Raw genomic sequence first — 72,089 nt, 5'->3', positions numbered from 1 at the left:
CGTACCCCTGGAAATTTGGCCTCCTTGATAGTTGTGTATTGCTCTGAATGCTTCTGGTGCATATGGTGAGTTCCTCTGCCTGAAGTCAGACAGCCCGTGCAGCTCCTGTGCTTTTGGCCACAAAAGCCTGGGCCACTTCTTTCAGTGGGGCAGAGCCCTGGGTTCTGTCTTGCTCATGTAACCTGGCTGCACATGGGGAATGAAGAAATGAGTCTGCCTTTGATAGCTGATGCGCTTGGAGACCTGGCAACGGAGGGGTGACTCTAAATCACATAGCTTACCGTGTGGCAAGCACATTTGTCAGCATGAACCACTAAGTCTGGGAGAATTCTGAAACTTCTGAAATACAGTTTTGGAGTTACAGCAGCTAAAACAAAATCCATGTGCTGCGTATTGTCTAACTCTGCATCTTTTTATTCTGTCATTGAATACTGACTGCCCTGCTCTTGCAGAAAAGGACACAAAAGAAAATGTCATTCTTCCATACTGTCCACATATTTAAAACTTTCCCACTTTATAAACATAAGGGCCATTAAAAACATACAACCAAAGCTTTGTTTTGTTGGAATGGTTTGCACTATACCTAGCACAATGGGCCCTGAATCAAACCTGTGATAAGCATCCAAAAATAGGAAAGAACATCTTCAGCCATAGCATTGCTGCTAAGACGGCACTATAATGCCTGTCTCTTCTTAGATAGGGCTGCCTGCATCTATTTATACAGTGGAATTCATCCTTTGCAAAAGGCTGCCTTCAAAATAGGACTTCTTGTGTCTTATCTGAGCCACAAACGTTGCTTTGGCTTTCTGCATGGGGGTCATTGCGACAAAGTCATTGCTAGAATAAGCTGAAATGTTTTTGTATTGTTTTTGCAGAATAGTGCCTGGGGAGACTGGGAAGTAAAATATTTGTTTCTTCCAACATTTCAGGGTATTTTTCAATGACACACATCACTTCTGTTTTCTCTTTTCACTTTTTTCAGTTTCTGTATTTTGTGCATATTTTTGCTTATCTTTTGCACATTTCCCATGGGAATGTGGGGGAAAGAGTTAAATAAAAGGCAGAATTTATTTTCTGTGATGTTTCCAGCAGTCCTTATCTGAGTCCACATTTTCCTTTCCAGGATGATATTTAATTCTTCTAAGATGGGAGTAATTTTCCTTAAAAAAAACCCTTTAACAACAGAAGAGATAATTGGATCAGCTCAGTGCAGCTCACACTGTGATAGCCAGACCGATGATGATGTAAAATCATCTTTTTCCTCTTCTAACTGTTTGAAGACTGCATATTCAAGTCGTACTTCATTGACAACCAATAAACAAGTTTTTTACTGCTGTCAGCACTACAGAGCCGATGCAGCGCTGAGAGAGGGAGTTGATAGCTGTACGGACTCAGCCACTCTTCAGGCAACGCTCAATTAATTTCTGAGCCCAGAATAATTCCAACTGTAACACTAAGACATGAAATAAGGAACCCCACTAACCTGCTTTCCCAGATTTTCATCACGTTTTCAGATTCCTTGTCAGCCGTTCCCACTTCTGATGTACAAATAATCACAAACTGAGCTCAAGACCTTCTCTCGTCTGACACACAACCTTCCTGAAAGATGGCCAGCCTTGATCTGATGTCATCAAGCTTTGGAGCATTCACCATTTCCCAGAGTAAAACGTTTCAGTGACTAATCACCCGAGCTTTCGATAATTTGTTTAACCCAGGATGATTTTAAAGCACTTTTTTTTTTTCTAATTCACCAGCCTAGCACAAAACCAAGCCAGATCATGAAACAGCCCAGCTCTATCTGAAGGTGCATGTCTGAGGATCCTGACTTGAAAGGATCTTCTCTTGCACATCTGAAATTTTGCATTTAAGGCAGAATTTATCATTTATAAATTGTCAGCTGCTTAGCTAGCTGATTACACCTACAGCTCAGGTCTAATTGCTTCTATTCTTGCTCAGAGGCACAAAAAATTGCATCAAGTACCCTAGGAAATGTTTAAATGATCCTAATGCAGATGGTCAGAACTACCCCACTTGCAGACAGAGATAATCTAGCTGTCATGGACTAATGAACTGTAACCTGGAATTCTGGTTGATCCTGTCACCCTTGGTCAAAATAATCCAAGGAGGGACGTGACGCATGTTGAAATCTTGTTTTGAGAACTGGACATTCAGATATCTTCCAGGACTGCTCTCAAGGTTGTATTGTACTCGCAATAAAATTGTTTGGGAGAATTTAGGAAAACTTAATCATGGAGGAGTATTGCCTGGGCTCCACTGTGAACAAAAAAACCATCCTAACTGCAGAGGCATTTCATACTCCTTGCGAGAATCCACTTAGACCTGGGCTTCACTGCTACGGTGGGAGATGCCCTGTTGTTTTACAGTTTACAGCCCTTCAACAGGGTTACTTTTTTGCTTAAAGTTAAGCATACGCTTTTGTTTCATTTCCTTTGCCATTGCCTTTGCAATTGAATGTGGCAGATTTTAGTGTTTGTTTGCCTAAAAAGATTGTTTGTTTTTTTTAAAGAAGTGTTTTCCATTTATTTTAGTATTTCTTCCCCCAGGAAGAAACATTTGGAACCATCCAGGAAATAATATTTTAAGAAGCATTAAGTTGCCATCTCTAAGAGCACAGAAAGAAGCTGATGCAGGATGGAGAAAAAGTGGCTGCGATGCACCATGCTGGAGTGCAGTTTGTAACAGCACCATTCCTGTCCCATTGGTCCTCTCCTGAAAGATTAATTCTCATGTTTCTCTAAATGAAAACCAAGGGAACGACGAGTTCAAATCAAACACACAGTCATTAAAAGCACTAGAAGTCACTGAGAATGAGTGAAAACTGAGTTTAAGGCTAAATTCCCACCTGTCAGTTCTGGCACATCATACCAGGAAGCAGCAGTGTGCCACACTTCCATCAGACATCACTTTTTGCCAGCTTACCTTATGAGTGAGGGATTTTGCCACTTAAGAGCTATGCCATGAAGTGGTGAGATGAGCTTTCAGTTTGGTAGGAAACAGCCCCAGAGCCAATTTTGGGGTGTTTTTCCGCCTTCCGGGGCTGTAGGTTTGTTCTGCTGCCCAGACTACCTGCCATGTCAGAGAAGTTCAGCAGCAGGAGACATCACCTCTGAGTGCAGCTGGCTTATGATATTTACCTGCTTTCCATGATAGAGTGAAAACACTTTAACTAGTTAAAATGCTAAACCATCTTTAGATGTGAGGGAAATAATTTTACAGAGGAAAAAAAAAGAAGTTTGACAAGCTTGGGACAGGAAGGGTGACCACTGAGCGATGCTCCACGCACTGGTGTTTGCAGCCAGCAGCCCAGATAACACCTTGGAGAGAAATCTGGATAGGAGCAGTTTCAGTAACTTACCACCTCCCCAAGCAGGGTTTTCTTTCAGATTGGAGCAGTGATGGGTGCAGTGCTGCCTGGGGGTGACGCAGGCACGTGCATCGCCCACACACTGAGGGAATCAGCCAGCAGCTGTTTTTCTAGGTGTTTGAGAGTTGCTTGCCCCCAAAAAAAGTACCAATTATTATCAAATAATGGGGAAACCTGGGGTGTCTGACAACTGTTGCACCACTGATTGGGACTTGCCAGATGTTTCAAAGTAGAAGACCCAGACCCGGGCCCAAAGGACTGACTTCAGACAACGCTGTCACAAATCCCAAACAGTGATTGCCCTGCCAGCTGATGCTAATGGAAATAAAAGTAACCTGTTTGACACCTCCAAAGTGCACAGGAGTTTTGCCAGCACCGACAATGACAATATCACCTTATATTTCCATTCTGAGCCTGATGAGTGTGACACTGAAGCAGAGGGTCAGTTAGGGGCAAGACAAAGCATAAATGGTAGAAAGAAAACTGTATTTAGCGATTGCACCAAAGTAGTGAATTTGGCAATTCACCAAAAATTCAAACTGAAATTAATGCCTGAGCACACTTCTCATCATCTTTTGAAGGTAGGAGCAAGTAAGCAGGTCTGTCTGAGGAAAAAAAAAACATTAGTGGGATATGCTCTCTGCCGAGAGCACCTGAGCCTGAACTATGTGGCTGTCATTTCAAGGGATCCTCTTGCAACAGAGAGCTTTCCCACTTACAGCTGAGCACTCGGGCTGGCTGTGCATCTGCAGATAAACACGAAGAAAGTCTCATCCAGATCTGCAAAGCACACACTAGTATTATGGATGCTGCACTATTTCCCTCTGCTTAAAGCAGAACATACTTTGTCTCAGATGCTTCTCTGAGATGTTGGTAGGCAGATACGGAAAAGTGCAATTTTTCTCTCCTTAGTGGTGTTTTTTTTTAATTATAAATGAGATATATGTCACCATATTCCTAAGGTTTACATTTGATAACTGCTGAGTAAACACAATGCAACGATGCTATTATTTCAGCAATATAAATGGCCATTATCACAGGTGCTGATTGCAGCTGATGGTGTTATATATTATATAGCCTAGCAATGCCTTACTACGTGGTTTCTTCTGGCCTTAAATTCTATACATAGTTTGAATTGTTTTGTCCCCTTCCCTATTAGGAAGGAATTGCATCCTGGAGTCTTCAAAGCACACATTTCCTATCCACTTTTGGCTGCACCTCAGCAGCTGTTGAGTCAGGCCTTCAGTCCTTTTGGTGTTAGTGCTGTCTGTACCTCACATGGCACCAATAGGTCTGTAGTGTTGCCCCAGCACTGTGCAAGGAGAGCTCAGCGCTGCCCTGGGCTCCCTCTGCCAGCTCCACAGCCGGGGGATGCAAGTGCTGAGGACCCCAGCCCAGAGGCACCCCACATCTGGATGCCAGGCGGTGCAGATGCAAGGTGACATAAAGGCTTGGGCATCCTCAGGGAGCATGATGTTAGAGCAACCAGGGCCACAGGAAAGCCATAATGAATGTGTCCATAAACGAATGCTTTCACTGATCTTGCCATGCCAAGCAAGCTGATAAACAGTGTATGATTTGGCTTTCCAAGCTACAGCACACATGCTTGTAGGATTGGGGCTGCGTATGGACAGCCCTCACTTGAAGCAACACAAAGGAAGGTGGGGGAGGTGGGATCTCAGTGTAGGCACAGCTGGCAACAGTGAAGATGCTCAGCAGTTCTTCTTACCAAAGCTTAGTGAAGCCATTAGACTGTTTACATGGGTAAAATCGGGTTTTTTGTTGGGTCAGTATGAAACACTTACAACAATGTGAGGAGCAGTTCAAAACCAGTAGTTATACTGAATAACTTAGTGTCAGGAAGAAACATCCTGAAACTACACAGCTTATATAGTTGTAATCAGTCAACGTTAAAATGAAATGTGCATGCAGCAAACCTTGGGACAGCCGGTGATTTTGCAATTACCAAAGGTTTTCAAAGAATACAAAGGGAAAATGCTACTACAGTCCCTCTGCAGTTGACATTGGTGTGAAGGAATGTTTCACTGGAAGGCAACTCTCTAAACGAGAATTTGTAGTTTTTCACATACCCATAGAAAAATTTATCATATTTAATATTTGACATATATTCATATAATTTTTAAAAATCACATTTTAAATTATCCATTGTAGTTTTTGAATGTTCCATGACTTTTGTGTTCCTTAAGCTATGTGCTGGTAGCTAGCCTTGGGAAAAGCCTTCTTAGTTCTTTACAATTTGTTTTGCGGCCAGCACAATAAGTCTGTCTATGAGACTTTCCACTGCCTAAAGAGTTCACACTGGTGGCCCTTTCAGGAGAAACAGCCAGCGGTTCCTAATTTAGGGACAGAAGCGATAGATGCTCTGCCTGATGAGCCCTGTTCAATAACGATTTAGAGAAGGCATGTTCGTGTTATATTGGAATTCACATTAAAGTACAAAATGAAGGGGGGGGGGGAAACTGATTTTTGTGAACTCTTTTTCTTCCAAATCTCTGCAGCTGAAAATCCAAGTAATCCATGACTGTTCACTTTAAAATTACTGCTTGAGAAGGAGGAGGAGGAGAATTAGATCTGAGCAAAGAATTCATCGCAAATAATTTATCTAGAGGGCCTGGCTTATTCTGTTTGTGAACTGTCAGCAAACAAGTTATGAGATTTTTAAAAGTCTTTATTCAAAATTATTTTCTGTATGATTTTCACAGAATCACAGAATCACAGAATGTTAGGGATTGGAAGGGACATCGAAAGATCATCTAGTCCAATCCCCCTGCCGGAGCAGGATTACCTAGACCATATCACACAGGAACACGTCCAGGCGGGTTTTGAATGTCTCCAGAGAAGGAGACTCCACAACCTCTCTGGGCAGCCTGTTCCAGTGTTCGGTCACCCTCACCGTAAAGAAGTTTTTCCTCATATTTAAGTGGAACCTCCTGTGTTCCAGCTTGCACCCATTGCCCCTTGTCCTGTCAAGGGATGTCACTGAGAAGAGCCTGGCTCCATCCTCATGACACTTGCCCTTTACATATTTATAAACATTAATGAGGTCACCCCTCAGTCTCCTCTTCTCTAAGCTAAAGAGACCCAGCTCCCTCAGCCTCTCCTCATAAGGGAGATGTTCCACTCCCTTAATCATCTTCGTGGCTCTGCGCTGGACTCTCTCTAGCAGTTCCCTGTCCTTCTTGAACTGAGGGGTCCAGAACTGGACACAATATTCCAGATGCGGCCTCACCAGGGCAGAGTAGAGGGGGAGGAGAACCTTTCTCGACCTGCTAACCACACCCCTTCTAATACACCCCAGGATGCCATTGGCCTTCTTGGCCACAAGGGCACATTGCTGGCTCATGGTCATCCTGTCGTCCACTAGGACCCCCAGGTCCCTTTCCCCTATGCTGGTCTCCAACAGGTCTGTCCCCAACTTGTACTCATACATGGGGTTGTTCTTGCCCAGATGCAGGACTCTACACTTGCCCTTGTTATATTTCATTAAATTTCTCCCCGCCCAACTCTCCAGCCTGTCCAGGTCTCTCTGAATGGCTGCACAGCCTTCCGGTGTGTCAACCACTCCTCCCAGTTTGGTGTCATCAGCGAACTTGCTGACAGTGCACTCTATTCCCTCATCCAAGTCATTAATGAATATATTGAATAGAACTGGTCCCAGTACCGACCCTTGAGGGACTCTGCTAGACACAGGCCTCCAACTGGACTCTGTCCCACTGACCACTACTCTCTGGCTTCTTTCCTTCAGCCAGTTCACAATCCACTTCACTACCCGATCATCCAGACCACACTTCCTCAGTTTAGCTGCGAGGATGCTGTGGGAGACCGTGTCAAACGCCTTACTGAAATCGAGATAGACCACATCCACAGCTTTACCATCATCTATCTACCGGGTTACGTCCTCATAAAAGGCTATCAAGTTGGTTAAGCATGACTTCCCCTTGGTGAAGCCATGCTGAGTGCCCCTAATGATCCCCCTATCCTTGATGTGCCTAGAGACAGCACCAAGGACAAGTAGTTCCATCACCTTTCCGGGGATGGAGGTGAGGCTGACCAGTCTATAGTTACCCGTGTTCTCCTTCTTGCCCTTTTTGAAGACTGGAGTGACATTCGCTTTCCTCCAGTCCTCAGGCACCTCTCCCGTTGCCCATTTTAAGAACCTTTGGTCTGTATAACTGTTAACAAATGGTTGCTTATATGTGATTCTACTGCAGATCTGAGATTAGATCTCATTAGTTCTGTCTAGAGATTTAAAGCTCATTTCACTGAGCCGAGGTCAGGAAAAACTAAATATTATTTCCTTATTTTTATGTGATTGTCAGCATACATGAATTAAAAATTGTCTTTCTATCAATACTATAATAAAAAATACACTGTTTCAGTATAGACTTCTACTAATTAACTATTTGTTAAACTATTAACATTGAATAAATGCAGAAGCCACAAAAAAAGGGTGAACACTGGTAACCCCCCTTTTTATTTACTCAAGATAATTTTTAGGTACTCGGGCAGCTCCAGTGATAAAAATGAGGGCACGTTGTTTCTGTAAGGTGTCATTCATGAATGCGCAGCACTGAAAAACTGACATCTTATCATTGCTGCAAGAGCGTTCAGCCTGTGGGATCACTCAGTGGGCTGAACGATCTGACACCAACATGGGACATGCAATAGCCAGACTAGTAGTCACTCTGCACGCCCTAGCAGGGAAGAAAATCATCTGGTCCTATAAACCAGATGTTTTAAAATCATGCAATCTAGTAATTTCAGCATTATCTACATAATTAATATATTAGTGATGCTGGAATTACTACATTTATCCTTTGGGAAAATCTTACACCACAGGAATCATAAGTTTGGCTGCATGAGGACAGATGCTCCAAATTTGGAAATGGGTATTCCCTCCTCTGCAGATAGAGAACTACATTTTGAGATCTCCATTTTTACTTATTTGAATAAAAGGAATAACGTAAGTTCAACAGAGACCTTTGTATTCATAATTTCATTTTTTCTGCCTAATTGATGATTTTTTTTCCTTCATTTTTTTTTCTGTGAGGATTGAAAGGCTCCAGTTTTTCACCTCTAGCTGAGAAATGTGGATCCCTAACTCCTTCACTATTTAGTCAGTATTTGGGCTCCAGGCCTATCATTCCTTTGACTGCAATCACGTGGCATATAAATGTATTCAAAGAATGGGGCTAGCTTCTTAGACACTGGAAAAATGATAACTCTGTTTGACCTCTGACTTTTGACACCTATTAAGCAAAACACTGTCCTTAGTCACTGAGCTGTCTCTCTGAAATGGAGGGCTTGAAGACCATAAAATAATTCCAGATACATAGGTAGAGTCGAAAGCGAAACTCCTGGGCAGTAGTAGCCTGCTATCTCGCAGCCATGGATTTTCCACTTCACACCACCATACATGTGTGAAGAACTGTTAAAAACCCCTTCGGACTTGCTCGTGATACAAACGACTTTGGTTTGCCTGGGAAAAGACAGAATCGCAGATGAACAAAGCTCCCTGATTGAGCCCTCGGTGATTAATGACCGTAAGAGTGAGTGGGAGGAAGGAACCGAACGCTCTGACACAACCCTACCCAGCTACCGAGCTGATGAACTGGGGGAGCGAGGGGGTTTCTGCCCACACCCTCGTCCTGGAGATTTATGGAAAGGAGGTTTGAGGTACAAAAAGAAAACGCCGAGGGACAAAAAGGAAAGATTACCCAATGCAGTCTGACTAATGTGTTTGCACTGCAGCACCAGCCATGCGTGCTCTTGGAAGGGGATCAGCCTTGCGGAGGGGAAGAGGCTGACGTTTGGTGTTTGCCAGCTTTGTGTTAACAACTGAACCGGCACCTCTCAGCACGGCGGCCCTGTGGCAGGGCTGCCTGCTCATGCAGGGGGGGACAGCTGAGAGCAAAAGGGTCTTCACCAGCATCCGCACGCTTGGCCTCCGTGAACAGCCTTAATTACATGGGCTCTGGTTGTTCATATGACTCGGTACACAGACACCACTAGAAAGAGAAAAAAGCAAACATTACTGAAAGCAAAAAGAGAGAGCCTGCAAAGCCTGGGATCTGGGTGCGTCCCTGGACCAAAGATGCCTTTGGGCTGTAGGGCTTATCAAAAATTGGCTGAAGTCTCACCACAAAGGTTTGCGAGGACTCCAGCATGCCGTGTGGAGATTGCTGCCTTCTCCTGGTGAGCTGGGCAAAGCACAATCTGGAGAAAGCACAGGAGCCCAGCACAGCTGAGAGTCTTGTTTTGAAAGGCCTGCCTCTCTCGGACTCCCTTGCCCTTAATGTTATCCTATTTTTATGTTTTGTCTAAAAAAAGGACTACCTCCAAACCTGTAATGCTAAAATCAATTGCAGGGAACTCACTGGTTTTATTGTCGCTACACAGAGAATACCCCACGAAAAAATGACTCCCCCCAAAAAAAACAACTAAGGAGAGGGAACCAAGTAATACCTACCAAGGCATCAAGGCAAGCAAAATGAAGAGGGCTTTGGAAGAAGAAGTGTGTGGACATCTATTGGTTGCTAAAGTGCTGTCTTGCTGCCAGGGCAAACAGACAGAAGAGGGAAGTGGATGAGGGAAGTTTTTCTGTCGGAACTCCCTGCTTGCCACGGCTGCTCCCGGAGATAAGGAGCGGATCAAGAGAGACAGCACGCTTGGCTTGGCTCTGCGAGGCTCTGCGGGGCTCTGCGGGGCTCTGCTCTGCTCTTCAGAGCCTGGCCAAGCCAAGCGTGTGCACAGCTCCCTGCGTGAAGTAACCCCACTGGCAGCCAGACACCCCAGAGACTGGAGAATTTAGGGGAAAATAAATTATAGTGATTTTTCCCACATGTACTCTGGAGATGAGATTTTTTTTCACAAACAGCCTTGCCTCACTTGGACCATCTGGGCTCCTCTGGAGAGCCCTGCTGAAGGCCAGGGCCTCTCGGCTGGCCTGGCAGGAGTGCGGGATGGTGCCCTCAGGCAGCGCTGCTGCCTTGCACCCTGGCTCATCGCATCGTGCCCACGGCAAGGCCGCTGGACCTGCCCTCACACCACAGCCCACAGGTGTGCCCAGCACCCTCAGGGAGACCCTCACCCCTCCTGGCTCCGGTGGTATCCTTCTGCCGAGACCGTTTTTTGCTTCGCGAGAGATCAAAGGCAGCGAGAATAAACATCTCCATCTTCCCTCCGAACACATCCAGCCTTAATATGCGTGGTATTTTTATTGTGGAAGGGAGCGATTTGTAAGAAGATATGAAAATCTCCAGCGTGTCAGCTCATAGGAGCTAATGATGTTTACACAGACATACCACACTGATGGAATAGTCCCAACATCCCCTTCTCTGGGAGGGGGGGAGCAAGGGAAAAAAAAGAGGCGGTGTGGGGGGAAAAAAAAAGGGAAAAAAAAGGAAAAAGAGAAAGGGAGAGCCAGGGGAGAGAGGAGTGACCCAGGCTCCCCTCCCCCGGCTCTTTCCTGCGCAGCAACCTGTACTTGACCCTCCCGAGCCTGGCTCTGCTCAGGCTCCATCCCGCCCCGCCGGAGCCGCTGCGCTGATACCAGGCAGCTGATGCGCTGCCTCATCCAAAACACACACTTGGGGGAGGCGCACGCCCACGCCGGCCTCCGGGGGGGCGCCGGGGCCGGGGTGGGCCGGCACCCACCTTCCTCCCGCCCGGGCCGGGACGGGATGTGCCGGGCCGCCGCTGCCGCCGCTGTTTGCCAAGCGCTACAAGTGGCGGGAGAGAGTGGTCCACTTCAGCCTGGAAATATTTCAAATGCTTAGCGGGATGAGAGCGGGGGGAGGCTACCCGGCCAAAATTTGCAGGAGGAGAGACTGCCCGCCCCCGCCGGGCCCCCCCAGCCTCTCCCGGCGTGTCCCCCCGCACCCTTTCCAAGGCCACATTCAGATGGGGGGCATGGCCGGGACGCCCGTGGGACTGGGAGCCCTCGGTGCCACTGACCCCTTTGCTTTCCCATCCCTTCACCCCTCCGTGCACCCTAGACCACCTCTGCCTGAGGCACAGCCCCGTGGGCTGCAGGGTTCCTGGGGGGCGAGGAGCACTGGAAGGGGTCCCTAGAAGACCATACACATTTATAAAAGGAAAAGGAAACAGAAGGTGAAAGGTCTCAGAGCTTAAAAAACAGTCCTTTATGAGTCAAGTTTTCACGTTATCAGAGTCTTTCGGCCTTGCTAGTTCCAAGTTGTTGCAGTGCTGTCTAATCCCTACTACCCGTGTTTCTGCTGCCGCTCAAGTGTGTTAGAATCTGAAGTGGCCGAGTCCAATGGCGGCCACCCTCTACCTGCCCCGACTGCGTGTTTTCCTCCGTCTTTGTGCTGGGGAAGAACTATTAAAATGCATTTCCATGAGTCACAAATTCCACTGTTAAATATTTCTTTAGAAATGCCTGCGATGTACACAGTTTCCTTGAGTTTTGCCGCAGATTTCACAGAAAAGCCTAGAGTAAAGTCTTTTTTTTTTCTCTCTTTTTTTTTTTTTTTTTTTTTTTTTTAGCCTAGTGGTTTCCTGAAGTACAGGCTTGCTTTTAGCAACAGACCAGGTTGCTCTGGACTGACCTATTTCCTACAGAGCTGATTCAAAGCCCCTGGCTGGGTCAGGGCACCAATGGAAATTTCAGACTGTGCACAAAACAGAAAGGCTGAGGAGAAGCCAAAGCGACAACTGGTTTATTTTTGAAATATCACCATGGGTAAAACTGCATGTAGTAGTTCCTCTACTGTAGAACTGATGAACCCTTATGCAACCAAGGTAGCATTGCTGCTCCAAGCAGCTCTGTTTGGAAGCCTCCATTGCTGTCCACAGGCCCACCTTTTGAATGGCACTGCTGGTAAAGAAATTGATCCCAGAGAAGTTGGGGATCAGAGGGAACGTGTTTATACATAAACATGTCATGATTTCATCCAGAAAGCCCCTTTTATCTGAGCCTGGTCATAGGATGCATTGTAAGAGCATTGCCTGTGTGGGTGGGAGATAGCTGCTTTTCCACACTGAGAGCTGAGATGGTTGCCAGTGTCCTGAGCTTTGGTGCCGGGCGTTGTTTAATTTTTTCTCTCTCTCAGCTTCCACAGAAAACACAGATTTTAAACCCACTCTCTGTCTTCGGTTGCTGTTGTCTCAGTGCATCCCTAGAGACAGCACAAGTGAAATGGGTCAGGATAAACGCCTACAGAGACTCTTGCCATGGTGTATTCAGTCAGTCGTCTCACACAGCCACAAGTATGTGGCTGTGAAAATAGCTATTGAGGGAAATAAGGATTGCCCAATTCACCTAGTTTTCAGGATAAAGTTGAATGATTTTATTTCCTCCCAAATCAAGAAGCTGTCTTCAGAATTCAAGCATGCGATTAGATGTGGTGCTTAGAGATATGGTTTAGTGGTGGACTTGTAGTGTTAGGTTAATGTTTGGACTCGATGATCTTAAAGGTCCTTTCCAATCCAAACGATTCTATGATTCTATGTGTTACATGTTTAAAACAGAGTTGCTGAAGGCCGGTACCATGTAGGGTCACTCAGTTCTGTGGAGTCATGTAGTACTGCGTTTCAACCGTGTAGGGGATGCGACCATGGTAGCTTCACCCAGTAGGCTGTCCATTGCTTTCCCTAATTTACCCGACTCAGTGTCCCACATGCATTTGCTATGGAAAAGCTTCTAGTGCACTGCTTGGGACAAAAGAGCAAACTCCTCTGGCACTGCAGAGGGATGATGCCGTTATTTTTCTGCTCAGGAAATGTGAGCAAATTTGTGCCAAATGCCCCATTCTGTGATTGTAACCACTATGGTCATGAATGCTCTTGCAGAACTAACATGGTTACCGGTGTTCAGAACTCTGTCTGTGATTTAGTGTTCCATAGCTGCGCTTTGCACCTCTCTACAGTTCCCCTTATCCATAAGTTTTTCAGATTTCTAAACAAATACACTCCAGAGTAAAAAAATGTCAAGTAGCCCTATTTAGAAGGCAGCCCCTCACTAAAACCCACTCAACACCAGATAAATTGAAGTGCTTGGATTTAAATCAGTTCCCCAGGCTCCTGATTCTCCCATCCTTAAGCACACTGTAGGGCATCTACTCAGGTGCAGCGTCCCAGTGTTGTTCACCTCACTGGTGAATAGTCTTGATTTTCTGCTCCACCTGGAAGGAGGTAAAATCACTACACCTTTTCTCGTGTAAGACAACATCACCCTGAACCAGGTATAAGGAAACAGACAGACAAAAAGCTCCTTATTAGAAAAAAATACTCACATATCTAGTTTCTCTCCCATTTAAGACCTCGTTTTCAGCGCGTAACCCGATGCTGGATGCTGCGTGGATTATAGTAAAGGCTGCAAGCACAGGTTGAGGAGTACCTTGTTTCTGGACTCTTTCTTCCCCAATTTCCCCCCATTTTTACCTTTGTCTTCTATTCCTTTCACTGCAAGTTCAGAAGCTCAGTTGTAAGTTATGTTGTTGACGTTTCTTGTTTGCCAGTTTTGGTATTTCAACTTTTATGCAGCTCTGGTTTCATTCAGTTTCCCCTATGTGCTTTATCCCTTTTATTTTTGGCCTTATTAATGTGATTGCCGTGTGACAACAGCTGCTGGAAGAGGTACAGGAGGGCTGTAGCAACACGTATTTCCCGGCGGCTGCTGAACGCTGCTTTCGCAGCAATATCGTACCCCAGCAGGAGAGAGCAGGAGAGCCGTGCTGCTGTCCTGCCCTCTCCCCCCGCAGTTATCCAGCTCAGCTCTGCTCCCAGCAGGGATATGGGTGCCTTCCCCAGGCACTCAGCTAGCTCTGCTAAGAACAGCCCAAAGCAACCCAGCAAAGCAGACTTTTGTAGTTCATTAAATACCAAATGGGCAGGTTTGTCTTCTATTTATTTCTCCTTTTACCCTGCTAGCAAGGGATCATCAATATGCAGACAGTATCTAACACTCCCAGATAAACTGCATCTGTACAGACTCATTCAGACACAGGCTATAAATACCCACCGCCTGTGCACAGACTGCCGCCACACTCCCTGGGTGCTTCTTCCAGGGCAGACTTTCCGAAAGGCTTTTGGAAAGATCCCCCCTGGACCCTTGTGCGGTGCCCAGACCGCGCTGGGATGAGACCCGAGAGCTGCGATTATCGGCGTGTGAATGCTGCTACGGCAGAGGCACCCCCCACTTACCTTCTCCACTTTACACTTATATGGTTCCAGTGCTGTGATTTAAGTAGGTTCCCCATCAACTGGGGCATAAATTACAGCCAGCACTCTGGTGAGGGACTCTGGGAGCCATTCAGGGCATTTCCCTTTCCACAGATTTGTTTCCTCCAGAGCAACTTGCTAAAGTAATGCCTTCCTCCTTCCCACTGCCCTCGACTTCATGTTAAAGACACTGTTAACCTGGTGCTGCCCTTCTCTTAATCCTGACATAGAAAAACAGAGCAGGATGTGAAGGAAGAGTTAAATAATTAATTTATAGGTATCTAATTTTCAAAATCTTGCCTAATCCGGCTTTCCAGTTTAGCATTCATTTTCCCCACCCTCTGTATATACCAGTTTTAGTCCTTTATCTCTCCCACTTCTAAATATTTTACTGGGGTTTTGTTTTATACAGCTGAGAGGAATGCTGTTCTGATAAAACAGGGCTATAATCTCCTTAGGCTGCATTTCCTTAGTTCCCACTCTTCATCTGTAGCTTTTAAACAAAAAATCTTTACTAGATGAAAATAAAGACGGTGAATTTCAGTGGTACATTTAATAATTCATAAATCAAATGAAGTTCAAACAGGTTCAAAGTTTAAAAGTTTAAAAGTTTTGCTGAAGCTTTAAAGTTTAAACTGTCAGAGACTTTGACAAAAAACTTTTCCTGTCTGGAATATTTAAGATTGTTAAACTATATTACATGCATGGCTATTGCTACATCTTTTCAACCAAGAAGTTGTCTTCTAAAAGAATATTGATTTTATGTTTTCTTTAAACAACTATTACATATGCAGTATAAAGAAGCATATCATTAGGGTAAACAAGATCGCAGCTACATAACCTGCATATTATACAAAGTTTTTTCAGGCTAACTTACTTTGGCCCGCAAGAAATCACTTGATTTATTAATGCTGCTACATGCTAGAGGGGTAGAAAAGGTCTCCTCTTAATGGCTTGGCCGTTATAAAAGAAGAATTCAGACGAGTGTATGCAACTACAAAGTCTGAAAAGCATTAAGTTTTATGCATGATGTCCTTCCAAACTTTGGAAAACACCGAGGACCTGATTCATTCTTACTTATACCAGTATCAATACCAAAGTCAGAAATAATGCCACCAAAAGCAGAATTTGTATGTGATCTTGTTTACGCCGACTTAATTCCATTAATGTATTCAAGGATCTCTTTATTCATATTTTTATCATTCCCAAAGCATTTTAAGTATTTTCAGAAATATATTCATTTCATTCATTGCATTTCTGAATGCAATTATAGCTCTAAATGAGATTCTGTGAAATAAATATGTTATATAGATAGCACATTAGGCAGATGCTCGTACCTAAAAAGAGGGACAAATTTCCCTTGGGGAAAAACTGGCATGGCATCAAGGGGACCTCACCAGCATCCAGTGGCTGTGGCCCAGGCGCAGCACATACCTAAGCATCACCAGTAAGCCTAGAATTAGAAGTCTTTCCTTCAGTAAAAATAACAAGCGTTGTGTCTGTCACAATTAGCCTTTAAAATTAATTTCGTTTTCATGAATGAGCTCATGAATTAAGCTGTTTGTTATGGTAAAAGCAGAAGCATTAATGGCTTTAAATGGCTTTAACTGATAATAGTCCGATAGATGGGGTAAATGGAAATAAGCATTATATGTGCCTTAGTTTCTCAGGGAAATGAGGATTGGAGAGAAAGAAGCGAGGGAGAAAGGCAATTTACAGTTCCTGATGTAGCATAAGGTGGCAGTAAGAAACATGCATCTCAGACCACTTCTGAAACAGAGTTATTTTTGACTCTCAAACGCAGACCAGTTGCAATGCTGAGAGTTCAGCAGAGAGCAGAGTCATGTTCTTCCATCAGTCAGGAATCCCTTACTCCTTCTAATAAGTGCAGATTTTTTCCAGCGAGCAGCAGGGAATGTTATGCACATGTCACAAGACTTTTCTCCAGCCTCTTGGACTGCTTCACCCTCGCTGAAGTGAATAGTGAATAAAGGACAGTTTCCCAGCATCCTACTCTAGTGGATTTTTTTTTCCCCCTAGGGCCCATCGGAATAGCATGTGAATTGTGGTGTGAATAATCTGCAATATATGCTTACAATGTGGCGTTTTGCCTGCCAGGGGATCATTTGCAAAAAGTCAATAAAGAAGAGCTACAAAACTGGCCAAATAAAGTTATTTTAAAAAAATGTATTTATGGGATAGTGTTCACTCAATGCAATTAATAAACCTTAGGATACATCCAGCAAAGGACTAGGTGCCCACAAGTTAAGTACATGTAATAGGTAGTAGTGGCAGAACCCAGAATGGAGCATTAAGGGTGAAGGTTGAAATGTATCATGAGGGAAGAGGTCTAGGTACTTCCAAAGGACAGTATTTCCATGCTGAGCTGGAAACTGCTTGTGAGTGGAAAGTACTCACACAAGGTGGATCTAAACCCAAATCATTACCTCCCCCCCACCCAGGGAGTTTAGATACCTAAATTAAGGTCGATAATATGGTGCCACTACCCCCACAGAGACTTGTTGAAGCTGGGTGCCTGCAGATTTTCAGTTACGGGTCTCTAGGATTAGGCAGCTGAATCTGTGTTTTCCATCTCACAATTTTGGGCTTAAAAGCTTGAGGTCCCTCTATGTTAATTTTGGAGCCGTCACTTAGGCATAATAACATGACTTGGCAGTGTCTTGCCTATAATACAGTTTTATCTCATTTCCATGACAGTTTAGCATCATCAACTTAGAACTAACTTACTTTGCTGTCCTAAATGCCAACGAATTGCTGAATGACTCTTTTATGTCTTGCCGCCTGGGAAGACGCAGTGGTCATCTTATGACAAGAGTATAAATAAATGGCAATTCATGATTTCTGTCAGCTAAAGCAGTCAACGTAAATAGGTTGTATGGAGCTTTTTATTTCAGGGACTGCTAACTGGTACGGCCACTACCCCAGCTGCTCCTTGACGGTTGTGGTAAATGAGAAGCCTCCACAAGCCCTGCGGCGAAAGGCAATCCAGCAGCCATGCAAAACAAACAATGCTACAAGAGATCTTCTGCCTAATTTCCAGGCCACAGCTCTTTGGGGACTGCTCTGCATTCTTCTGCTGGCTTGCCTCTTTGGTACCCTCCCTGCTCTGCTCAATTGGGGAGAAAAAGGGCTCGCTCCTACAAAAAAAAAGGGGGCAGGGCCACACCAGAAGGGGCATTTTCACCAAGGAGCTCTGTAGACATCTTTCCTTGGTGGAAGAGGGAACCCTTAAATTCCTTTCCCAGATTATAGCTCATTTGATTCCTGGGTTTGGAAACTGTAGGCAACTTGTGTTCAAGGCTGAACCAAGAAAGGGGCCAAATGGTCCTGTGACAGGTCCAGCACCAGTAAGTCTGAAAACAGCTCTAATCACAGAGAAGTTCTGGTGACATCATCTGCAATGTCTAGGCCTCTTACTTGTGTGCTTGTTACCAGCCCAGACAGGGCTCTCAGACAGGTCAGGATACAGATCCAGTAAGGTCTGGGTTAACAGTTTAGGGATGAATAAAAGATTGACCCCAAGAACTGTTGCACAAATTACTTTCTTTCATTATGTTGGATGAGAAGATTAATCTGGGCAAGCTTGGAAGAATAAATAAGGAAAACAGCTTCTCGTGTGCTAGCCAGCACCCTGGTACCAGGCTGCGGAAAAGGGAAAGCAAACACCTGTCTGCTAGCCCTCAGAAGCACTTAGTTTCCTCTGGGGGTGTTCTTCAAGAAGGCTGAAAGCTCCTTGATCACATACTCCCTGCTTTTAACACTGGCAGCGTCCGTCTAACGGAGCATGATGCTGCAGGGCGTACAGGAGGATGTGACCTAGAGATCCTTCTGGGCTACTGTTTCCCACCTATCTGCAAGGTGACCTCCAAACCTGACATCTACCAACAGATCCTTTGCCTACATGTGGCAAAGGTTTTGCAATGCTCCTCAGTCGCTGCTGTAGCAGGAGTGCAGAAGTAGCAGGAGACGGAGGAGCCGAAGTAGCCCTTGAGCAGGTGTTTTAGAGGAATTCTCCTCAGTGCTGCTCTACTCGCAGTCACTGCCGCTGGAGTGAGTCTGGGAATGTTCCCCGCGCCTGGGCAAGGAGCAGGAGGAGCTCAGCTTCACACTCACTGCTGGAAAACTTCACAACACACAACTTTTATCTGTCTCCTGGCATTTAAAAGCATGTAGGGATAGGACCGTTCAAAAATGAGGCTACTTTGGATGTCCCATGAATGGGTCCCGTTACTCTAATCACAGAATGTGCTAGCAGACATTGGCAAGTTCACATTAACTAACTGGTTTAGGTGAAGTGACTTTGCAAAGTTATTGTATTTTTTGCACTGCGTGTTGAGATAGAGCTGTGCCCTCTGACTAATTTTAACGAAGCAAAAGTCTGAGGTCCACATCTGTTTTGCAAATGCTTAGCCTGTTTTAATGTATCACTGTATGGTAGTTGGAGCCTTGGGGTTTTGAAGACAAAGATAGGTTTCCTGGGAAGAATTTAGATTTTACTGGCCTTCTCAAAGGAAATATATTCTGCATTTTGTAACAATCAATCATCACCACTACACTTAGGTGACAAAATCAAACAAAAACAAAACCCAAAAACATTCAGAAAAATCCATCAAATCTGAGACAAAAAAGAATTCAGTGACAGAGATTTTTCTGCACCTGGCCTTCAGTCACAATAAATCACAGAGTGCTGTATTATACCAGCTTACACCATTGTATTTTAGCAAGGAAATTGTACTGTAATGGCATTAGGTGAGGGGTTTTTTTTTTACACTGTATGACTTCTGCAGTGAAGCCTTACACTTACCCAAAAACCCCTGTGTCATAAGACATAGGAGGAAGCTGAATTGAGGAGAAGAAAACTGCAGAAAAGGGAGTGATTCTTCTGATCCAGTGAATTTCTGTGCATGCTTTACTGGCCTGAGCCATCAGAGTGACAAAGGAGAAGGTGGTGATGATAACAGTAGTGCCTGAGCTGTCCCACCAGCAGTCTCCCAACCTGTCACCAAAGGGACCAGGAGGTGGTACACAGGGAAGAGTGGATCTTGTATGAAACTCTCCTTTCCCAGCACAACTTACCAGCTGTCAAAAGTTGTCTGGTGAGTCCGTGCTCCCTGAATTTCTTTAACCCCTCCCAAGACCTGTGTAAACTTCATCCCTCCATTACATGCTGGGAGGAACACGTGCCAGCATTTCATTCCGCATTTCTGCAGGAGAAGAAGATGTCCTTTTGTTTGTTTGACACTGGACTTTACACCAGTTTGTCTGACAAGGGATTTGCACTGCTAGCTGCCCACGAGTTTTGCTGCCTGCTGTGGAAGGGTGGGCAGGTCCCACCAGAGTCAAAGAGGGAGGCACCAGCGCTGCGGCATCCTGCCCTTCTCTGCCTGGCCCCAGCCTCAGTCACACATAAGCTCAGGAGGTGTTCATCCAGCTCCACACTCACTATTCACTTGATTTGATTTCCAACCTAATGAGAGAAGACAGGATGGCCAAGGCCTGTCCTAGGTCAGTTTGCTGACCTGCTGTGGAAATGTAACATTCATTCTAGAAATGTGACAGTCATTCCCTGTTTACTTTTTTCACACTGGTCATTTTTCTGTAGACTAATATCACCTCTCTCTCACTTGCCTGTGTTCCTACTGGATGCAAATAGATTTCCAAGCAAAATTCTTCTGAAGGGACACGGCTGGTTTAACCTCAGCGCAGTACTGCCAATTTTAACGACCTTTGGTCCCGCACACTGAAAATAGCCTCCTGAAATCAATGTGATTCCCCACAGAGTTGCGCTCTCTCCCGTGTTAATCAAGACCTTGCTTGCAAGTGCCACAAGAAACCCCAGACATCCAGCTGCGTGACCTTGCTGAAACTGGTGACACAAAGCCAGGGGTGAGCCCTGGATCTTGCTGCAGCCTTTTCTGCCATCACTGGGGCTGTACTGTGAGGCTGCATCGCTACTGCTCCAGGGAAAATCTGAAGACCATGGGGTGGCACACGTATGTGTAAGAAGCCTTTGGGCAGTAGACTCTCCATTTCCAGGTGTAGGAGACAGAAAGAGCCCAGATGGTTCTCAGTCTCATTTTGAGCCTGCAACAACTTTCCTATCCTTCCCTCCATTTTTTCAATTACAAAAAGAGAAAATCTGCTGTGGAGGTAACCCCTTTTCAAAATCACAGGGTGATCTCCCAGATCTCCCAGTCTTTCTCTGCAGTAACTTTGTGCCCCAGTGCTCAGGACAGTTGGATGGAGAAGGACTTTATGAACTCCAGGTATCAGAGACCTCGCTGAATTCTGTGCATCCCCGTAGTCTATCCCCTGTTTTTTTGAGAGAGTTTTGCCAGATCTTCTGGGCCAGGGCCTGTGGTTTTGGAAGAGGAAACATTATTTGTCTCGTAATGTAGACATCAAATACAAACAAGGGAGCTGCAGTTTCTGGCATGAGAGCTTTTTGTAGCAATTTACTATGCAACATCCTTATAATTAATGAGGGCTATAACCACTATTTTTAGTACAGCTAAAATGAGCTGTAAGTTATTAGAGAAAGACATGTTGTGTAATATGTGACTAATGTATCATTTTACCAAGAATTTGTATTAGATTGCTGAAAATTGCAGGGAAATGATTTCCAGAGTATTCCAACTGCTCCGAATCCTCTTTGATAGGTAAAGTAGAAAGCAATCTACAGCTTAGCTGGCCTGACTGGCTAAGTATGTCAAAGCCTTCAGAAAACTAAATTACTGTAATATAAATCATGTCTACATATTGCAAGAAGGATGCGGCCAAATGTATTTCAAGTGTGACAAGATTGAAATCATTGAAATTAATTGGGGCAAGAGGTGGAAAATGGAAATGAGAGAAGATTGCCAGTGGTAGAATAGACAAAATAAGATGTTTCCTTTAGTGGGAGGGATCAGCCCAGCTGTTAAAGCATGCCTAGGGCGTGGAGGGGCTGGGGGGGCTGGCCGGGCATCTCTGCAACTGTGAGGAAAGGGGAGAAGGGAAGGGAGCTGCCGGGAAGGGCCGCAGCAGGGAGGCATCTGAAACCAGTAGGTACTGGGAGAAAGCCACTGTCTCAGCATTCATTTGGTTTGTTCTGTGTAGGGTTTCATCCCTCTGACGCTGCTGAAGTAGCTGAGTGTCTTGAAGGATGCTCAACTGCATTGTCTCACATTATTCAGCAGCAAGTGCTCATCTTGGCTCTCCGGGTGTCTGACCCATCGTTTCAGCACCAGCTGCCCAGACACATGCCAAAAAAAACCCGACAAAAAACCACCCACCCCCCCAACAAGTAACACCCTTCTTCTTTTAAAAGAAGTAGTGTACAACTTTTTTGCTCTTCTCTTGAGAAGGGGCACATTCTTCCCTACATAATGATGTTGTTTTCTTGTCTGGCAATGTTGTACACACTGTCACTGCTATTTGCTATGCAATTCAATTCATAAAAGTCAGCAACCTGTTGAAGTGATTAGCCATATTTGCTTAAGAGACACCCAGTACTGGAATTGCTGGGAGAGTGCATTACAGGTCAGAGTTACAATATTGACCAGGATCAGGGGGAAGCTTGTACAATCACATTAGCCATTCCTATTTATGACTCCTAACCTAGTTAACCCCAATAAGCCTCCTCTTAAGAGGTACAGGTGGGAAGTAATAGTGTATAAACTGTATACTGCATGAAGTTTACGTGCAGTCAAGTTGAAGATGGAAAGATGGGGCAGTGGATCCTTGAGACGCAGATTGCTTCAGCTGCTATGCAAAAACGCTGGCGCTGGTTGGAGCATCAAGTGTCCCAGCCCAGACATCGACATGTTCTTGAGGGAGTGCCCCAGCAAGGAGTATAAGGTCACCAGCGCTGGCTTGGTGCCTCACTGCCCAGAGGATTTCCATCTGCGCCTGGAGAATTTTCATCCACATCTTCCGGGTGCTTCCCAGCTAGGTGGCACAACGTGAGGCTGGAGCACTTTTGGCACAGTTATAAGAGATGTAACATGCAGGGAATCTGTGTGAGTCTTTACCTTCACCAGGAAGTAAGGCCAAGGTAAAAAGAGCAGGTATTCATTATAGGAGAAAAAAAAAAAGTCTGTGTGATGGAGCAAGCCCTCAGAACACAAACTGGACAATAGAAACAGCAGTGGGATTTTTCAAAGCACGAAAGTAGCTTAGCAACATGTATTTATTTCCTGTTTTAGAAAAGGTGCTATGAAGGCACGAATTCCTAGGAGATGAATCATATATAAAAGACACACATTGTTTAGCTTCGAAATTGCACACGGAATACCAATGAGAGAATTCATCATACGCTCTCCTCCATTCATAAAGACCTGGCATGTTGGTCACCTAGCACGTGTGCATCCAAACACAGTATGAAGTTGGGAAGTCCTTGCAAAAGAGCATTTAATGTCTTTCCCCTCACTTTTCGCTTAGTGGCACAATAAGTAGCAGGTATAGATGCATCTTACAGAAAAGTAAATCCTGTCCAAGAGATTATGCTGGTACATGAGAAAACTGAAGTTAAAAATTTCCTCTGTGTTCCTAGTTTAGTAAGTAATCATGTAATAACATACTTCCAGGAGTCCAAAATCTAAAGAAGACGGTTGTTACAATGCTGTTTCTGTTTGGGAAAGTGTAAAGCTCAGTGATTCAGGAATTACATTTCAGTGAAAACAAAAGAAAATCAAACTTTGCTAAATCAATTGCCATTTTTTTCTTTACACGAAAACTTTTCTGCTTACACAGTGACCTTCAAATTTCAAACCCAGCAACACTCTTTCTGAAAAAATCAAGTCCGAATGGGCATAGTTGTACGGGTTGCATTGATGACATTTATTGTTCGGCTATAAGCATGAGATCTTTAATAGTCCTGAGCAAGGTAAACTCTATAGCTCTCTCCATAACCATATAAATATTGTTCCACCTGTGTTGAAAGATATTTATTGCTGCTTAGCAACTTATACAAAGTCATCGACCTTTCAAACAGATCTCTTGTTGAAAATTTTATTGCCATGTTGCATTGCTTGAATAAAAATAATTAACTTTCTACAACACTATTTAATGACACTGCCAAACTACCAATAATGTGAAATAGAAATGTGAGACCTTAGAAAAGTCTACCTCCTGCTCACTGAGATTTTTTTGAAAAAGAAAAACAATTTTTAAAAAATCTATGAAGGTATAAAAATGTCCTAGTTCTATTCCTCAGGGATTTGTATGATCCAGTAACTGCACTATTCATACCACCTCCTAATATTTAGTATATTTGTCCTCACAACGCCTTTGTGAAAGAGTAAAAGGACTTTTTTCTTTCAACAGATGGATATCTGAGAGATGGAATAAATAGGAATGGATATGGCATAGGCATGGACTGAGTCTTGAGATGCTGCAGGCAGGATCAGTATAGATAAGCAGGAAAATGTTCTAGAAAACACTTCTTGCAGCAAAACGCCTGCATGTGTAAGTAGTTTTTCTCCCCATAGGCAATACTCAAAGCAACTCTTCGTAATTACTCATTGCTAAGTGTCTTGCTTTCCCTGTCGTGGTGATTATTTTAAAAATGCATTTCTCTACCCCTGCAGCTCTCTATACCTGGCTGTATCTGGGCACACCTTTAGTCCTCTCACAGTTTGTTGCCCGTGGCATCACGATTGGAAACCTCCCTGTGGCAAGCACTTGCTGGAGCTTTGCTGGAAGAACCAAATGCTGCTTATGGATAAATTATGAAGGATGAATGCACGGCCAGCAATAAGACTACACTTGGGAATTTTAGCAATTGATAAAGAATAAATATGGGACCTTACAGATGAGTGAGGATGTGGAATAATGCTCTTTTCAAGATCTCCCAGATGGCTCAGCCTCGTTAGCTATCATGAAACACATGAGAAAATGGAATCTTTTCATGCTCTCCCATACCTCATAGTTTTCTTTGATAAACCTGTACTTAAAATGAAAATTGCGATTTAGCCTGTCTTTTATATCTGCCTTCTCACTTGCAGAATTAATAGCCTGGTCTTACATAACAAAGATTCATAGAATCATAGAATAGTTTTGGTTGGAAATGATCTTTAAGATCATCGAGTCCAACCATTAACCTAACACTACCAAGTCCACCACTAAACCACGTCCCTAAGCACCACGTCTACTCTTCTTTTAAATACCTCCAGGGATGGTGATTCCACCACTTCCCTGGGCAGCCTGTTCCAATGTTTGATAACCCATCCCTCCCCAACACCTTCGGTCTCCCTGTGCCTGGCAGAAGGTGGGAGACAGTTCAGCCCAGGGCAGAGCTGCAAGCGAGGGCTTGGGAAAGAGGACTGACTGTTTCTCATATATGTTTCCTTGCCCCAGGGCCCACGCCAGCCATGTGTGTTGGTGGCTCTGTATCCAGTACAAGAGCTCAGCAGCCATTTAGAAAAACAATTCTCAGGGTTCCTGGCTTGCTCAGTTCTCTGCAAGTTAATGTGCATACAATTTCACAGCCGATTTCAACCCAACCCACTAATGATGGTAATAAATGTCTTCCAGTGGTATTAAGTCAAATATAATTGGGTATTTCGAAGAAAAAAGATGAACGGGATAGATTAGATCTACAAAAATATGAGATCGAATTCCACTTTCACTTGTAGCAGCCCTATTTGAGCATCAGAATTGGTGTCTGTGTCCTACTGATTTACATATATATGTATTTACCAATAAATCAAATATCTGTGCATGTATATAATAGGCCTTGTCTGTTTTAAAAGCAGAGTTTGCCTTGTTCTCAAAGGAAATGGGAATTCACTGCTCAGTTCACACAAGTCCCAGGGGCACATGTCCCTTTGCCTGGAAGGTGTTCCTCGCTCCGGCCACTTCCTGCTCTGCCTCTGCTCATCACCTGGAGAGCACTTGCAAAGTGAAAGTTGATCTTTTTGGCTGAGTTTAAGGGGAAACAAATTCAACCACAGGCTTCATGCATGTTCACAGGAGATGGATAGCATTGGTCTGCCTGTAAAGCACACTCTGGATGAAGGAGAAGGCAGCGTGTGTGTGTTGAGGTGGGTAAACACACACATGCTGTTGTTTACAACATACATGTTTCATTTTTGTAGTCCTTTCCCTATTTTCACCTAACACCGAAGGAACTGAGGAGAATATAACCTGTGCACCTACCCCCTTCACCAAACGCCCCAGGGCCCTGAAGTCCCTTTTGATTGCCCTGGGACTTCTCTGTTCAATCTCATCCCTACCCACCTGAAATACTAAAAGTGGGTAGTAGTAAGAGGGCCTCACCAGTTCAGGAAGCCTCCTGGCAACATCCCTTACCCGAGCCCCAGGGAGACAGCTGACTTCCCTGTGAGTTGGGTCTGGCCTGCATATGGGGCCCTTCGTTCCCCTTAGCAGGGGGTCACCTACAACAATTACTTTTCTTTTCTCCTTTTTGGAGCTGGTTGCAACCCTCATAGTTATTGTTGTTTTAATAAACTGACTTTTTAGTATTCTGGAGACACTCTGTGCCTACTTACCCTGCCTGCCTATGCCAGGAGCCCCTTCCCAGTGACTAGGCACTATCTACTGAATAAGAAGTGCAGAGACCCCAAAGCATGCATGTCTCCCAAGGAATAAAGCATTACTGACATGAGAAATGGAAGCAAGAACAAATGTGTGTTAACTTCAAGGCTGGCGGGATTTTGCCTGAACATTACAGAGACAGAAGTCACTGAAGTAAAAGCATGGAACATTTGTAATATGTTAATGGAAGTATTTCTCCACACGAGCCAAGTCAGATGATGGAATTGCATTTTGAAGGGGATGGCTAATGTGACAGACTTCAAAAATATTGATAGCTGTGCAAACGGAGATGAAGGACATACTCTGTAATCCCACTCAGGTGTCAAGAAAGCCCTGCATAGTGCCTGATGCCTATGTACATTGTAAGACAGTCGTGTCTCGGACTCATAGAGCCATCCAGGCTGGAAGGGAGCCCTGGAGGCTGCCTGGCCCAGCCTTCTGCACAAAGCAGGGCCACTGAAGCATGGAGCTGTAGGTAGGAATGAAGATTTGACAGACCAAGAGCTTATTCCACTGAGGGTCCTAGAAGGATTAATATAAATGGCAACTACAGCATGATAATAAATTATATTATTTATTAGAATAATTTAAATTACTCTAAATCAATGAAAGTTGGGAATTACTGAGCTTTATTGAGCTGAAAAATAAATGGAGCAATAAGCCTAGATGTTGCTTGAACAGGGATGCTGTACAGCAGGGTTGCAAATATCATACGCTCCTCCACACCAGCATCCTGCCCAGGTCTGTCTCCACTGCCTCTGAAAAAAAAACATGAAAGATGCAAATGCCCAGTGTAACTGCTGCAGCAGTCTGCATGACAGCGAGCCAAAGCAATTTCTTGCAGATGAACTGGCTGTCTCATCTAAAGGTAAGTCATAGTTTCATCAAGCTGCTTTGATGTTCAAGACGGTGAATTATTTGAAAGAGTGTCACAGAATAAAGTGAGGCTCCTGCAATAGTGTCTGGACCATCCCCTGTCAAATCTGTTTTAGCATCCCAAGTGGGAAGGAGTTACCATCACCTACATTTTCCTTCAAATAAAGACACAAGACACAGCTTGGCAAAAAATCTGAATGCCTCTAAAGGAAATTTGTCCCAAGGGGTCTGTCAGCCAGTCAAAATCATATTCTGAATATCTTCCCAGCCCCTTGTAAGTTTTTATTAATTCAAGTGTATTGAACCTATAGGAAGAAAAGCTAGAAATTGTGCAATTATCTTTTTTTTTTCCACACTTTGCTTCATTTTGACCACTGATATGTTATGGCATATGCACAGATTTATTTTACTGAAGCCCAAGAGCACATTGGTTCGTTTGTGCCCAGGATACAAATCCTGCAATGTCCTATGCTGAATGCAGACTAGGTAAAATTTTTTCTTGCAGTGCAAGAAAAAAACAACTGTAAGGCTGATCGCTTAAAAGACTGAATGTTTTGTTCCTCTTCCTTCAGCACAAGCTGCTCTAGCCAAGAATATTAACCCAAGTAACAAAAGGGATGGCTGAAGGGGAAGTGCAAGATGAGGCTTAACATCCTCCAGGCCTGAACCTAAAGTACTTTCTGCAGCTGAAGCTGCTATTGTTGCTAAAGAGCCTGTTGTCAGTTCAGGGACACAGGAGCAAGCCTGCCTATGTTGCTTGAAATTCAAGGAAAGAAAATTACTGGAATTACAGTGTGAAGAGAGTGTTTTGCCATCTGGGGAGACCCAGAGATGGTGTCATACACATCTTTATGAAAGTCTGTATTTTCCTAGATGTTAAGGACTCACTCCTTAACAACAAGTGTGCTTTGAAAGCCCTGAAAATGTCTGAAGTTCACCCAGTCAGGCCAGTAGACAGCTGTGCTGTCTGGAGGAGGATGAAGGAACAGAGCAGATAGCCTCACGGGCTTGTGGTGCCTGGGACAGCTGAGCCTCGGGAGATGACAGAGCAAAGAAAATGTCTCAGCTTGCACACCCCCTCCATCCCCATGGGACAAGTGCATCTTTCCATTTCCCATGGGTAAACCCAGAGCCTTTGCTCAGGCTAAGTTACAGCTTCATCAGTGTTAGATGAAGTACTAAGCCAGCAACTAGCTGAAGACCTGCCCTGGGTAATTGCCCTGGCGTTGGACCACATGGGTGTTTGTCCCAGGGTTTGCCCACGGTGAGCAGGGACCTGCTGACACCCTGGCTGAGGTGCTGAATGCTTCTGGGGCTGCTCACGAGTCTGCTGAAATGGGAAAAATGGGGACTCATGCAAAGAGTAGCCGGCCCTCCGGTCAGAAAATCACAGTGGTTACGAGGCACAAATAGGCAACCTAATGAATCACAGAATGGTTAGGGTTGGAAGGGACCTCTGGAGATCATCTGGTCCAACCCTCTGCCAAAGCAGGTTCCCCTAGAGCACGTTGCACAGGGTCGTGTCCAGGCAGGTTTTGAATATCTCCGGAGAACGAGACTCCATACCCTCCCTGGGCAGCCTGTTCCAGTGCTCTGTCACCCTCAAAGTAAAGAAGTTTTTTCTCATTTTCAGATGGAACTTCCCATGTTTCAGTTTATGCCCATTGCCCCTTTTCCTGTCATTGGGTACCACTGAGAAGAGTCTGGCAATGCATGAGTTTTGGTTTTTTTTTAAAAAAAAAGTTAAACCTTAATGCATGCACTTTTTTTTTTTCTACTCCCCCCCGCCATGCACCAAAGAAGTGATTTAAGGCTCAGAGAGCATTTCCCACGAAGGCAGAGGGCGGTGGGTTAGTGGCTTCCTTCCTTGCTGGGCCACAGGGCTCCCTTGGCTGTGGGCTGTGCCGTGGTGGGGGGCGATGAGAGAAGGAAGTGGATAACACAACACATGTCTGTCCTGCACACACCAGGGGGGCACGGAGGAAGAGTTGGAAGTTGTGAGACGTGAATATCCGGGTTGGAGAATAAAAGCCAGGTGCTACTGATCTCCAGATGGGGCCCGAACTCCCCCCCAGCACTGCTGCCGGGTCTGTAGGAACTGCTCAGGAGCCGAGACCCTCCTGCACCTCTGGGGCAGCGCCTGCTGTCCTGCCTCTGACCCAAGCCACAGGGACAGACAGTTCGGGCTGGGGAAAACGGCATGGTGAGTCCAGTCCAGGCTTTAGCAGACCCTTGGATGCAGTGGGGCAGTTCCTTCATTCGGTGTTGTAATGGGACAAACCCAAGCAGGAGACAGAGGGAGGAATGTCAAAGTTAAGTTAATTAGCAAAAAGATGCTCCCCCACAAGAAAAAAAACAACAAACAACACAACACAGGACACTAGTCATATTCACACTATTTTTCACTGTATCTATCGTAATGTATCTATTATCTACCTTAAAAACAAGTAGTGTTGCCAGGTCAATGTACAATTTATTAGCTTCTATACATACCCTTGTTTCTATGTTCAGCCTTACTATTAAATGAAGCAGCAATAGTCACTGGTTTTCGTGGGAAGCGTATAGATTCCCAATATTACAGCTTGTCTTATGTTTTAAATAATACAGAGAATAGGAAAAACATAATGCCCACAAAAACTGCAGTGAAAATGACAACCTAAGTATTATTCCAGTATCCAATTACACTGAACTTAGGAGGAAATGAGATAACATCTGGGTCAGGTAAATTCATCCACAAGACTCTCATTCACTCTTGTGGCAGGTCTTTCCCCAAAAATATACCAGATTAACTGAAAGTACATCTTAAAAGCAAGGATGAGGAAGAAAACAAAGTGGGTAAAAGTGGCAACAAATGAACAAAAAAAGGAGAGCTGGTAAGGCCTTGTGCTTAACAGAGGTTCCACCAGGCCAGAGTTTGGTGTGAGAGAGAACAAGAATACTTTTTTTTTTTTGTTATTCATGTGGCTCATGGTTCAAAGATGAAACACTGGAGACATCTGGGCTCTGCTACAAATCCAGCCCTGTTGTAAGTGGGTGTAACTCTGTTCAAGCCAGTGGAGTTGCACCTGCTTACACTAAGGCGAAATTTGGCTCAGTTTGGATCCAAACTAACTCAACATTTGGAAATAAAAATGAAAAGCTTGGCATATTCCAGCATTTCATCTGGAATCTCATAATGCCTGACATTAGTTTATCTAATAGATTTACAGCTTGAAAAATATTTTATTCTGCTGTCAACTCAGTCCAAAAATCTCCCTCTCCCTACTCCCTTTATCCTTCCTCCCTCCTCTCCTTAGGCAGGAGGATTGGTCCTGCCGTGGCCCATGTTGGCCTGCTGCAGCTGGTGGGGAGCACAGCTAATAACAGCACATCCTTTTTGGTCTCCAAAGTGCTCCACAAGAGACAGATAGATTGTTCCTGTTGGTAAGGCTGGCCCTGCTGCACTTATCTGCCAGCTTCTCCTCAGACCACAAGGATGTGAGCATCTGAGGATGAGGGACACTTCCTGCACTGGCACTGCCAAGAACGGGCCGGCAACGTCTGGCATCACCAGGAAGGAGGAAGTCTGGTTTCCTCCCTTAATTACTAAAGAACCAGTACAGAGACTTGTGTGGGGAGGTGAGTAATTTCTATTTTTTTTTAAATTGTTTTTGCAGCTTTGTACATCTACCACGTTTCTTTAGGAGTCATAAGGGACAAGTAGTTAAGCCTGGAAACTGGTAAGCATTTCAATGGGTATCTGTCTCAAAGAAATGAAAGCACAAGGAAATGTCAAAGATCCTCCACACCAAAGCCACCCGCTCAGAAAAAGCCTGAGTAAATAGATAGCCTGTGCAATGTGTTGGGAAAGTCAACAAACTCGGGCTCTCTCACACAAAGAGGGAAGTGAATCCCTGAATCAAGGATTCTGTCCTGAGGAGACCCTGCCCACAATCCAGGGAAGTACAGAGTTTACAGCCTGTTAATGCAATTTCTTGCTTAGCCCTCCAGAAAGAGTATGCCAAGAAAGCACCCTGGGGCCTAAGAGAATCTGGCTCAAAAGACCAGTCGCTTGCATTTCACTTGGAAATGAGCTGCAAGACAGATTAGTCTTTGCATCACACACTTGTTATGTTTGAACATTGTTATATGTGCACAGAGGTGCATATGATACTCCAGTCTTTCAGGTACAACCAAGTGAGCACACTGTCATGATCCAGGAAGGGCTGTAAAACCACCAGAAATGTTTGAAAAATTGGTAGGTGGTAGGAAACACAGCTTGGAAAAGAGCAAAAACACATATGGCACAGCTGGGAAGGTAGTGGTCTCTTGGATTAAGCACTTGCAGAATCACAAAGTGGCTGAGGTTGGAAAGGACCTCTGGAGGTCACCTGCTCCAACTCCTCTGCTCAAGCAGGGGCACCCCTAAAGCAGGCTGCTTAGGGCCATACCCAGACAGCTTTTGATATCTTCAAGGTAGGAGACTCCACAACCTCTCTGGGCAACCTGTGCCAATACTTAGTCCACACTGCCCTGATAGAACCTCATGGCCCAACATCTCTCCATCTTTCAGTCACAGGTTTGCCATTTCAGCCCTGTCCCAGCCTGGCAAGGGAAGCGAGCTGCTGCCCTTCCTGTGTGGGATAGCAGGTGGGTCATCTGAAGGGTCAGCAAGATGCTGATGCCACCACAAAGCACATTATCCCATTTTCCCTTTTCAGCTTCATATTCACATGAATATGCAGGTTATATCCACCCAGAACACAGCACAAACTGCACAACTGAAAAATTAAACCAGATTTTCTCCAAGCGGAAAGAAATAAGCAACTCAAATGGAGTTTTATCTGGCTTTCATTAATAGACATGCTCCTGTTACCTCAGGCTTCAGAGCAGTGTCTCCTCATGGATGTTTGAGAATCAGCATCCTCACCACACCTTCACCTCTTACAGAAGGGAAAACAAGCACATATTACAGCAACACTCCTCATCTACACCAAACCTCCAGCCAAATATGAGTTGGTCAAATGATCTACCTTCTCTTAGCTTGTATACTGCTGTCTTTATTTAGCCTGCACCCAGGGCTAAACAATAAACAGTTTTTCTATCACCCAGTGTCCCTTCCCCAAATGAGGAAAGGAATTGGGAAAAGGAGGGAGACTGGCAGGTTAAAGTTAAACAGATTTAATGAAATAAGGAAATCAATATGAATGATAACACAAAAGAGACAAAACTATACTTGTCTACAGAGCACCACCAAGATGCTCTAGGAATCTCAATCAATGGAAATAGATAAGAGAAGCAAAAAGATCAGAAAGAGCCCCACCTCTTCCCAGTAAGACCTCTCTTTTATAGTGAACTTGATGTTAATGATATAGAATACACCTGTGGGCCAGCCAGGGTCAGCTGCCCTGGATTTAACTGCTAAGGGCCTTGATTACCATGGCTGGTCACAGACTGAAACCAAATCCCAATGAAACCAGGACAATCATTTTTGTCATTATGTGTTTTTTACAAAAACTGTTTTATTAAGCCTTTTTTTGTTGAGCTGAAGACAGAAGCTTGTTGATAATATTGTCTATGTCAGGATAAGACTGAACACATTATTTGTAAAATGGTGAGGCTTGGCTTTTCTGAAGGAAACTATCAACAGTTGCCATGAAAGCTGTTTGAAAGAAATCGCTATTTGCCTATAACAATTTAATCGTCAATGAAGAACCTACTTTCAAACCACAAATAGCAATCAGCTCACCTTCCAGTTCCTTCTTGAGTTTTCCTATTTAAAGCACACTGGGTTATTTCCTAGCAGCATTCAAGTAACAGAGCTTGGATCAACAACAAGCTAAAGAAGAGCACAAGGAAACAGAGAACTACGTCACCCAGACAAGGGCAGCAAGAACTAAGAAACCTCTTGTTAAAGCAGATGTAAATTCCTGTTTGGTGAAAATCAGTGGGAATTTTGCCATTCACTTCAAACTGTTACAGTCTGATCCATAAAAGTTTGAACCTTAACACAAAAAATATAGCACTGACACTTTGCACACCAAGGAGAACAAGATAAATTAGTCAGTCAGCAGAAATGAGGTATTACATCTTTTTTGGCTCTGTTTGGGATCTTTTGGAGGTGAGAATTTTTATAAGCATACTTAGTGTTATATTTTACTTTATGCAGGAAACAAGCTAGTATTTAATTTCTCCTTCAAATGTTCAGAAGTGGTTTTTACACTCAGTAAGCCTGCATTAAGAAGGGGTGAAAAGTCAAGTCCATTGGGGTGTGCCTTGGACAGAAGATTAGCAAGGATCAGCAAAAAAAATGTAATGAACATCATCAGATTAATAATTCTGTGATAATTTGTCTATGTTTAGCCCACAGCCAGGGCTAAACAATAACAGTTTTTCTCTCACTCAATGTCCCCTCCCTGACAAAGGAAAGGAATTGGGAAAACCAGGAAGACTCATGGGTTAAAATTAAATACATTTAATAAAATAAAGAAACCAATATAAATAGTAATACAAAACACACAAAATTATACTTATCTACAAAGTTGCAGCAAGTTGCTCCAGGAATAGCAATTATCAGTAATGAGGAAGAGAGAAGAGCAAAAAGAATAGATGTTAATGATATAGAACACACCTGTGGGCCAGCCAGGGTCAGCTGCCCTGCATTTAACTGCTAAGGGCCTTAATCACCATGGCTGACCACAAACTGAAACAAAATCCCAATGAAACCAGGACATAATACATAACTGGGAGCTAACTCCTGCAATCAAGAAATCAAGAAGTACCTCTTATTATCAATGATTGTAGTATCTCTGATTTTTCTCCCTGTCACATGGACTGGTGGCAAGATCCAACCAGTGTAACTTGTAACAGCAACAACATATGTCACACGTCTTTACTGATATGTAAAATCTAGAAAAGAATTTGTTCATCTTGGCTTCTGATGAGACTTGTGTCAGTCATGTCATCTAACTTGAGTTTAGGGTTTTTTTTAATATTTCACCAAGATGTGAAATACAGATACCAAGTTTCTCCTGTCATTGGAGTCCAGGTTCCATTGAAACTACATATTTCCAAGTCTGGAATTTATGCAGAAAGCAGGAGTATTTTTGACTTTCCTGCAGATGTCTGTGGGACAAGCCTATCAATCCGTACATTTGCTTGTGATTCCATGTGCTTGTAAAAATGAGCAATTCTCATAGTTGCCTGTGGTAGTTACTTGCTTTGTTTTGACTTGGTCTGTTACTTATTTTCTTTTATCTCCCAGTCAGAGAAAAATAAAATTGCTGATAAACAATACTACTGTGTGATACAAAGTATTCAGAATTGTGAATGAAAGAAGCTGGCAGGGAGGAGCAAATAACAGAGAGTAATTTTATCATATCTCTTTGACCTGAAGCAATAATAAATGTGAAGTCTGTATGATCATGGGTGATGTTTTTATATACGTATCATATTTTAGATTGATTTGGGAGAGAAACACATAAAATTGATTGACTGGTGATGTGGCAGTAATTATGCAAATAGAGCAACTTGACCATAAAACACTTTAAAGGGGAGAAGTTAGCTTAGTAACAAGTAAGCATAAAAAATGGGGTTATTCTATCTGTCCTAATGCCCTGACGTCTCTCCTACCAAAGCATGAAAGGAATGGATGTTGTGTAACAAAATTAAAACTTTATAAAATGTCAGATGAAGGTCATAAATAACTTGTCCTTATAAAAAGCATATCTTTAATTGTCGACTATGTCTTTCTTACAATTTTGTTCAGTCTTGGGCAAAGTTCAGTTTTATGAGACTAACCTTGTGCAGCAAACACACCTTTGCTCTGCTGCTTTACTGCAGCGTTAATGGTTCATTTGTCTTTGGGGGTAGGGGAAGGTAAGCGCTGCTGTTCTAGCCTTTACCTTATGCTGCTCAAATGAGAACCATGAGGTAATATTAGTTCATTGAATCATTCCATGAATTATTCTCAGTTGCTGTGATAGCAAGTAACAGCAGAGTGTCCCCCCCTGCCCACTCCACAGTCCCTATATTTTTGCAGCTGCATGAATCATAAGTGATGCAAAATGGTAGATGTTTGAGAATGGGAAAAGAAAAGGAATGATGCACAGTTTCATCCTGATCCCAAATGAAGCCTGAATAAAAGTACTATCTGTTCATTTTTTTTCTTTCATGCCTCTCACTTTCTTGTGTCCAAGATGTTTTGACCCTACCCCAGGCCATATGTGTCTCTATATGTCATCATGACCTCAAACAAAAACTCAACCCCAGTCTGCAGTGCATGCACCAAATCCCCACGGCCCTTCCAGCCTTCCTCAGCATCAGCCATGTGCTAGTGGCATTCACTTTGGGGATGAAGGTTTAGCCAGCAGCCACCTCTCCAGCAAATCCCTGGCTGAGCCATACTGATACCTGCCGTCAAACAGTTACTCCATTTCTATGGGCTTACTATATTTGCATTTGCCCCAGTCCTACAGGTCAGGCAGCTGGTCAGAGCCTGAGACATCTCTACCCTTTAACAAAGAGCCTGGACCATCTTTGAGTGGAAACCAGGGGGCAGGGATGGAAAAACATTCATCTGAGCACAGATTTGGCCTTAATTTGGCCTAGATTTGGGATGTGGGTGAAGAACTCTCCAATACCTGGGAAATCATAGATGTTTGTCCAGAGGCAGCCATGGCATTAACTTTAGCAAAGCAGAAATTGCCTGCAAGGACAGAGTGGTGAGCAGTAAGCCAAGAAGGAGACCTACAAGCATGCAACACAACAGAGAGTGTGGAGCCATCTCCCAACACACACTTTTACCTCACCAGAGCTATCAGGAGATAGCTGGGTGTCCTGGAGAGATCTTTTTTTTTTTCAGTTGGCACTTTGTCCAGGCAGAGTTTGAACTTCTCCCATACCAGTTATGGCATGCCCTTGGCCATCTTCTCTCCTCAGCAGCAAGTCCAGTGCCTTTGGGCAGGTTCAGTGTATAGGACAGTCTTGTTGCGCCTGTGCTGTTGGCCTGATGCTTTTGGATGTCCCTGAGAGACCTGCTGTACACAAACAGGCCAGTTCCGAAGCACAGGCTTCCTTCTGCACAAAACCAATTCTCTCCGTTTTCCATCAACTAACTCTCCTGAGCTGAACATGGCGTTTGTGTGTACCCCTCTGGAGGATGACATAACACTGCATAAAGGCAACCATACTCCTCTTAAATACCAGTAAGCAGTGTCGACATGATGTGGACAGCATGCTGTTGAGGGATCCGGGTTTTGAGATATTAGAAACAGTCATTTATCAGAAGTGGCTTGACAGGGATCAGCTGTCCACAGTATCTTCAAAAGATGACCTAAGGACCATCAAATGAAGCTAATAGGAACTGGGTTCATGACAAGCCAAAGCGGGTGGTTCTTCTTGCAGCAGGTTCTAGATCTGTGTGATTTCTTGTCGAAGGACTGCACACAGTTTACTTGGGCTAGGGGGGAACAGGACAAGCTCTGGACAAGAGATTCATTGCAAGATACTACATACATAAACTGCAGCGGCTAGGAAAGTCCAAAACATTCTGAGCTGAAAATGGTCAGAGTGTGCAAGGGAATTAAAGGAAAACATCATACATACTTGCCCTGTTGTCACGCTCCCCAAGCAAGTAGTCAGTTTTTTGTAACCAGTTTTAGAGACAGTGTTGGGCTAGAAGGATCCTTGGTCTGACCCAGTACATTCGCACGAGTGTTTTCCATACAATTAGGCTGATAAATGCTTTTTTGCCATCTAGGTAGGACATGAAAAAAAAAAAAAAAAGAAAAGAGGAATTAAATCTCTAATGTTTTACTCTGTTGAGCAGAAAGTCACTCCCACCCCCATTATTTCAAAACTAGTTATGAAGACTTGCTGACACCAGGACTGAAAAGGTGAAGGTGAGGAATCTCAGCTGCTCTCAGCAGTGTTATAAGGCAAGACCATAATCATGCTAGGAATGGTCGTGATCATATACTCCAATAGTCAACATGAAATCAACAGATGTTGATTTCTCCCACGTGCAGAAACAGTTATTTTCATACTGTGTGACAAGATCAATAGGCCATCAAGCAACAAACATCATGTCATGACATGTCAAGGTTATCTGTTCTGAGAAACCAGGAGCTCCTGCTCTGTACAGCTTTCATGGTGATGGTACGCATGCATATTTTTTTTCTTATTTAGTTATTGAGAAGGTTTCTGGAGGCCTTGTGAGGCATGAAGTCTCACAGACAGATAGGCAGCCACAATAGTAACAACTTCCATGGCTCCAGTAAAGACAGTAGCTTAGTGTTACCAGGTGAGATGAACAGGACTTGGTAAAGCCATGCTTTTTAGCCCTAGTGTTGTCATCTGCATTTAGTCCAGTTAGACTAACACAGAATCAGCTAGAGATAGGAAAGATGTATTTATTCTCTAACACCAACAGCCGGTATACCCAGGACATAGTCCTTCAACACAGGACATGTCAGACACGAAAGAAAAAGCAACATTTCAGCCCATGTCCTGCAGCTAGTCCAAACACAGAAGCATAATTCCTGCTGAAGTAATTTAGCACTTAAAGGTAAATAGTAGGCAAGTGAGAAAAAAAAATGTCAATCTCTCATTTAAAAGCAATGCTTGAACCTGGCACAGCAGAAACAATAGGCTGTTTCCCAAGTGGAGATCAGGTATGTTTATTTTACCGAAATATATGGGTTTGAGACAATCAAAAGCAGATGTTCATTAACAGGCAGAGACGTAGGTAGGTTTCCGAGGCATAAAACATGTGGAGGGCAAAGAGGCAAAACATTCAATCTCCTGCCTTGCACCTGAATCTGCCTGGCCCCTTAAATCGGTTTTCAACAATGCTTTTTGATTTTCATGTTTTTAAGTAACTACTATGGAGATGCTGCTCCTGCTAGCCTTGCAGAACAAGTTCTTTGGAGATCATTTTTATTTCTATTTCAGCATATTTCCCCTTTGTTTGCCTTGACCTGGGATCCAGAACTAGATTTGAAATCTGATGTCTGAAGATGTGCAGAGCTGAGAGACTTCTTTTATATACATATACCCACTGCAACCTTCAGTCTGGAGCTGAGTTCCTTCTGAGCCTGCGTGTGCTCAGATCCCATGTTCTGTACAGAGGGATCCTTGTGGACGTGTTACTCCTTATATAGTTCTTATGTGTCTCCTAACAGTTTGAAACTCCCTTGCTGGAGGTAAGTGATGTTGCACCAGACCAGGGCAACCTTATTTCAAGCAGGAACTGTCAGCAGAATCAGTGCAAGGTCAGCCGCTCTGGTTGTTCCTTTCAGGAAACTACTCCTCCTACAGACACACTTACACTAAACAAACCCCCTTAAATACATGTGTTGCAGCATTCCTCCATTCGCTGGCGTCATGAAGACTGGCAAAAAATGCCATGGCAGCAAATGTTAGCAGACTGCCAGACCAAATCAAGCCCCATTTTCCCTTGTACAAGGACAACTACAAGATAACTTAGCAGTTGGCTGAGTTTCTCTTTACAAACAGTGCAGCGGACTATCAGCAAAAGAAAGTCTCAGGAGTGTTTCTGCCAGGGAAATTGAGCGATGGGACCTGTAACTGGATTCAACACACCAGCAAAAGAATTATTTTTATCAGCCGATCCTGAGCATGCCTATCAGATCATGGTTTTTAATTTTTGTCTACAAGTGTGTCTAAACCACTGTTCCAAACTAAACTGAGGTCTACATGTTGCAGATCAGTCACTTGAGTGCTTTAAAAATGAAAAACAGACAAAGAAACAGGGTGGGTTTTGACTCATGAAAATTCCCCAAATGGCACTCTGCACTCACTTCCCTTCATCAAAAAGCCTGAGACACCTCTGTCCGCTCACCCATGTGGTTCATGCTCCGAGAACATGTGTGGTTTGAGACCAAGAATGTTGGTTGCCCACTAGACTATGTGGCCTATGAGTTATCCTCAGTGGAAACGTTCATGAGCCCCCCTTGCAAAACAACTCTGAAGGGGAGGGGACCCAGCTCCTCAGCTTCTGCATTTCAGGGATAATGGTCACAGTAGCAGAAGCCTAGTCCTAACTCCCGCAAAAACATTCCAGCTATGCAATTATACAACATATGATACCTCTGACATAAAAGATAATGTTGGCTATCTGAAGTGGTAATGACTAATTAGAGGTCCAAGACTGAGTCCTGGTTCTCATCAGCAGAGGTTCCTGGGTCCCTGCTACCCTGAGAGGGAGGTGGCAGAAAGGAGCTTGAGAACAGCCTGGAGAGGACTCCAAGGACTCCGGTGGGCCAAGGAGATCCTTGATGTCCCCCTACACATAGTGCAGAGAAGCATTTTGGCAAGGTCAGGGGACAATGGGCATGTAGGTTGTTTGTCCACGCGTGGCACTGACCTCGAGGCCACATGAGTGGTAAGTAGGTCTACATCCACAAGGGATGCAGGAGCTAGAGTATGAGTCGTGGAGAGGTCTCTACATCCCCAGCTCTGCTCTGCTTCCATTGCCTAATCCCTGTGCTGCAGACCATGGAACAAGGATAACAAAGTTAAACCAGGTATTTGACACCACAAACCTTATTTCACTGTGTTATGAAAAGTCACACAGGGCAGACTTTATTTCCCAGGCTCAGCATTCAGAGCAAACACGCTGCTGTAATCTTTAGCAAATACATTTTTGCTTGCACAATAAATCTGTTCAGAAATCACACATTTCCATTCAAACCAGTCATTGAAGATTCACGTGTTGGGGCCTATCTATCTCTGCTTTGTGCTGACACTGCATAGGCAGAGAATCACGTGCCTTCTTGAAAAAAATATCCCCATTCTTAAGGCAAGACTTCGCTCAGGGTCACATAAGACTCATCCACATTTCATATCATGTTTCCTTTTCTTTCTTCACCAACCAGTCTTGAAATACATCACTTCCGTGCAAGCAGACCAACACACACCACAAATACACATCAAACGGCTGTATCTATGACGGGAAATAAAATGGGCCAGGGAACAGTTAAAGGAGGAGTACTGCAGAGCACAGCCTACGTCCCTCCAGCTAAGCTCTCCTACCCTCCAAAGCAGGGAGGCAGCAATCCATACTGGGAGCAGTACCTGGCCCAGCTGCTATTGCCTAACCATGGGCAGCAGCTGGGAAAGCGCTAGGTGGTCCTGACCAAAACCATGCCACGAAGTCACCAATATGAGCTATCACACACCATTGCCCATGTCCTGGCACTGGTGAGATACTGCCGGAGTCCACCAGCTGGGACACCACCTGTGACCTGGAAGATACTCAGTGAATGTCATCTCAATTAATGACTCCTGTGAGATTTCAGGAAAACTATAGAGGCTTTCTCATCCCTGTTGATCCGTAAAGTGGGGATAATAAGCCCCACCGTGTACCTCAGCGGTGGAGGGAGGACAGAGCATTTTCCATCTTGGATAGTAATGGGAAAGTATGTGAGTACCCTGGCTGTACAGCTGGGTTTATCCCATTGTGTTTGATAATTTTCATTTGAACAGAGAGTAAATACTGATTTAAGTGGGTCTGATTCATAATCAGAACAGGATTTTGGCCACTGCTTTAAATTAGAAATGAAGCCAGTCATCTGCACTGGAAACAGGCGTATTTGAGATAAACAGGAATATATACCTTTAAAATATATACTTAAAAATATTTTGCCATATTCTGAAATGAAGTGGTTTGCATTTTATTTCCTATTGGTATATATCTTTTTTCTTCTTTCATTCGTGTGAGTGAAAGATGATTATCCATTCTATATTTATGCCCTACTTATTGCTGCTATCTGGAATGATACCACTACCTGAATTTCAGTAAAGAGAGGTTACCACTTCCTTATATTGAGGAACCTAATAAATGGGGTGGAAAAAAAAATCAGGAAGTGGTTTTATTCAGTGCTGTGGATTTAAAGATTTTTCCAATCCCTCAATTGTCAAGAATTATATGAGAGACAGCCCTGTAGCTGGGAAGAAATAAAACAAAATGCACAGGATGAAACAGAGGGAGAGAGGGAGAAAAAGAGAAAGAGAGGGAACGTGAGAAAGAAAGAAGGAGGGAAAGCGAGAAAGAAGAAGGAACCACCTGGCCTGATGTTCCCTTGTTCGCTCACACATGCCAATACGGCATTTACAAGCCTGCAGCTCTGCTGGATGCAAAGCACCCCGGATTTTCAGGCTTCAGTGCTGAAGATCCTCCAAATTTTGCAGCCCATATGTAGAGCTACATAGAGATAGTAGGCTTGAAATGCATAGCTTAGCTACAGTTCTTCCAACCTACCTGGCCTTCCCCTTATACATACAGTAGGTCTCCATTTAAAACCTGAAAGGTAGACACCATCTATGTTGCCCAGACAGGGGCTGTATTTCCACCTTCAGGGAAGGTGTAAGTGTGAGGGAAGCGTGGTGGAAAGCTGTTATTTTCTGAAGAGTTCACCACCCCCAGCAGGACTTTACCTCTGGGTACCGTAGGTTACATAGGTGTAGGTTCTCCTTTGAAACTCATGCATGAGACTGTTCTGCGAAAAAGCTTCTGCGCAGCAGCAAGGCTTTTGCAAAGGCTGGTGAATGAAAGACTTTCAAATGCATATATTTCATGGTCATGGGAAGCCATAAATGCAAGACTACATCCTCTGCTGCTGTGGGTTCACAAAACTGCGGTGATGCTGATAGGTGGAGAACGCTCAACACCAGGTGAGGGTCAGCTGCAAAATGTCTGTTTTTCCATGTGGAAGAGTTAACTGGAAAGACGGTTAAAGACCAATATTCCATGACGTCAGTGGTGTTTATGACATGCCCTTTAATTACCCTTACCAGTAAATCAGTGTGTGCACTTTAGTAACGCAGAGTAGGGCCTACTTCAAAGAAAATAATAGCTCTGTTGATTAGCTAATGAATATGCTATGAGAGAACTCAAGGAGCCTTTTTACTGTTACTCACTTTAAAGAATAATGCTAATTAAAAGCATACTGCATGCCTCAGGTCCACTGCTCAACTTTTGAAACAATGAAACTCTCACATTCATTATTTCAATTATCTGTTCTGTATTTATTAATAGAAGGATGCTGTCCTGTCCCCTAGCTACATATGTAATTCATAGAAGCACAATAGTACGCACAGAACAGAGGAGTGAATCTAATCATATCTGTGGCTGGAAAACAAACCCCTCCTTCTCCATAGCGCCGGGGAAGCCCTCTCTGCACGCACTCTGTCCAAGCTGCTGGCTGAGACATAGCCTTGAAGTTCATCTATCAGGTGGCATCCTGCAGCTGAGGATGACATCCCAGAAATACAGCATTGGTAGCTTTCGCTTTCCTCCATTCACCTGCTGATGAGGCTGAAGACAGCATGACTAACAAGGTTAGGTGATTAAGAGAGCTCAGAGAGTCACTGCTGTCTCTCCCCAACGCTTTTACCTTGTCTGCTTCCATAGTGAAGTCCCCTCTCCGCTCAGAGTGATTTTACCTAAAAGATCCATTTAATCTGGACTCTTCTTCCTCTACACATCTCTAAACTCATATAGACTTTATGGGCCAGGTTCTGCCCTTCTGGAGGACTCTGTCTTGTGGACAGCTGTCTTCAGGACAGCATGCAGCCACAGTGTCTGTGGGTGCTTGTAAGTATTATTTGATGCAAGTAGGGTGAGTGCAAACCATGCCAAAAATACTGCAAAATCACTGCAACCAGAAGTTTGGCAAATTAGAAATTTCCCTTAGCTCCACTAAGAAGTTTGCTGTTGTTGTAAAATGTACAATGTAAGATATAACCAAAAATTCAAGAGCATTTTCTCAACCAAAGAGGTTCTGCAAAATGTTTTTATTCCTGTTAAAGGAGCCTGGTTGTGATGAAAATGAAATCTTTTTGAAAACCATATACTTTCAACTCATGAAATGAGAACAACAAATGGAATTGCTTCAAAACCCTTTGCTGAGAAAAATCTTCTGATCACACTACAGCTTCTGGTTCATCTTTCTTTTCTCCTGTGCTGCAGCTGTGCTTAATCTTAAGCCTTCTTGCTAAAAAGGTATATTCCCACTGCCTTCTGTTGCAATGCCTTTTATTAGCAGAGCTCCAACCAACAGTTACTACCTTGCTTCCCTCCCACCCATGCTAAGGAGGTAGCAGACACTCAATTTTTTAAGCACAGGGAGTATTCGATCTCCTTTAAACAGGCCATTTTTGCTCAAGACGGAATTTCTGGGCCCAAAGTGCAAGCTCTCTCAGCAGCATCCCAGGTGGACACTGCTCTCCTGCACCACCACTTAGGTGGTGGAGGTGGGAGCATGATGCCTGATGCCCTGACAGCAAGGGGTTGACGTGCCCTCCCCCAGGTACAGGTGGTAGCCTGGGCTTTTGATGGCCAAGATAGCCTGATAGCTCCAGCACCTGGCAAGCCTCTGAACCACAGACTGCCCAGCTCAACCTGTCTGGGAAAGCTAGCTGAAACCTATCCTGAATTCCTCTGCCTTTTATGAGGCTCCTCCCAATGGCTGGGGCTTGATCTAGGTGGCTGCCTTAGGTAGTCTCATTAATTACAAAGGTGTCAAACACATACTCCTTGCCTTTGTAGCTAACACAGCTTTTACATCGAACCAGACAGCTTGCTGCTTCCTGTGTGCTTGCCTGCTTTAGCCAGCCATAATTTAGGGCTGGGCTTATCTCTTTAAAAGGTCCTTATAAATCGGAGTTCACCTCTGCCACTGAACTGTGAGGAGTTTCACTCCGGACTGCAAGGGGAGCAAGAGCAGGTCTGGGGCTGAGAGAGAGAGAGAGAGAAGATCTCAGTGTAAATCTGCGTGGACAGAGACGCAAGGTTAAAATTTCTCAGAACTCTGTATGGCTGAAACTTCAGAGTTAATGTTTCACTCCCATAGGTTTCCCCATCAATGGAATACATTAAATCATGAGTGCAGCTCCCTGACCACCTTTCAGGTTGCCTGGAAGAGGGAAAGCAGAGTGTACATCAATATCGTGGTGCCTTGGTACGCAACGGGTGTGAAATATGAGTTTCTTTCAGCTTTGCCCTGAGTTTTTGATATGTGGTTCATTTCAGAAGCGCTAATCCTTTGCTTTAGATAAGAAAAGGTTTCACAGTGTGATAGATTTGACCCTGTCGCACAATCCTGAAGCAAGCAGTCCAGCTCACACCCCTAGCTACTTGCACAAGGGAAAACAGCACGCACCATTAAAGGCAGTGGGATCAGGACTGGTTTATACTGGAGAAGGGGTACGGCCCATGGCTGTCAGTGCCTATCCGTGTCTTCCCTGATGAACTCAGCCACAGAGGAATGGTAAGATATCAGTGTCTTGTTTACAAAGCTCAAGTCTGCTGGGATCTGTGCTTGAAGTTTCTTACTTTTGCTGAAAACTGATCATGGAGACTCAGAAAGACAAGCTGTTTTTCCTGAATTTCCTGCTTATACAGAGCTTTCATATATTCCCAGGAATTTTATCACTGCTCTGAGCAAAGCATAAGACTGGGTAATAAAGTGTGAGCTCTAACTTTAAAGACACCACTGGCCTCCTTCTGCCTAGTGCACAGTTAATCCTAACAATACTTCGGGAGAAGCTGCCTTTGTTAATTTTCTGAGAGTTACTAAATTGTACAAAGTATAATTTCTCCATGCCTGTTCTGAGTGTAGCCATGGTGCTTTTAAAAACCTTGAAGGAATCACTTGATGGTTGCAATGGAGAATAAGCATTTTGTCAATCAAAATTTTAAGCAACATTTTTTTTCCCATTGGATAAAATAGTAGTGTTATTTTCCAGTCTCCAGCTTCTCACCTTGATCTGAAAAAAAAAGGCAAGTCAAAGTTACTGGAAACTACAGGGCATCATCTTAGAAGGGAGTATCGCTGTCTTTGGGAGCCTGTTCCAGGCTGAAATGTTCCTAATATTTTAAAATAAAATTAAATTAAGTTAACCTTGTGACATACTTAATTTATTCTATGAAGAACATAGGGTATGTCTCATTTCTTGTCCAAACCGTGGAAACCCCCAGAGGTGCCCCTGCCCTGGTACACCCAGTGCCGGGGCAGGTGGGTCTACCTAGACCTCACAGGTGCTGCTCCTCACCTCTGTCACTCATCTGGAGATGGCCCATCATCCCAGCACTTCTTTTGTTAATAAACTTCGATTCAGGCAGAATGGAACAACTATTGACCACTGTGGGTTATGGTAGAAGAAGGAGAGAAGAGTAAAAGATCCAATTTTTAGAACTGAAGGCACATGCGCGCGTGCACACACACACACGGTAAGCAAGGCACAAAAAGCAGCATTATTTTTTTTAAATATTATTTATTCCCATGAGAAGAACAAGTAGGATTTGGATCACAGTTGGGATTCGGAGCACTACAGAAACCTACCATTGCCCTCTCTCTTTTAAAATGACATTTGCAAAATGCTCCGCATGCCTCTGTTCATTCTCCAGGCTGTGGTCTTCACAGCATCAAAAGGTCACAGACCAAAGACCTGCAGACTGCTGTCTTCAGAGAAGGTTTCCTTCCTGCATCTCCAAGAGCAGCAAGCTGCTTAGCAGGCCATGCCTGTGTGCCATGCCATAAGAGGAGACAGATTTTCAAGTTTTCTTCGTTCAACTTTGAAACACGGCCTTTTCTTCTGTGGAACTCAGGACGTATTTAACAGGAAATAATAAAGATGTAAGATAGTTTTGGAGACGAAGTAGGACATTTTAGGTAGGCAAAAAATAATTACTTATGCTGAAACTGGGTCAAGACACCACAGTGTTTACCACGACTCTCAGGAAGAGTGCCATGGGGTTTCTAATAACGACAAAAATTCAAGACCTCAGCACTGGGGCTCATCCCAAAAAGTAATATGGTTTCAGGCCAAATGGAAAATAATCCAGCCTATAAATTACGATGGAGCAGATGTAACCCACTCAGTCCTGAGCCCAGTTACTTTGCGTTGGCTAAAGCTGATGTTCTGGCCCATTTTGTCATGAAGGCATCAAGAGATCAAGCACTCGTCTTCTTCCCTTGCCGTCACTCCCATTGCTAATTATGTTCATTGTTTTGGCTGAGGCTAACTTCTCATTTGAACTAATCCAGCTTCACCTTCCAGCCACTAGATCTTGTTATGTCTTTCTCTGCAAGATCAAAGTCCTGTTAGCACCTACTGTTTTCTCCCCATGAAGGGACTCACTACACCAGTCACCTCTTAGTCATCCTTTGGATACTCTAAGTGGACTATGGTCTTTAAATTTGTCAAGGCCAGACGTTTTCCCCAGTCCTTAAATCATTTCTGCAGTTCTTTTCCCTACACTTGCCAATTTTTCAACATCCTTTTCAAATGTGGATGCCAGGTCTGGATGCAGCATCCCAAAGTAAAATTACCTCTTACTCCTACTCAGTATTTTCCTCTTTATTTGCACGAGGAGTACCTTAGCAATTGTGGTTACTATGCTGCTCTGACAACTCTTGTTTGACTGCATGTCCACCCAGGCACCTAGATCCTACTCCCCTCTCCTATATATTATACCAGCTTTCATCAGATATCTTTAAAGACAGATGGTAAGAAGTGATTCCATAACTCATTACAAGCATGTAACGAGGACCTCAAGCCTTTTGCAACATGTGGAGCAAAAGGCACTTGAAACTGCTCCTCAAGCCCTCAGTTTCCTTCTCCCTGGCCCACTGCAATAACCCTTGCCCTATAGTTTAGTACTGAATTCAGTGTGTTTGACACAACTGTGGAATGTCCAGTGTATACAGATTTAGGAACTGGAGGCTCTGTGAGGAATGAAGTTCAGAACAGCTGGATAAGGAAGATCTGGAGCTGCAAACACACAGGAAGAGTTGAAGTCCATTTTGGGTTTCTGCAGCCTGTGCTCAGCTAAGGGGCAGGGTGTAACCCCTAAATCCCTTCTTCTCTTGGAAAGGAGTAGAAGTGATATTATTTTTATGCAGGAAGAGACAGTAAATTACCCAAGTTCTATGTAGCAAATGTTATATGGCTGGCATGTGGCTCTGTTTAGCTTTGCAGCAAGAAAAACAAAACAAATCAGCTATTTTGGCTCCTCATTTCACACCCAGGTCCTTGCCCTCCGATCATCCACATGTAACAAAGCCCACGTGTGGTTCTGGAAACAGCCAGGTGCCTCTCTCTTCTTTTGGGCAACCTGTCCAAGGCTGGTTCTCTCTGCTTTACTTGGGTCACCAACCCAAGCCCAGCAGCTGTTGCACCCTCACATATCTCCACAGCAGTCGTACCACACCGGTATACACCCTCAATGCCATGCTGAAAAATCCAACTCTGGACCCTGGTAGGGATCTCAACTTGTTTCAAGCACTTTGAACAGAAAAAAATATAATTATGGGTGAGGGTGACAGAAACACTACTAAGAAAAAACCTAGGACTTAGGGAAGACTAGAGCCCAGGGTAACACAAGTGGCCAGGAGCAGTCTGCTCTTGAGGGGCCACCCAAGCAAATGTGAGCCTTCTAGTATTGCTTGGTGGAGGAACCTGAAACAGATGCCTTGAGTCATTGGCCATTTAATTTTGGTTGTTTCCAGAGAAAAGGTGCTAAGGTGACAAGTAACCATATGCTTTTATTTTTTCCCCAAATGTCAACTCTGAAGCTTCATTCTAGTACTAGAGACCTGCTCTGAGGTCAGTCTGGCTCGTTCAGCCTCACTAGTAACTGAGACCCATGGTCAAACTCTTTCTTTGTTCTTTCTCAGCCATCCCAGAGGCTGTCACTGAAGAGAAACAGGTACAAGTGAGGAAAGTGTCTGGCCAGGTTGTCCATCAGTATCAGTGCTATTGATGATGTACGAGCCAGAGCAAAGTCCAGCTCACACACCGAGAGCTGTGCCATCTCAGTACGACTAAAAGGCAAAATTAAAAAAAAAAAAAATTAAAGAAAAGAAGCCTTTATTTTGTCAGTCGGTAGCTTCTCCAGAAATCGGTACACTTGGAGAACAGTTTTGGTGAGAAGGGAAGTAGTGTTCTTACAGTCTTTTTCTGTGTGAAATCATAACACAGAACGTGGCTTTGAGCTCCTTGGCACCTATAAAGTAAGGCAACACGGTACTGCCCCCCCACCCTCCTCCTGCCTCTAGCAGAGGGATAAAAACCTGATTTAGCCCTGCTTCTGGTCCAAGGAGGCGAAGTATTTCATTCTTGATGTTTTTGCTGATAAGAAATAATGGGAAACACCTTCCCTAGGAAAGATTGTTTTTTCTATTTTTTTTCTTTTTTTCCCCCCGATATCTCCTACAAGAGCATTTTCAGCCTCAGATCCAAGAGGAGTATTTTCATACAGGGCATCTTTTTATGCCCCCTTGCAAGACTTCTCATCTGCAGGAACCACCCTAACCAGACCCTGGGTGAAGGTGGTGCTGAGAGGGGAGCAGGGCCTCCTGGGAGCCTTCTTATATTGTGCCGCAGGGTTTCAAAACAGTATGGCCTTTCACAGGCTGCCGGTGAGAGCATCAGCAGCCAGTTGACTTTTTCTGCTGGGTCAACAGCCCAAAGCTGGGACACACTTGTCTAAACCTCCTGTTTTACGATAACTCCAAGCGACATAGCTCTGACAACCAGCACTTAGTTTTGTGCTAGGCATTTCAGAAGTGGCACATCGAACTTCACCCCTGGAAAGACAAAAGGAAAAAAAAAGATGCTGACCCCAGCTAAAGCTGGACACTCTTCAACACCAGTTAACAGCAGCTTTTTTATCCATTTAAGTGTCAACACTTGAAAATCACAGAAAAGGGTATTTTAGCCAACAAGATGCTTCAAAAGGGAAGATATTCACCCTCTTCTCCCCACCTTTTGCTTTTTAAACCAAATGTTTCTCTGCATGACTCACTTTGCACTTAGATAGGGATTTATTCTTGTAAATCAAGAGATCCAAGCCCATGTGGCCCCAAGGCTGGGAGTACTCGGCTATGTCAACCCCCAGGGAGCAAGGACGTGAGGTGGCCCAGCACCAAGCCTGGTGTGATGGCCCCACCAGGAAGGGTGAGGGGTCCCCACTCCTGGCTGACCAGAGCAGCCCAAACCCCAGGCGAGGCTTGGTCTGACCCCTTTTTGCTAGAAGCCATTCCCCTCCAAGGGCTGTGCTGCAGCGTTCATCCCTCAGTCCTCACAACAACCCCGGGGGTAAGGAGACGACCTTGACTGTCTGTGTTGGAAAACCAAGGGGCAGATTCTCAGCTGGTGCAAATCAGCATACCTTCTCTGGAGGCCAAGGGGCTATCCCAGTTCACCCCAAATGAAAGTCTGGCTCAGAGGGGGAAGAGACACATTGCAGGCTCTCCATGGGTTGAGAGCAGCGCTGGACATGGAGGTTGGGCATCCCGGCTTCCTGGTCCAACAGTACTGTCGACATAGCTGTAAATCACGTGCAGCGTTGTCTTGCTCCAATCAGCCGAGCAATACAGAGGACCGGTCGTCAGAGCCAATGAAAGGTTTTCCACTCCCCTCAGTAGCTAAAATTCACCATCTTCTCTTTTCAGCAGCAGCGCCTTCAGTTTTTGCTGCCCTTCACCTTTGGCCACCGGAGGATGCCAGCAGGCACGCGATGGCTCTGCCACCCAGTTGGCGTTACCCAGTTACATCTGCAGTGGGTGACAGGCAGGTATTTGCACACACAGGGGACCTGGGTGAGACTCTTTAGTTATCATGTGAAGGCCAAGCAAAACCATGACAGTCCTCACAAGGCATGGGATCAGTTCCCCAGACTATCATCAGAAAAACCTCCCACATGCTCGTGAGGGGCTTCTGTTGGTAGGAGCGGGGCCCTGGTTTTACATGTCATCAGAAGGCATAGTGAGAGGAGCTGCAGAAAAGCCATATGCAATGCAGGCTTAGCTAGACAGAGCAGGCACTTCAGCTGGAGACCGTCCTTGCAGCCATCAGACACGCCGCTGTACATATCAGGTACATTTCCATAGTTTTCTCATATAGCTTAGCAATTGCATTGGAGACAAAGGAGAAGGCACAGTGTACAGGAAAAAAAAATCCCAAAATGATACCCTTTTATTTGTAAAGCTCTGATGAAACAACTTTCCAAATGACATCCCACTTAAAAACCAATGGAAACAAACCTAACTATGCGTCAGTCACACTATACAGATTGCATCCTACATTTTCAAGATGCCTAAATATCTTATGGAGTATTTACATATGTATCAGTTAGGTAGTAAAGTTTCATTGTGATTTGTTTCTTTCCAGAACATACTTATTCAATGGCAAAAAAAACCCTGGGGATGCATTTGCATTTTTGTACAACACTTCCGAGCAAACGGCTAGGGCAATTTTCCTGAGAGAAGGCTTGTTCTTTGAAACTCTTGCTTTAACAACTGGAAATACAGAAAGCGGATGGGGTTTTGTTGCACTAAAAAGCCTAAGGATGCCTAGTTAAGTTTTTCTTTTAAATTATTTACGTACCATTAAGTTAAAATGTTTACATTCATTCATTCGTATAAAAACTGTTGTTAAATCTTATGCAAATGATTTAACACTGATTGCTGCAACGCAAATTGCACTTCTTTAAAAAAATTATTGTATATATGGAAGAAAAATATCTGATTGCTACCCTGTTTACAAATTTCAACTGACTCTATACAGTTCAGCCAGAAAATACGAACTTTCATAAACCTCAGTCACAGTGTACTTTAAAAGTTATATCGCAGTCTTGCAAAGTGAGTAAATATTTTGAACAAAAAAAAAACAACAAACAAACAAACAAACAAACCAAAATCTCCTCTTAACCAGCTGGACCTTGTGAGACTTGTACCAAACGTTGTGATTTCTTCCAGGGGCATAGCTAGGCTCTGAAGATCAGAGCAAGGCACGCTGAAGATGGAGGGAGGAGAGGACCGATGGCGCGAAGATATCACATATTCGGTGCAAGACATCTGCGCCAACTCAAGCAGTACACGCTTCTGATGCTCTTTAAAAAGTATCTCATTATCTGTAGTAATTAAAGCCTTTGGTACTCCCTCCCCGATGCTGACGACTTCCACCAAATTCTCGGGGGAGAAGGTGATGAGAGAGTAAAAACAACTATACGATCAGAAAGGCAGCACTGATGGGTAAGTCGAGGATGTATTTCTGGAATCTATCAGTAGGTCTAGGTTTACCTCTTTTTTTTTCCTTTTTTCTTTTTTTTTTCTTTTTTTTTTTTCTGAGAGTGTAAGGCTGCGTTAGCTATCCCCGGTGGGCATTTGCTTTCGCTATATTTTTCTTGCATAGACGAGGAACTGGATGCTTCAGCAGAGCCTCTTTCAGAGGCTGAAAAACACCTCTGCCACCAAGGCACAGAAACAATTTCAGAGGAATGGGCTTTGCCAGCACTCTTGCTGCTGCCATGACCCCTCCACAGAAGAAACCGTGCACGGACGTCTGGGGGCTGCCGCGCAGCACTGGGATCCAGCTTCCCTCGCGCCGGGTCACGCCAGAGCCAGGGCACACCAGGGATCCTGTCTCACGGATGCCGTCACTTCGGCCGTGGAGGTCAGGCTGACTCCTGTGTACAGCCCGTCTTGACCTGAATACTTAAGGTTGCTGCTTTCAGGACTGGTGTTCTCTCCTGGGCCAGACATCACCGACGAGCTTGCCTGGAATGGGAGGGGGAAGCAAAGAGAGATTTCATTGAGTGGGTGAGCTTTGCACGCACTGGGGTGTGAGAGGGAGCATGGCAGGCTCGGGGCACAACTACTATCCCAGGATTTCTGTGGAAAGCCAGGGTTTACCCTCTGCTTGCCACTGTGCCTCGAAATCCTGAAACTGAAAAAATGTCTCAGGGTCAGCCTGCTCATTCAGCCCTGCTGATGGGATTGATATCTGCGTTTGGAGACCGGCATGTGGTTATCCTCACAGCAAGGTGGAAAAGAAAGCATGCGATGTGCAGAAAAACCTGGAAATCAGACTGTGATGAAGAAGGTAACGTGCGTGTGCCCCGCTACCCCCTACTGAAGGGACACATATGCCAACACCAAAAATGTGATCCGAGAGTGGTGACACCTATAGTTTTGCTTCCCCAGTGGGAGAAGCCTGATACATCCCAATTCTCCAGCAGCAGATGCAGAGCACCTCCTGGAAATCAGCCTTCTTTGGGTCCCTCAGCCCTCGAAATGCCTCAAATCATTCCTCACCCTTCAAAATGCTAGCCACAACCACTCCATCCCTGTAAGACTGGCCACGAAAGGAGGTGCTCTTTTCATCTCAAGTGGAGAAACACTTATGGCTTTGAACCAGGAGCCTTTTTGTTCCTCCACCTACATGCACAAGACAACACGCAGGGGAGTCCTAGTAGGCATGAAGATGAACCTATGAACTGCACTGGAACCAGTCCATTTACTTTAACAGAGAAACGGAGAGTTACAAAGACAAAGAAACAATAATTTTTTCCATGAGGCTGAGTAGATCCGCTAAAGAGGAAAAATTTGCAGTGCCAGACAGAGAAGGGGCAACAATTTCACCTGATAAAGGAAATGTTTAAGAGCTGACTTCATGCAAAATTAACTCTTGGATATGTCAACCTTAAAACCTTAATTTACTTGTTAATGTATAGTCTTCAGATGAGATTCCTTAAAACGAAAAAAAAAAAAAAAGACTATCTTAAACTGTGACTGCAGAGGCTTCCTGCCTGCTGTTTAAGTGAAAAGTATACATATTTAATCATTTCACAAGAGTACAGCTCTTGGCTGTCCTGGAGCCATGCCAAGCTAGCAGTCCTGACATAGGAAAAGCAAGGCTTCATTTATTCAAAGGTAATTTCCAAACAGTGCTGTACAGGGTTCTTGTTGCTCTGCTTAACCCAGGGAAAACCTCACCTTCTGAAAGACATACTCATTGCCAGCGGTCACTTTTGTCTGAAATAACCCGGACTCCAATATTTTCTTTAGCTTTTATTAAAATGGTTGATTGCCGCTATTCTTCCACCCAGTCATCAATCAAGATCCCACTCCATCAGTCGCTACCCAGAAATGCAGAGATGGAAGGAACAAGTGCCAAAATAGCTCTAATCCTAAGGAATATGTTTTATTACTCTCTCAAATACACAATTGCCAATCAGTGCCAACGAATCTCGGTATCCTCTTTCCCTGTGACTATGCTTGGAAAATTCAATGAAGCAGGTTTTACACTAACCTTTCTGTCCAGTTTTGGTCTTGCACCAGCCTAGTTTTTCAAAAAGGCTTTTTAAGTTTCTAATACATCAAAGAGATTCCTGTTAGCACAAAAGACATCATTTCTCACAGCTTGATTCTCCCCACAGTGGAAGAAGGGTTTAAATTAGAGTTGAGCAGTGTTTGCTCAACCTGAGCTAAAAATACTAGGAGCTGGTTTGAAAGGTTCCCGTTTGCCCATATTTGCCGCTGTTGTTCCGGTAGGCAAATATCTTATCACTACCTGTGTTTTCCGGGCTTGGAAAGTGCAATTCATCCTTTTCCTGATTCAGCCCTACAAAGGTGGGGTGCAGGGACCTGCAGTTTCCATGTGGGGTTATCAGCTGCCCCTCCCTCGGGCACCCCAGAAGGGAGGACGCAAAGGCACATCCTGTTTGAAGACTGCCCATCCCTGCCCAACCAACGCCGGATCCTGGCTCCATTGAGCCAGGGTGGGCAGGACCTGGGCAGGACTGGCAGGCCTGGAAACCCCACCCTGGTAATGTCATGACAAATCCGGGCAGCTTGGGTAGCTCCCAAAGCGAGACACGGAAAACAAACTTTAGCTCATGAAAAGGACGCGGCTGAATCATGGCTCTGCTCCCGAGCCTGTCTACCTCTGCTCTTACTTCTCCAGCTCTAAAAGATGAAAGATGACAGAAGCTACAGTTAGTTATTCGAGAACATTTGTCAGCTGGAATAAGTAAGCTGAACAATGCTGCTCAAGTCAACCAGCTCTTCTAATTCACAACAGCTAGCTCCACCTGTAAAAAGGTAATGGCTTTATTTTTATTGCTGAAATCTGATAATAGGATAGATAATCACCTGAAGCTCAGCTTCCTGAGGAAAATACGAATGAAGCCTGTTGGGAAGAGCTTGCCTCCCAAACAGACAGAGGAAGTTTGCGTTTGTACCTGCAAAGATGGTTTAAGGTTCCCTTCTTTTTACTCAAACCAGCAGGAACTGGTCATGGGGCAGCCCCCAGGCAGGTTGTCTGTATCAGAGGTGGCCTTTCTGTAGAAAATCTGCCCACCGTGCTCAGAGGGAGATCTCAGCCAGAGCCACAGAGGGACTTAGACACCTACGTCCTACCCAACCCTGCCAGCAGCTCCCCAAGACAAATTCACCCCCACTAAAGCTGGCCCAGACCAAAACCAGGCTGCATGGCCTGTGCTGGCCAGCACTTGGGGAACAGCGCTGGCATCTATGGCTGAAGGACTCCTGCTTTCTTCTACCTACTCCTTCCTGCACTGTCTGCCTGCCATGGAGAGTGGGGAGAGGGGAGGGACACCCCCCCCGGTCTCCCCCCGTGCCTCTGCAGCCAAGAGGCAAAGTCTCCAGGCAATGAGTTGTGCTAACAGCTAGAGGGGGTGGCAAAGAGCCTTGATCTAGACCTTTGCTCTATCAGATAGATCTTTGCTTCATCCACTTCACAGGTTCAAAATGTTCCATGAATTTTGGACATTACACTAGCTCTGTAGTAAGCTGAGTCTCAGCTGATACTCTCTTCCTCTTCGATTAGCATAGTTTACTTTTGCTGCCTTTAAATGATAACCATAGTCAGCTGAAACACACTTGCAAAAATTTTTTTCGCATACAACATGTTGTGTCAAACTGTGGTGGAGTCGTTCATTTTCCAGCCTCAGCCTCCCTGCAATAACTGCTGTCCCCACCAAGAGCACTTTCTTTCAATACTGTCACTCCCTGGTTTCTGAAGAGCAAGTCTCGGCACTGAGAAACCACACCTTTTTTTTCCTGAGTTAGTGACCCTCCTGCTACGCAAAGTTGTCATTTCTTGCTAGTCCAATTGATCCTTTTATTTATATTGCAGATGTGTAAATTGACATATCTTCTAATCTCTCCTTTGTATTATAGCAACATAAATCTGTGGTTCACTAATTTCCTAAGGGAGACAACTTCCAGCGTGACTTGGGAAAGATGATGACCCCACTGCTGTCGAGGGCTGTATGAGTAACTGGCTTTATTGCTTTGGCAATAAAACAAAACCAAGTAAAATGTTTGTGTCCATATGCATATAGAAATTTTGGGTAGAATAAAAAATACTCTTTTGCTTCGGTTTTCCCCGCTGAAACAAAAAAGCTAGATTGCTTCCTTCTGTTTGATACAAAATGAAATGCTCTCTTTCTGATATGTGTACATGGAGCAAAGAAAATGAATGACAATGTAGGAAACTGAGTGGGGAGAAGAAAGCAGCATTCTATTTTGTCCAGGAGTGAGGACTAACGCAGAAGAGGTAGGAGACCAAGGGAAGATTTAAACCGGAGTATCAGATCTCCCAGCATAATGCCCTGACTATCGGACTATTTGGTATTTTAGGTTGCCATGTTCCTCATGACTCCTGTAGATCTTATTCCACCTGGTTTAGATAAATATTTACTCATACTAGGACTGAGGCACCGTGTTCCCATTTTCCACGTGAAAGTCCTAACAACCATACTGGTGAGTCTTTCTCATGGAAACTCTATCCCGATGGCTACAAATTTATACTATACCAACTGAAATCTTATCATCAGATAGTCTGAAGGACCCTCGGCCATTCAACTTTCCAATATCCAGGTGGCTAGGAGATTTTTTTAAAGAGGTCGAGTCTCTGGGTTCATCCAGACTCTGGGAGATACTGCACGGAGGCTGATTCTCTATCGACTGCATGAATGTCCTGCCAATCTGATGCCTAAAAAGGAGTGAAGAACACCACTTCTAACCGTCTCAGGAACCCTCTTCTGAAAACAAAAGAAAGGAAATCCAGGAGAAGCAATTCAGATAATTCAGCCCAGGTTGTCAGGCATTTTGGGGACAGTTAGAACTGCATTTTCCTACAGGCTCACCACCTGCCAAGACCATTTCAGTAACCTCTCCCACTTCCCAGCCTACAACACTGAAGAGCCAGTTCGGAACCACTTCTCAAGGTAAACCTCCAAGGTAAGTAAGCACTAGTTTTACCTGCAAGACAGCTGTCCTAAGTTACTCTATGGTGTGTGATTACGGTCCTTGTGAGAAAGCTCCAAACTGGAGGCAAAGGGCGCAGCAGAGTCTTCTGAAAGAAGAGATCCCGTGGTGCTACTGAGCCTTTACTGACATCAGCCCTGGCTCATGGAGCCTCCATGTCCTGCCATAAAAAGCAGATTTTACAGCAGTTTTCATACTGCCTTTTATCCTAATAAGGGAATAAAGTCCTTCTGGTAATCACACCAGTTGGAGCCCCTGCATGGAAATGCATGGGTGTGCACTACAGACCGTCCTATCCATTTAGCAAATTATTCTGCGTAGCTTTTCTCTATACAGTTTCAGCAGCATCAAAGGCAGAGCAGGTATAGATGCAGATGCAGGCTGTCTGAAACCTTCAAATCTCCTTTTTATGGGGATGTAAGGCAACTTCATATATCATGTAACTGGACCTTTTCCATATTAGTAACACAGGACACCCAGTACTTATACTGCTTAGGAAAACAGAAATAGGCCTAAGTCCTAGATCCAGATGTGAATTTGGCAAATAGCCCCTTTACAATGGGACAACAAAATATCTCTGATCCAAACACTTTTACATTTTGGGATGTTTGAAATCAAATTTGCACCCACAGCAATTCACTAATCATGTCTTTTAAATGTTTAAACTTCAGCTAGAACGTAAAATCAACATTTAAGGTTCTTGCTAATTTGTCTTAAAATTGGCATCATATAAGAGTCCCTTCATGAAATGGATAGTCTCAAAGACATTTCCAAGAGTAATTGCTGCCCTCCTCTTTTTCTGCCCTCCCCTCATTATTTTACTTTACAAGAGATAAAGAAAGGTAGGGCAAAAAGGGAATATTACTGACACAAATGAATTCTCTGAATTTCATTTCCATTAGATTACCACATAACTGGGAACTCTTTTGGCAGCCTCCCGTAAAAGGCATAATAAATTGCTTTTGTACCAGTAGAAGAATTCGTTTTCTCTGTTTCATTTAGCAACAACATTGCTGTGAATTTCACACAACAGTTTCTAAAACGTCATCAGATCTCTCTGCCTAATGTCAATTTGGCATTTTTCCCCTCTTCACAGAATAAAGTAAAGCTGGAGAAGTAAAAACAGAGCAAAACAAAAACAAGTTGCCATGCTGGTTGTGTAACCTGTGGGGAATGAGCCAGGTTCGCTCTTCCAGCAGGTGCCCGTGTTTCGGCAACGTCACCAGCGCCGCTGGGAGGAATCGATGCCATTCTCGTTAAAATGATCAAAGATTACAAAGCCTGGATTCATCCATCTGAGGGCTTTTTACCTCCTGACATGGCCCGAAGAAGTTTATTCTCCTTGCGCAAAGCCATTGCCTGTTCTATGAATAAATACAAACCTTCAGGCTATTGATGGGTCAACTCAAATGGAAAAAGAAAAAATAATCAAGGAAAACAAAAGTCTAGTAGAGTATCTTTGCTTCAGCATGCGATCAGATTACAGGCTGCCTCACTCCAAAATGCTGACATCCCTTCACTCCCGACAGCTTCAATCTGCCTTATGAGCGCTCAGCCCCTCCCATGGGATTTAGGCCCACACGAGATTATTTCACTTCCTTTGCAGCTAGTGATCGTGTTCCCAAATGATGTCTGGGGCAACGGGAGCCAGTCTTAACAGCCACAGCTTTCTAATTCAACTTCCAGTCTCTCCCATCCTCATCCCATTGAATTGCTGATGCTTGGGCAAAGCCAGGAGCCCCAGGGAAGGACGTGGCCATACCCACAACGTGTCCTGACAACTGCTCCCCTGCAAATCCCATCCTTATTTACATACATTTGGGGCTGGGGTGCAGGGATGGGAGATCACCAGCCCTTCGTGTAGGGTGGGGAGGAGTTGGGGGATGCCCATATCTCTGGTCGCTGCTGCAACCTCCCTGCTTCAGTACGTTTCACAGCCTCTCTCCATCACTTCCTTTCATTGAAAATTTTCACAAGAGGCAATTTGCAAGTGTTTTGCATATGCAGGGCACATCTGATCAAATCATGGTGGGGAAAAGGCTGTGCAGATGTTACCATGCTGCCTGCTGGATACAAGGGGACAGATTTCCCTGCCCTCATGCAGGTGTCCTCTCCCAGCCTGATCTACTATGGAAAAAACAGGGAGAAGTGAAGTCCCAGCACTTGGGGATGCCTTCCTTCATGTAATTAAGAGTAGCCTCAGCGTCCCTGGGAGTTGCTCTTAGTTGCTAACAGCTCTCAACTAGTCTTTTGGCTCACAAACAGTGCCCCCACCCTGCTCTCCTCTGGTACCCACACAACTCCACCTGCCTAAATTATATTACAAATGGTACTATTAAAATTATAACATAAAGATTATTACTAATGGGTTTGATATGCTCTCCTAAGGAGAAGGGCTACAGAAAGGAAGGCAGGCTTTAGCCAGACGAGAAGGCAACAGCATAGGGGCAATGGGATCTTGTCTATATGGCCTCTCCTTCCCCGAGCACACACGACTGCGCTGCCTACAGCCTACAGCGCTGCCTCGGCCTCAGCTGGGATTGTGCTTCTAATTCTGTCCATTATACAAATCTCACGGCATTCCTCAGGATCGGTAGCCCTGCTTAAGGCAATGTCAGGAAAATTTAAGGAAAACTTGGCTGCATTTTTTCCTTTGCAAATACTAGGGGAAAGCCTAAAACAGTGCCTAGTAGTTCACTGGGGGGAGCCTGAAACCCAGTAACAGTTCACTTTTTGGTTAGTGTTTCTCTTTTTTTGATGTGATCTGTTTATTTTATTGGACTGACAGGGTTTTCTCATGTCAAAGACCAGCCCTTTTAGTAATATCCTTGTCTGGCAGCATCCGAACCCAAAACCCAGTGCCTCTGAAACTGGGTGGCCCTGTCACTCCACAAACAATCGCATTTACTAAAAATGTTTTTTTTCCTCCCCTTGTACAATGAAACTTTGTACGTCAGGAATTAAACTATTGAAAGGAATTTGGATGTGGGAATGCCAAGACATATTGAAAAATAGTTATTATAAACAATGTTTTCTTCTTATTAATAAAGGAGTAGAGAAAGCCACATTAGTAGAGCTTTTCAAAGAAATGATGTGGCAGATTAAAGGATACAGAAGGCCCAAGGAGCGAGCGTGGATACAGATAAGGATAGCCAAGGGGTTAGAAATTAATCTACATTAAGCTTCACAACTTTAGTGGTAGTATTTGTTATCATACGTGCTGAGTGAAGAAAGGAAGTTTGAGATGGTTTGAGTACATGATGTAAAATAAGGATCAAAACTAAAGCAGGGGATGATCAGCGCTCCTCTGGTGCTCCTCTGGACCTCGATGCTGCCAGATGCTGAGCATCTGGCCCCTGAAGAACCCTCTGTGAGGAGAGGGCTGATCCCCTACACACTGCAATCAGCGGGGCTCCCCAGCCTGGTTTCAGGTGGGTCTGCATCGGGGTTTAATTTCACATCTCAGTTTAAAACAAAAGCCTTTATGTTTCCCTTCACTCAGCAGGGTAACATTTTGCTGGGGTTTACCAGTCATTTGGGATAATGCATAAAAATGCATATTTTTTTAATATATATATATATATATTAAAGAGCTTTTGGAAAATATGAGATCAGTAGCACCTTGAATCATAAATTCTTATCAGATCATTTCAGAAAAAAAGGGGTACATGCACAATTGTTTCTTGAAAGGATCAGTTGGGCATGATTTATTGTCTTTGCTCCAAAAGACAACTTTTGAAATGGAAGAACTGAACATTTCAAAACTAAATGTCTGGGGTTAAGCTGTGGTTAACTTAATCATAAAAATTATATAGATCTTAATTAAGAGGTTTGTAAAGTACTTCAGCTTGTCATTCTGTTTACAGCTATATGTAATATCCTCCGAAAATCTTGTTCTAGTATCAGCTAACAAAACTGGAAAGTTTGTTTAGATTATTGTTCTGCTAGATAAGATAAAAGCTGTGATAACACTGCACAGTGATCAGCCTGCTTACAGACACGGACACCGGCTTTCGGCTTACCCCGGAGGCTGCAGTCTGTGTGCTGGGAGAAGCGCCTTTGCTACAGTCGTCTGAGTTAGTAGAAGACGTGGATGTTGGAGTCATTGGAACTGCAGTAGTACTGTTGCCTGAAAGATCGGAAACTGGTATTAAAACCAAATATTTTCCAGCCAGGGGAAAAAAACTCTTGCAGCTCAACTGTCTTATTTTTTTATATTTACCAGAGCATGCCTTTGATTTATTTACATTCTTAGGTTTTCGCTTCCTGGTCTGAATTCCTTCTTTTTTCATAGCAAGAGGTCGGGGAACCTGAAAAAATTAAATATGCAGACAAATCATAGAGTTGTGTACATACTCTAACACCAAAAATCGAAATACACTACGAGATCAAACGGTGATGTTGAAAATGCCTGTTGAAGTCATGTATAGCAAGTCAATTTCTCCTGTGTCACTACAGCGATGCCAAAAACCCTTTGCATTCTATTTGGGCAAAGCAATGAATTGTTTCAAAGAGAGTTTTTATCTGGATAAAGAAAGCAGGGAAACTTTTTTCTTGGTGGGACCTGAACAGCTTTACCAACACATCGGTCAGTCCATAGATAAACAGCACACTTTTAGGGAAAACCAGCATCATTTGGCCATAGGTAGTATGAAATTAAATTGGACGGGGTGTATCTATCTGATCCCCGACTCCTTATTCCAGTCGGTCAGTCGGTTAGGAATTAACTAACTGATATTCCTAGGAATATCAGGAATTATCTCCTGATATTAGTTAGGAGATAATATCCTAACTAATATCTCCTATTAGGACATTAGGAATTATCTCCAGTGGCTGATTTCTGGAAAGCAAGAATGCATACGAGGGGAAAAAATAGTCCTCTTCCTGTAGACCAGCTATGCGAACCAGATCATCACCAGTAAGTGTCTTAGGACAGAAGCTTTAGGCCATAATCAAGTTAGCATTTGCTCTTATAAGCAGTTCTGCTCGTGATACAGCTTTATAGTATCCAAATATATACTTGTAGTGAAAATGTGCTCAAGAATCAGCTCCGTGTTCTGTGTCATCACAATGATAATCACTATACAGAGAACATTGGTTTAAGATACATTTTAATGTAATGATAACACAAGTTTGGGGAAAGACAATTCAGGCATATGCTTATTATCATTATAATGTTTAAACCTGTGATATAATTTACTTTTTCCTTGAGGACCAGACCAAGCTCCAATCACTCCTAATGCCCTCGCTCTTCAAACACTTGTGCTTGACTGGAACTTAATCCACGGAGGCGTAACAGGCTCCAAGTCTCACCCAAAACATACTGCAGCACATTCAGGATAGAGCTATTTTCTTCCTCTATTATTGCCTAGCAAAGGCTGGAATGACATTTAAAGTTTTGCTGGCATAGCTATGTCTGTCCATGAAAAACTGTCTTATTACAGGTCTAGGCATTTTTTCCCCCAGTGAAGAGCTGGTTTAAATCCTGGTGGCAAAAAAAAGACCTCTGCCACTCAGCCAGAGGTGGTTTCTTTGTACAAATCTGTCCAGAGAGCTACAATGGCAAACACATAACTTGTCAAAACCATAACTTGCTAAAACAGTGTAATCATTTTCTAACGCCAGGTATTTTTTGGTCATTTTATCCATTTTCTTTTAACTCAGCAGTCCAAACCATGAGCTAAGTCCCTTAGCATCAACAGAAACATTGCCCCAACTTGAGGAAGCCTGATGCCACCCCCAAAGCCACCGGATGCCCGCTGGCGAAAAGACCGGCCCTTTCCCAAAGGAGCATCAGAGCCGGCGGGGAAACTCCTGCAGCAAAGCAGCCACTTACCCCATGGAGCTTCATGTAGAGGCCGCAGGCGTTGCAGACGGGCTCGCCCTCCGCGTTCCTGCGCCACAGGGTGGTGGTCGTGGTGTGGCAGTTGGCACAGGACAAGCCCAGCCGCCGGGATGAGGGCTAGAGGCAAGCGTAGGCAAACGCAGGCATAAACAGGCGGGCAGGAGCAAACGATTTATGTCTTTACGGTTTATAAAAAGTACTTTAACACGCAGCGGGGACAGTAGGAGGTTTTTTTATAGCATCTATCAGCGACGTCCCAGACTTAAAACAAGATTATCCTCATTTCAGAGACTAGAAAGCTGATGTGAAGAGGTACTGCAAGTCTGCCGCACTGGCAGTTGCGGCACAGGCAAAATTCACGTTTTGGGAGCCGCTGACCCAGGGACCTCTGTTCAGACCTCCAGGCCACAGTCTCTCCCTCCAGCAGGACAGCTGGGAAACATCTCCATTACAGCTCCATCCAGCTGAGGAGAAGGCACATCACTCCTGTGCCGTCTTTCCAGCCAGTTCAATGCCCTCTCCCCTGTGTGGCGGGCAAAGAGGCAGCTCTGAACCTGCCACCAATACTCACGACTCATCAGAAAAATCAGCCACTTTAATCACCTTCCCTCGGTGGCATCACGGCTGGGGAAAACAAACTTTCCTGGGCGCCGGGGGGTAACACATACAACAGCGGCATATTTATACAAAGAACTTTTTAACATCATCCATTTTACACTTACGCAAAAAACAACGTGTCTCAGGAGCGTGTTTTACAGAACAGAGCTTCCCCTCGGTCAGCAGAAAAGCTGGTGGGTAACAACAAGGTCCCCACTGCAAACAAACCATTTATGACAGTTTTCCGTGGAGTTTGGAGCCAAGATGAAGCAACCTTGTATCAGAAATAACCATATAACCCAGGGCTTTATGACTGCAGGCTGTATATCATAAGTGAAGGCAGTCCTCATAAACATGTGAAATGAAGGTGAATGGGTTATAAAAGTCCCTGTAACAAGTGATCTCTTTTACGTTCATCACAAGCAAAGAATTCCAGCTACATCATAAATCTAGTCTTTTTCAAAGTATCGCATTGTCAAAAAAAATATAAAAAAATCTGTGCCTAGCTCCGTGTCTGGCAGCTGAACAAGTTTACACGGAGAAGTCAGTTTTAGAGGATTGAATTAATCTTATTCTGACTATAAAGCGCCCATAACCGAAATTACTAACTTAAGGGTACAATGCCCTTCCTCTTGAACCATTTACTGCTGGGTTGTTAGACGTAACTTGGTCACCTTTGATACCGCAGAGCTGCCTGACACTTGGGAAACTGATAAAAATGTTTTGAGAATGAAGAATATTCCAGAGTAATAACTGAGTTTCTTGAATTTTATCATCTCTTTGCGTTTCTTTAGCAGTAAGCTGTCGCCTTACACTGCAGCTCAGAAAGAACTCCAGATTAAATACGAATTTTGTAACTTTGAATCAGTAATCCATTATTAATTGCACAGAAAAAAAACCCGAGCCAAGTGTAATATAGGCTGAAGTACACACATATACTCTTTAATCTTAAAAATCCAGATCTCACGAAAACAGAATTTTTGACCTTGCTATTAAATATGTATGCACACAGCGTCCAAATTGCTTCCTTGATTCAATACGAGTTTTACATGGATTGGGTAAAAAAAAGCTGGTCTTAACACATATGCTTCGTTTTCTTTCTTTGCAAGTGAAATGCTGTCAGATGTTTCACTCTGTTAAATCTGTCTTTCTTTTGTATGCGGTCTGGTATAAACCTTCATATATTTTATTTCAATAGCTTTCGCTCGTTCACATATCTAAACAAACGGGGGGTTTTTTGGCATGTTTTGAAGCTAAAATGACTTTTCTGCTGCAGGAATTTTATCAGAAACTTCGGGGCAATCTAAACATGTTTAGCATTTTCAAAACATTTTCCCTTCTCACCTACGTATTTCCAGCTGTATGAACAGACAGTCATGGCTGATTTATAGTTATGGCCAGGGTACTCGGTAGGGATTGTTACGTAGAGCTATTTCAGAGTTATTTCGCCGAGGTGTCAGGCTGAAATCGGGCTGCAGTTTGACTGTGTTTTAGTCTGCTCACCCCACCCCTCCTTCAAAAAAAAAGAAACACAGAAATGCCGGATCCGGGTATCAGCTACTTGAAATCTGCACTGGGCCAGGGTGTCACGGCCCGGTTGAGCTCTGGCACTTCAGATATGCGTTTGTCCCGGGTGATGAGATAACACCTTGTGTCGTGAAATTTAGTGGACGACCAGCTAGAAAAAACGGGCGCTTAGCAGTAATTAACCTCTGGCTTAAAGTTAAATTAATTCTTTGGTTTAAAGAAAGGTCTTTAAGCAGAGGTGGGGTTGGTTCATGAACGCTTACTGTCTGCTCCGATCATCGCGCATTTGGTTTTTGTTTCCCCCCGCTCCCGTAAGAGCATTAAATTCAAACAGTTGTGAAATAAAGAATGGGATGTGTTTTAACACTAGGAAAACAGACACGGAGCGAAGCAGCTGGCATGACTGAAAGGGGCTTGAAAGGCTGATGGGTTCGATACACTGTCTCCACACACAAGGGTCCAAACATCAGCTCGGATTATACCGGTGTGATTTATTGTGGCTTGCTCGGTAACAGCCATTACTGAAGAGCGTATTCTTTCTGCTGACCTCCACCCAGATATGCTAAACATAATGTGCAGTTCCCGCTTGTTAAATTTTCTCCTTGCCTATTCAGTGCCAGCCTGAGTTATAAACAGGGGTTCTGGTTTGTACTATTTATTTCCCCCCCTAGTTTTAGGAGTATATTTTTAGAAAAATTGCCGCTCATTTCTTAGGAGTAAAACAAAACAAAGGCTATTATCATTGTTTAAACAATTGGTTTTCTTTGAATTATATACAAAACTTGCTTACATTCCCAAGGATCGAGCTCTCAGCAAACAAAGCAGGTCTGGAGAAATTCCTAGCCCTCTGAACAAACACTTTCCAACCTTGATTTTTTTTCTTCTGTTGGAAATGTCCAACATCAGCAGCACAGATTTCTTCCCCCACACCGAGGGGGTCCATCAACTCAAACAGCCAGGCTGGCCCCTGCTTGGTGTGCGTCTCACCAGGGACAGAGGGCAATTTTGCCAGCACAGGGCCCAGAGGTGGGCCCAAAGCAGCGCCCAGAGGGCTGCCAGTCCTGTCGCCCATGCTGTGACCACTTTGGCCTGCCAGCCTGGTCAGGAGCCCCGCTTCAGTTCTGCAGCCGGGGGGGATCACCGGGCAAACACATTCTGAGTGTGAACCCCCATCCTTGCCCCTGTTTTCCCCCTGGCTAGCACTGACTGGGGGGTCCCTCGGGGTGCAGCTCCTCTCGCCCCCCTCCTCCCCTCCGTCCCCACTCACCACTCTCTTCTGGGGCTTGATGAGGGGCCGGCTGAGGCCGTTCATTTTGGTGTAGAGCCCGCAGGCGTTGCACAGGTAGTTGCCGGTGCCGTCCCTCCTCCACAGCGGGGTCTGGATGGAGCCGCAGTTGACGCACTCCCGGCTCTCGGACAGGTCCTCCAGCAGCTCTGGGAGGGCAGGAGCAGAGGGGAGAGGCGGTGGGGCACGGCCGCCGGCGGGCGCGGAGCCCCGCAGAACCCCGCGGAACCCCGCGGAGCGCTGCCCCGGCCGCGCCGCGCCGCGCCGGTAGACGGGCCCCGGGCGAGAAAGCAACCGGCGCTGCTCAGCCCTCGGCAAAGCGATTCCCCGGCGGTGATAGCGGCCATGCGGTGATATTTTTTAAAAAATCCTCCTTTTTTTTAAAATTTCTTTAACGACACCAGACTCACTGCCGGCCCCGGCGCAACCTTTGCTTTACAAACCGGAGCGAAGCCGGTGCTGCCCGGGACGGGCTGGAGGGCCCCGTCCAGACGGAGCGGCGATCCCCGGCAGCCCTGCACCCACGTCGGGATTTGGCCCTTCGGCTGGAAGCGGCGCGGGGTCTGCTCGAGGGGTGAAACCCCCGCCGTGGTGGCCAGCGTGTGGAGAGGGGGGTGCACTTGGCTTTTTTAGGGGGGCAGGGGGAGTTACGTGCCTGTGAGAATAGCCCGCTTCCAGAGCCCACCCTGGATACAGGGAGCGGTGGTTTCCCCAAATATCCCCCCGGGTCGCGTCTGGGCAAGGAGTTGTTACCCCGACTCTCCTTGGAAATGCCTCGCAACTAGGAAAAGCTTCAAATTTAGAGACAGCGTTTGGGACTCCGGTGTGCCAAGGCAGCGACGGGGAGCGACTACTTCGCCTCGGCTATTTATTTGGTCAAATTCGAGCTGGTTGGTAGGAAACGGAGGAAATGGAAAAATATGCGGTGTTCTGCCTCTTGCTCTCATAGCTACTGAACACGGGGGGAAAAGGGTCTAAATGCACAGCAAAAACTAAAGAGAACCCACCTATTAAAGCCAACACCTTCACCCCTGCGAATCCTTATATTCTTATTCTGACTCACCTCTCTATATTTTGGGGAAAAAAAAAAAAAATACTGATTTTACGTATACCGTGCCACGTTGTGCAGAAATAATAAAAGAAGGTGTTTGGATTTCTACAGCAGCTTTCGAGTCGAGGCTGGGAAAGTCTGTTTCAGACTCACAGCTTTGTCATTGTTTTTTTTTTTTTTTGCTCCCTTCATCCCCTCCGCTACCTGCCTTAATTCATCACTGGGTTTTTCTTTTACGTTTCACGTACCAGCTTTGTGCTCTAAAGCGAAAGGGAGCTTGTAAACGTCAGGCAGCTTTGGAGAGAGGGCTGGGATGACACGACGGGCATTGAGCTGAGAAAGAACCGGCCTTTTATCCCGCACCCCCCGAAATACTTTTCTTTCCTCCCTTCGTTTGCAAATTATTAGGAGCTAAAGAGGAACGGGCACACGGCAGAGTCCAGAGAGCACAGTTCAATTTACGTTGTCAGCTTGTAGCTCTTAGCACATCGCTAAGATTTATTAATCTTTGCACTAAAAGCGCCATTGAAGACTGTAATCAGGAAAATGCTTAAGGCTTCAAGGACGCTGGCAGTTAAATAGTTATTTGTCTCAGCTCTTTACTTTATAACATTACCTTCGTGCCTGCAGAAAGAAATTCTGCCGCGACAGTATTTCTCGGGAATTTTAAAATATTTTTTTCCCTTAGTGCGTGAGAAATACATTTATTTCCAAGGAAAGCAAAATAAAGGTTTAATTTTAGATATGGTTTTAGTAACTCTACGAGTAACGTTAAGAAAGTTGTACCAAACTGTTTAATATTTAGCCGTAAAAATACATTGCAGCTACAATTTTCCTGACCGCTGACGCGATTATTTGAGCCGGGAGCGCGGCTTTGCCGCCGCATTTTGCCTCGCAGGAGCAGAAGACTCACGTGGGCCAGGCGCTGCGGGCTGCTTCGCCCCACGTTCCCACGCCGGGCGGCTCCCCCGGCCCCCACCCTTCCCCTCACCGACACTCTCACCCCTCTCCCTGCGGTTCCCAGCACTGGGGACCGGAGGCACCGTCCAGGGAAGGGCGAGGAAGGCGCTCCAGCGCCGCGGCTGCCCTGGCCCCCGCTGCCCGCGCCTTTCCAGCCGGGCCGGGGCTCAGCGGCCCCGGGGGGAGGGAGCAGGAGCGGCTCCAGAGACCCAAGGGCGGGCGAAGGACCCCCGGGAGCAGGGGAAGCTGCCGTGCCCCTCCTCGGCTGGCTTGGCGCTCCTGCCCCCGCCTCCAGCGCCCTGCTCCGTCCCTCCTCTGCCCCTTCTTCCTCACTTCTCTCCTCTCCCTTCGGTGAGGTTCTCCAACCACATCTGTCTCCCGAAAAAAAAGTATCATTTTTTTTTTCATCTATCACCTAATTTTACACTGTAACTTTTGGAAATTGATTTTAAAACCTTAACTTTCGTGTCGCCCCAAGACGCGGCTTCTCGGCTTTGCTCTGCCGTTCTCCTACCACCCCTACAACTGAATCTTCTTCCCTCTGTCATGTTAGTAAACACCAAGTGTGAGGCTTAAAATGCCTAAATCTACTGAGTATCATCGAGACACAGGAGGAGCACCGTGTACACCGCTACAGAAAGATGAAAAACCATCGACTAATTTTCCGCAACACTGAAAGAGAAAATCACAGTGTATATAAAATATACTTACCTAGTGGGTAGTTTATGATTAAAGCAAATGCTGATCAAATGTCTGTGTGCGAGTGTGTATACATACACATATATACATAAATATATATAAATATGTATAAATATATATAAATATGCATATATACACACACACATATACCCACACACACCCCTCTCTATACATCTGTATTTATATACACATACATATATTCTAAAGCTGAAGAGACTGCAATAGTCGTTAATCTTTCTGTATCTGACTACATCGTCACAGCTCAGCCTCCACTTCTGCGATTAATTTAACAACACCGAGAATTCCCTATACTAAAAAAAAAAAAGTATGGGACAGTTCGGAAGCGAAAGTAAATCCCATCAGGAGGTGCCATATTTTAACAGCAGTTTATAAACGGGGTTTCTCGTTCATATCAGAGGTTTTGCTTTGCTGCTTTTATCGTTTAACGAAGCAGCGACGTGGTGTGTAGTTGAAATAATCCCAAGTGGGTTGAGCGAGTCCCTGCATTTTTCCTCTACGCTACAAGAAGGGTTAATTCGCAGTGAATTTGTCACCATTTCGTGGCTAGATTATCGCTTTTAGGGGAAGCAGAAATGTACGGAAACTTAAAAGCGAGGCTTACACCGGGCGATTCGTTTTGTGAACGACGGGTTTGCAACCGACTGCCATACTTTTTTTTTGGTGTCCACCCCGCCACCCCCCCTCAACACAAACGACGAGAGCCACCTCCACTCCAGAAAAGCCACGATCCCGGGACCACCGTCCTGCCACCGGCATCAGCGCCGCACCGCCCCGCACCGCCCGGCCACCGACCCCGCACGCCGGGCCAGCCCCGCGCCGCCTGCCCACGCCCCCCGGCACGCGGCTGCCGCCCCCCCTTCCCTCCCTTGCCCGCTCTCCCGTGCCCCCGGCAGAGGTTCCTACCTGCGCTGGGTGCCCGGACGGGGATGGGGGCGGCCCGGCCCTGGAGGCAGTGTAGCATGGAGTTCTCGAAGGGTGCCGTGGGCCAGGCGGGGGTGAGCTGCGGCCCCACGTAGGACGTGTAGGGCCCCGGGTAGGAGCCGTTGAGCGGCCGGGCCAGGGGGCTGTACTGGTCCCTGGCGCTCAGGCTGTTGCTGTAGGCGCCGGGCTCCCGGGAGGCCCCGTTAGCCACCGGTGGGCTGGGGGAGTAGGGGAAGCGGCCCGAGGGGTGGGAGCCGCCGCCGGTGCTGTACGAGGGGCTCTCCGCGGCCGGCTGGGACCAGACGGCGTGGCCGCCGCCCGGGTGGCTGGGCTGGGCCGCCCCGCTGCCCTGCAGGTACGGCAGCGTGGGCAGCATGGAGCCCACGCGGGTCGTGGGCACGTAGACGGGCGAGCTAGGTGTGGAGTGCATGAAGCCGCCCGGAGATCCGTCGTAAGGCGTGGGGCCCTGGGCGGCCGAGATGGCCAGGGTCTGGTACATCTCCTCGGGCTGCTCGGCGCCGAGGGCGCTCAGCTTGGAGCCGCGGCTGGACCAGATCAGCTTGTTGGTTTGGTCTAAATCCGCGAAGAGCAGGATGTCCTCCCAGCTGGGCAGGCCGGAGGGGTGGGGGGCCCCGAAGTGCACGTAGGGGGCGAGCAGCGACCTGCCCTCGGCGGCGGGGGGCGGCGGCAGGGCCGGCCGGTGGCTGCTGTCGGGCTCAGGCTGGGGAGTCTTGGAGGAGCCGCGCTCGCCCTGGCAGCCGGAGGAGGAGGAAGAGGAGGAGGAGGGCGAAGGAGGAGACAGGTCCGGCTCCCTGGTCGCGAAGGGGCAGGAGAAACCGCCGGCGGCCGCAGCGCACCGCTTCACCGCGCACCAGCCGCCTTCAGCCACGGCCATCCAGGTCCCCTTCTAGCTGCTGGGTGTGGATGGGGAAGGGGGAGGAGGGCAGGAGTGGAGGGGGGGTCCGCAGGGCGGGGAAGGAGGACACAAAAGAGCGGGGACGGGGCGGGGAGAGAAATAATAATAACAAAGTTAGCAAACAGGACAGCCCGACTCCCTCCCTTAATGAGATTCATCAGGGCTTATCTGGACCCTCTGAGCGCTTAATCAGTCATGTCGCCTCGGCGCTGTTGTCCCTTGCCCCGCCGAAATGGGATCAGGCAGCCCAGGTCAACCCGGGCGGGAGCCGCCGGCCGCGCAGAGCCCCGCGTAGCACGGTCCCGCGGGGGCAGGGCTGCGGGCTCCGGTCCCGCGCCGCCGCCCGGCTGTTCCCCTCTCCCTCCGCAGCTTGGGCTGTGGATTTGAACATGAAGCACGCCGGGGGAAGGTGGGCGGGAGGGCGTGGGGAGAGAGGGGGGAAGAGGGGCATTTTTCCCGGTCTGTGCCAAAGCTCCTTCCTTGGCTGCTGCTGCTGTTGTTATTATGATGATTATTTCAATGAATGAGTCATTTGACTGGGTTCCACCGAGAAAACAATTAGTAAGGCGATCCCTTTAAGGTTACTTCTCCGGAGCGCGATGTTAGCTTTTCCGCGCATCGCCTCGCTTGTTTGCTTGTTTCCAGCCCAAGGTCACGGAAAGAAGGAGGGGGAGGGGAAGTCACCCGGGAGCCGGGAGATGCGCGCGGGTCGGGCCCCGACGTGTGCGCAACAGCGCCGGGACCGGGGCCGGGCCGGGCCGTGCCTGACGCAGGAGCCGGTGCCAGCCGGCAGCCCTGGCTGAGGGCCTGTCCCGAGCCCGAGCACACCTTTGGGGGATGGCACCCATCCCACAGCCCGCCGCGGGGCCGGGACCCCCGCCGAGACCGGTCGCATCCCGGAGCCGCCAGCATGAGAGACCGAACAGACACACAGACAGACACAGAGCTCCCGGTGCCCAGCATCTGGGAGAAGGAAAAGAAAGCGAAAGGGGACGCAGAGAAGTGACAGCAAGAGAAGCGGGCGGCGAGGCTCTCCGCTCTCAGCCCACCTCGGGGCTCTCCAGATAACCATAAGCACATGAATATAGGACACACACACAGAGTCCCCTCGCAGATAGGCACCAAATACGTCTCTCCCTCCTGCGAGATAACTGGGAGATAAGGCTCCGGCAGATAAGGGCTCCAGGCACCGGCATCGGATGTTTGCCCACAGCATCCCCCCTCGGGCTCCCCAGCCCGGCGCAGCCGCCGCCTAGCCCCTCGCCTTCCGGAGCGGCCGAGGGCAGAGAGGCAGGAGCAGAAGAACGGGGAAGAAAAAGGGAAATCGCGGGAAGGGCGGGAGAAAGGTTATGGAAACGAGAAGCGAGGGGCCAAACCTGCTGCCGGTGCCCCGCATGGGGCCGGGGCGCGGGGCCGCGGCGGGCGGTAAGTGTGGTGCGGCGGAGACGAGCGGCGGCGGCGAGTCCGGCGGCTGCTGCCGGCGGCTCATGTATAAAAAGGAGAGAGGAGGCGCCTCTCGCAGCCCGGCCGGAACACTGCAGGCAGCCGGCCCTGATTGGGCTCGGCGAGCCCTAAACAAACACGGAGCTCCACAGGGGTGCCAGTCCCGGCGGCCAGCCGGCACGCAGCGCGGCCGCGCCGGGGGCGGGCGCAGCCCGGAGCGGGGGCGAGGCGGGGCTCCTCGGGGTGCCCGCAACGGGGGGCACCGGACCCCCTGCTCGGGGAGAAGGGAAGAGCGGAGGGGGACTCGCCCTCCTAGATGCCCGTGTCTTTTTTTCTTCATTTTTTTTTTTCTTTAAACCCAGAAATAACGCATTCCCCCCCCTTAATATCTTCTTTAGAGTGAACATTCACCTTTTATAAGGTTTTTTCCCAGCGACTCCCGATCTCGCAGCGGGCGGGCACTGGCAGCGGCCCGGGAGGATGTGTGCCTGGCTCTCGCCCTAAGCAACCAGGTGAACGCTTTTCACACACACACACACCCACCCCCAATCTCTGTATTTTTGCTCGCTAAAATCAGAGCTATCCAAGGAGAAACAATGTGGCTCCTCCTCGAGTTGCCCCAACCGTCAGGTGAAGCCAAAGCAAGCTGTAGGATGTGTCCATCCCACCATCCCAGCAGCAGGCGGTAGGCATTTTTCCTCCGTTTCTTTCT

At 45.6% G+C, this 72,089-nt stretch overlaps 1 protein-coding gene across 1 annotated transcript; it reads right to left on the bottom strand.

Moving 5' to 3' along the window:
• Positions 1-50,036: 50,036 nt before the first annotated feature.
• Positions 50,037-71,376, bottom strand: GATA6 (GATA binding protein 6). The gene is made up of 7 exons (XM_068396425.1): positions 71,311-71,376; positions 69,001-69,932; positions 65,349-65,515; positions 61,949-62,074; positions 60,335-60,422; positions 60,135-60,241; positions 50,037-51,594 (listed from the first exon to the last, which is right to left on the bottom strand). Exons 2-7 carry the CDS (start codon positions 69,911-69,913, stop codon positions 51,427-51,429), a joined length of 1,569 nt encoding a protein of 522 aa, XP_068252526.1. The 5' UTR covers positions 69,914-69,932; positions 71,311-71,376; the 3' UTR covers positions 50,037-51,426.
• Between the last annotated feature and the right edge of the window lie 713 nt (positions 71,377-72,089).

This window comes from Nyctibius grandis, chromosome 3 (genome assembly GCF_013368605.1).
Source record: "Nyctibius grandis isolate bNycGra1 chromosome 3, bNycGra1.pri, whole genome shotgun sequence".
Taxonomy (NCBI): Eukaryota; Metazoa; Chordata; class Aves; order Nyctibiiformes; family Nyctibiidae; genus Nyctibius; species Nyctibius grandis.
This window is presented reverse-complemented; position numbering and strand designations above follow the sequence as displayed.

What these genes read in the sequence shown, in the direction of transcription:
- GATA6 (XM_068396425.1), bottom strand. Translation starts at nt 69,913, where the DNA reads ATGGCCGTGGCTGAAGGCGGCTGGTGCGCGGTGAAGCGGTGCGCTGCG. An exon ending in TCAAGCCCCAGAAGAGAGTG is followed by an intron (nt 62,075 to 65,348) that starts GTGAGTGGGGAC and finishes GCTTGCCTCTAG; the next exon opens with CCCTCATCCCGGCGGCTGGG. An exon ending in TCTACATGAAGCTCCATGGG is followed by an intron (nt 60,423 to 61,948) that starts GTAAGTGGCTGC and finishes TAATTTTTTCAG; the next exon opens with GTTCCCCGACCTCTTGCTAT.